This window comes from Cynocephalus volans, chromosome 9 (genome assembly GCF_027409185.1).
Source record: "Cynocephalus volans isolate mCynVol1 chromosome 9, mCynVol1.pri, whole genome shotgun sequence".
Lineage (NCBI taxonomy): Eukaryota > Metazoa > Chordata > Mammalia > Dermoptera > Cynocephalidae > Cynocephalus > Cynocephalus volans.
Genome location: NC_084468.1, coordinates 146733031 through 146805119, shown reverse-complemented (window position 1 = coordinate 146805119; position 72089 = coordinate 146733031). Strand labels below are relative to the sequence as shown.

Below are 72089 nucleotides of genomic sequence, written 5' to 3'. Positions count from 1 at the left end.
AGCTCATGCAATTGTGAAGAGAAGTCCCACGATAGGCTCTCTATAAACTGGATGCCAGTAGTGTGGCTGAGCCCAAGTCAAAGGCCTCAGAACCAGGGAAGGCGATGGTGTCCTTGGCGTAAGACCTGGAAGCCAAAAGCTGGAGTCTCAAGCTCTGATGTCCATGGATGGGAGAGAAGAGTGTATCCCGGTTCCAGCAGATAGAAAGATTTGCCTTTTCCCCCCATCTTTTGTTCTCTCTGGGCCCCCAGCAGATTGGAGGTTTTCTGTACATTTTGAGGGCGTATCTTTCCCACCAAGTCCACTAAGGCTCTGATGCTAATCTCTGCTGGAAACACCCTCATAATCCACCTAAAAAGAGAGCTTTACCAGATTTCTTGGCGCTTCTTAATTTAATCAAGTTGACACCTAGAATTAACCATCACAGGACTTTTCACACATTCTCCTCCTGTGCTGTAGGCCCCACCACAGCTGGTCTCCATAAACCACCCCCTGCTGATGGGGGGTGTCTGCAGTCACTGCAATAAGTCACAGCTCGTTAGGAGGGAGCAGAAAGCAAGTGATGGACTCAACCCAGACCTCTGCCACTGAAGGGCAAAGTCGACCCTCCTTGTCCTGCACAACAGTGCTGGAAGCCTCACACTGGAAAGAGGGTTAAACTGTGGGTTGCAGAGTCACACATTCCTGGGCCAGCATAGGAAGAGAACTACTTAACCTTTCAGATTTTCAGTTTCCTCATCAGCAAAGATGGGATAAAGTGTTTTGAGAAGATTAAGGTAGGATCACAAAGGTGTAAATTAGATCATGTATATTAACACACTGCCCGGCCCTCCCGGCCTGATGCAATCACAGGAGATTCTCTCCCCACCCACAAGACCTCCAACATTCCCACCCACTGCCCTGCCCGCCCTCCTGCAAGGAGGAGCCGCCAGTCTTTGGTAGGCGGGGACCTAACAGCTCCACCCTCCTAGAGGTACATATATACCACAGCACCGACCACATTCTTCTGCAAGATTGGCTACGGAGACCCCTTTCACAGGCTCTTTCCAAGACCCTCGCAGAGTCTCCTGCTCCAGGTAAGCAGGGAGATGGGATGATGTGGGTTCGGGAGGCTGGAGCGTAGTAAGACCCATGGCTCCCTGAGCGCCTGCTCTGTGCCAGGTGGGAGATCACATCCCGCAAGGGAATTCTAACACCAGATCCTGTTATTTAAACACACAGCTAAATGCTAGTTAAAAATAAATATACCCAGGTCATAAGGTACAGTAGGTACTAAGGCTGGGATCCAACCCAGGCACAGGGGATCTAGTTCCGAAGCCTACGGGCTTTATGAGGTCCCATGCAGTCCAGTGTTGTTGACTTGTATATAGGTAGATTCCTGGGGTATAGAGAAGAATCGGTGGGTGCCTCAAACGTGGTAGCGAGCAGGACCAAAAGACGAATGGTGTGGCCTTTTTAAAATAAAGGAATTTTTTGCTCATTTCCAGGCAGTCTACAGTGGTGTCTGCTTTCTGACCAAGAGAACTGCTGAGCTTGGATTCTTGTTCTCTGCCCTTGGCAGCTACTTGTGACTATTCTGTGACCAGCTTCAGGTGGCAATAAAGCGCCTCTGGACAACTGCTTCTGCAACTGAGGCCAGTAACTCAGGACATCAAGGGCTGCCCTTAAGTGACACGGGGGCATTTAGGACAGGAAGAGATCCCAGGGAGCATCTGCTTCTCATTGGAGAGTAACTGCAGAGCCAACCTCCTGAAGAAGGCCCACCTCAGTCCAGATTTTTATTCACACTTGATGGCAGTGATGGCAGCCCTGTCGACAGTGCTGTCAGGACTTGAGGCAGAGGCCAAGTGCCCCATCTGTCTGGATTACCAGAGAGATCCTGTCACCATCGAATGTGAGCACAACTTCTGTCACTCCTGCATCAAACAGTCCTGGGAGAATCTACAGGACAGTTTCCCTTGCCCTGTCTGTCGTCACCAATGCCAAGAGGGGACCTTCAGGAGCAACACCCAGCTGGGAAGGATGATTGACATTGCCAGACTACTCCACATCACCCGGAGCAAGAGGAAGAGGAAGGAAGAGATGTCCTTGTGCGAGAAGCACAACCAGGTCCTGACCCTTTTCTGTGAGGAGGACCTAGAGGTGTTGTGTCCCCAGTGCACTCAGCCCCCTGACCACCAGGGCCACCACGTGAGACCCGTAGAGGAGGCCGCCTCTCATCACAGGAAAAGGCTCCGCAGCTCCATCGAGCCCCTGAAGAAGCAAGTGGCGGACGTTCAGAAGCTACTGGCCGCCCAAGACAGAGAACTATTAGAACTGAGAGAGAAGGTGGAAAACCAGGCACAGAAATTGTCCTGTGAATTTGAGCACCTGACTCAGTTTCTAGAACATAATCAACGGGCAGTTTTCTCAAGGTTAGCTGAGGAAGAGAAGGACATTCAACAGAAACTCAGTGCAAACAGAACAGCATTTTCAGACCACATTGCCACTGTCAAAGGTCTGCTAACGGAGGTGGCCGAGAAGAGTGTGATGTCGGAAGTGGAGCTGCTGAGGGACATCAGGAGCATCCTGGGCAGGTGTGAAGGCCTGAAACCTCCCGCGCTCTATTCCTTCCAGTTAAAGAGAGAAGCGTGCTGTCTGCCTCCACAGAATGTGGCTCTTCGAAAGATTATACAGAGGTTTAGAGAAGAGGTGACTCTAGATCCCGAGACAGCACACCCTAATCTGCTTGTCTCCAAGGATAAGAAATGTGTGACATTCGTGAAGAAAAAGCAAAGAGTTCATCGGAATCCGAGGAGATTTACAGTGTCTCCAGTCGTCCTGGGTTCTGAGGGATTCGATTCCGGCCGGCATTACTGGGAGGTCCAAGTGGATGACAAGCCTAAATGGACCGTGGGGGTCTGTAAAGACTCCCTTTCCAGGAAGGGAAAGCGGCCCCCATCGGGACAGAACAGACGCTGGACGGTTCAGCTGCGGAATGGTGACTATGTGGCTCAAGGTGCGGTTCCAGTCACTCTGCTGCTGATGGAAAAGCCCAGAGGGATTGGTGTTTATCTGGACTATGAGCTGGGCGAGATTTCCTTCTACAATTTGAACGACAGGTCTCACATCCATTCTTTCACCGACACATTTTCTGAAGTTCTGAAGCCTTATTTCCGTGTGGGACGTGATTCAAAACCTCTTACCATCTGTGCAGTAACAGGGTGTGAAGGATGAACTGTGACATTGCTTCATTTTCTTCCTGTAATTTATGGACAGTAGGTAGAATATTGTACAACTATACAGCTGGTCAATTCACCACCAAGAATTTTTTTAAAAATATTTTACCTATATGACTTCAACGTAGGAACTTTTCCTATTTTGTTTCCTCTTCTTTTAAAAAATAATTTTGTTTCAATAGCAAGAGATTTTGTGGTAGCTGACAGAAGTGTGGAATTAACTTTAAGGTGTTCCTGGAATTGTCAAATTAGAGTGTGTGAAATTGTAATCTCACAGGTCTAATAAGTTTTGTGTACACATATGTATTTTTACACATGTACATTTACCTGTTTTATTAGTACATTACAAATTCCAGGCAGAAGAGAAGACATCACTGTAAGAGAATTCTTTGACGGTCTCTCCCATTTTTGCATGTTGAGAGCAAGGCACTGGTTGCTGCAGACTATATTTTCAAGGACTTTTTTATGGGAATACGGTATGAAAAGACTACATATTGTATGTTTCCAACTATATGACATACTGTAAAAGGGAAAACTATGAAGGCATTGAAAGGATCAGTGGTTGTTAGGGGATAGAGAAGGAAGGGATGACGTGGCAGAGCATAGGGTAAATTTAGGGCAGAGAAACTATTCTGTGTGATGCTATAATGGTGGGTACGTATCACCTGTCTGGCTCCTACAACTGTCTGGGTATGGCCCAGGCCTAGCGTCCAGCCTTCTCAAACAACTCTAGAAAGTCCCCAGCTCCAGAATGATCAGGGAAAAAGGAGAGATGTTCTATCAGGAGCTTGTCTGCTCCTTGTGAGCCTGTGGAGGTTGAGAATTACTGCAATAAGTTTGGAAATCCAGAAACCAGAGACAAGGACTGACCCTGAAAACACTTCCTTTAAGGGGCAGAAAGAATTAAAACTGCCTGAGAAGACTAGTCAGCAAATCCTGCATCTGCCTGCCTGATAAAACAAGATGAGAACTTTTCAAATATTCCATTAACCCAGAAGCCAGATCACTGATTAAATTAAAGGAGTTTCAGTGGAGAAACAATAGAAGAAAAGAACAAAGGCCAGTAAATCTAATCTTCCACGTAGCCTCACCTCACCCTCTGCCTGCCCCACCTCCGGTGCAGAAGATGCAATCAAAGAGGAAAATGCAATCAGAGAGGAAGATGCAATCAGGGAGGAAGATGCAATCAGAGAGGAAGATGCAATCAGGGAGGAAGATGCAATCAGAGAGGAAGATGCAATCAGGGAGGAAGACAGGAAATGTCAATGGAAGCCTGTCATTTCCGTAAAGCTGATTGCATCTGGAGTCTGTCCAGTGGAACAAAGGAAAGGAAACACTGCACAAGCTTATAAGGCTTTAAGGGCCTTAAGAACCCAAGGTGAAAAGAGAGGTTGTGCTGTGTTCCCTGTTCTGATCTGGATCAAAGATGGCAGGACGGATGTGCAAGGACAGGAGGAGCTGTTAGTACGGGTGCTGAGGGTACCACCACCCAGACCATGGGTTATAAGAGCAGCTCCCCACTCCTGGCAGAGCAAGGACCCCAATACAGCATTGGCATAGGTGAGCCCACCTTGAACCACACCAGTGTGTGAGTGGGGACTCAGGGAAGGGGAGGGAATCTTGGATAGGACTGTGATGGGGGGGGAGGATGGCATCACAGGTTCAGGAAGGATGTGCGGAGATCCTGTGAGGGTGCCTCACCACAGTCCATAAGGACAAGAACAGGGAAACTGCACTAACCAGGGTGGTATGGGAGGCCACTCTGAGGAAATGCTCCTTAGATTCATTTTGAAGAGACCTGGCCGTGAGTGGATATGTAGGTGCACTCGAAGGAAGATGTGCATTACCTGGTGAGAGGTGGAACACCCAGCTGTGGATATGGACAGTGACTCCAAGATCTCGGTGTGTGTCTGCTGCTCCCATGGACTAGACATGAGGGAGGTGTGGGCAGGTACAGGCTGCTCCTGAGTGAGCTCCTGCCATGTACCAGGATACTGCTTATTTCTGTACCATTTCTTTCTTAATAATAAATTTGGTGGTTTAGGTTGTACATATGTGTATGTGTAATTATTTCATTATTTTATTGGAGATTAAGTATATGCTAATCTTTTCATGTGTACAAGTATGTGTAGTTCCCTTTTTAGCTTGCAATCATTTATGTGGATTTGTTTTAATGATGTATTAGTCCAGTTTTGTGTTGCTATAACAGAATAACCGAGACTGGGTAATTTATAAAGAACAGAGGTTTATTTGGCTCATAATTCTAGGACAGCTGCATCTGGTATGGACCTCAGGCTGCTTCTCATGGTGGAAGGCACCAGGCAGCCAGTGGGTGCAAGATCACATGGCAAGAGGAAGCAAGGGGGGGGAGGTGCCAGCGTCTTTTAAACAACCATATCTTATGGGAACTAATAGAGCGAGAACTCACTCACTATCCCCCACTTCAGAGAGATTATTAATCTATTAATGAGAAATCCGCCCTCCATGACCCAAACTGCTCCCAATATTGCCATATTTGTGGATCAGATTTTGACATGAGCTTTGCGGGGGGGACAACATATCCAAACTATCAGATGACAATCAATGGATTTTAAATTTTCCAGGGGTCTTTACAGTGATTTTGTCCAACTTTAACCAAATTTTATGTACCATGTTAAGAGTAATAATGATAGTCAGCAGGGCTAGCTGACTAGCTCAGTTGATTAGAGTGTAGTGCTGGTAACACTAAGGTCAAGGGTTCAAATCCCCATGCCAGCCAGCTGCCAGAAAAAACAAAGCAAAAAAGAATAACCAGCAAATTAAAAATTTAACCAAAACAAGAGAAATGCAAACATTTGAAAAAATTCTTGAAGTCTCTGCCATGCTAAACTTCTATGTTCAGAACTGACATGTTCCAGGAGGTTTATCTACATTTGTGTTTATGCTCACACCAAATTAAAAGGGAAAGTGAGGGCAGTTGTTCTTGTTCCCTGTGTCCCTGAAAGAGTGGGGAATAAGGCTAACCAGCCCCATGACACAGGGAGTCTGAGATCAGGCCAGGAGTTCTGCCATATAGCATAAGCAGATGGAACCTAATGCCCTGCCTTGCTCTTGACACAAACCTAACTTATCTCAATTTAGGAGATATTGTGGGATTAGATGAGGGGAGATAAGCAGGGACACTAGGCTGAAGTGAAAGCAGAATGTGGGCTGAGTTGGGGCAACTGTGATGAGGAAAAGAGAAGGAGACGTGAGGGATCTGGAGCTTTGCAATGGAAGGAAAACAGAAGATGAGGCACACAGAAGAGAGTGAGAGAGAAGCTGGCTTGGCTGGAATAAAACAGCAGCGTGCTGACAATTATGGTGAGCCTTTTAAGAAAATGGCTTTTATTAGAGAACATTTTAGGCATAGAAAATAGAGAAATTAGTACAATAAACTCCATGTCCCCATCAACAAAATGTCCCCAGTCTCTCTATATCTACATTTTTTGAAGCAAAACCTCCACCACATATAATGTTAATGTGTAAATACTGCATGATGAATGTCTAAAGTATAGAGACACTTCTAAATAACAAGATCATATCATAGCCAGACATAATAATTAATGGTCTTTTATCATGAGATTTCCACTATCCCAATTGATATACAATAATTTTTTTACAGGTGTGTGTTTAAATCAGAAAAAAAGTTAAATAAACATTCATGCATAGATGTATATGCTTTTCAATGCTTTAATATATGTTGTCAATATATATTGTAATTTTTTTCCTTGTTACTTTATGTTTAAGAAACCTGGTCAATTGGCCTATCAAGTGTCCAACAGTCTGGAATTCCCCGCTCGGCTGCTAATTTCTATTGCTTCTTGAAGTTGTGACTCTTTCCTGACAAAGAGGACAAAACACCCAAGCATGCATTTGAGTAAAGGTGGATCCAGTGCCAGGGGATCAGTAGGTGCTGTCGGACCATATATTTAGAGCTGAAGGAACGAAGCAGACACGGGCTTGGGGGGCAATAGATTCCTGGGACCTTGGGAAGGCTTCAGGCTGCCTTCAGGAGAGAGAACACTAAGGAGTCACAGCTTCTCACTTTTCCTAGTTCCTGGAGAAGTAGACTCACTGAAAGGAGTCTCTTCAGACAGAAACTTTCATGGCACAATGGCCTCTGGAGCTCCAAGCAGAGGCCAGCTGCCCCATCTGCCTGGATTACCTGAGGGACCCCGTGACCACTGACTGCGGGCACAACTTCTGTGGGTCCTGCATCCCCCAGTGCTGGGAAGACCTGCAGCACATCTTCCCCTGTCCTTTCTGCCTCCACTGCTGCCCTGACAACAGCCTCAAGAGGAACCCCCAGCTGTGCCACATGACTGACATTGTTAAGCAGCTTCCCACCATGAGGAGCAAGAGGAGGTGGCAGGAAGAGAAAGCCCTATGTGAGCAGCACAGTCAGGTGCTGGACCTGTTCTGTGAGAAGGACCTGGAGCTCTTGTGTCCTCAGTGCAGGGTCTCCTCCGACCACCAGGATCACCTCCTGAAGCCCATTGAGCAAGCTGCAGCGAGTCCAAGGGAGAAGCTCAAAAGCTGCATTAACTCCCCAAGGCAGCAAGTGGAAGCTGCCAAAATGTTGTGTGAAATTAAATATTCAAAATCTTTTAAAGTGAGGTGGAAGACAGAAAATTAGACGATGGAATTACACTCTGAATTTGAAGAACTTACATGTTTCTTACAAAAGGAGCAAATTGGAATTCGTGCCAGGCTACTTGCTGAAGAGAAGGATGTTGAAGAAAACCTAACTGAAAACAAAAGCCAAATTTCAGACTATATTTCTACACTAGAAAATCTGCTAAATGAAATTACAGAAAAGTATTCACAAGCAGACCTGGATTAACCATGAGATATTAAATATACTAACAACAGGTATGAGCACATAAAAAAACCCCACCCATTTTTTCTTACGAATTAAAGAAAGTTGCAGTCTCCCTCCACATTATTTTGTATGCAAAAAATGCTCAACACATTGCAGGTAGATTTGACACTAGATCCTGAATCTGCCCACCCCAATCTTATTATTTCAGAAGATAGAAAAAGTGTGATATTTTGAATGATGCAACCAAACTGTCTTCATAATCCTCAGGTGTGTGTCAAGAGGTGTGTGTCAAGACATCATTTACCTAGCTGTCCAGACTTGTGAGGGATTTGATGCTGGGAGATATTTTGGCAGGTAGAACTAAAGGGCACAGTTGAATGATCCTTAGGTGTGTGTCAAGAGTCTTTCCTAGAAATGTCCTTATATCACCATTGCCAATCAATGGCTGCCAGCAAATTCAGATCACAAGTACACATGCTACATGGGATACCAGACAAGTCATGCAGATTGGCATTTTTCTAAACTTTGAGTTAGAAGAAGTTTCATTTTATAATTTGAATAACAGATCACATTTGTATAATTTCACTGATGTTTATTTCTCTATTAGACCTTCAAAATCTCTTACAATGAATAAATATCAGCGTAGACGAAAGATGATCTACTTGGAGAACCATTTTGTATGTGGTTATACTTCCTTCTGTGTTCTTGGGGGGTACTGGTAATAAAGAATCTGATTCTATTTTTGGTTTCTGACTGCTGAAGTTTTGGAGGACTCTCCTTTCAGTGTTCCTGTTCTGCCCCACATTAAGTGCTCCCCTCTCGGGCCGGCCCGTGGCTCACTCGGGAGAGTGCGGTGCTCAGAACACCAAGGCCTCGGGTTCGGATCCCATATACGGATGGCCGGTTCGCTCACTGGCTGAGCGTGGTGCTGACAACACCAAGTTAAGGGTTAAGATCCCCTTACCGGTCATCTTTAAAAAGAAAAAAAAAGTGCTCCCCTCTTTAGCTTAGTTGCAAGCCTCTGGTAGTGAAGGAACCCTCACACCTGGCCCACACCATAACCAGCATAGCAACCCCAACCTAGTCTCTTGTTTCTGCTCTAAGTCAGTTTTGGACCTACTCAGTAGCCACCCTGCTTTCCCATAAACCTCACTGTGTGAATAATAAACCATTTTATCCCTGGGTGTCTGTGTGGTATCATCAGAGTCATCAACACTGAACCAAATTATGGGTGTGGGTCCACCCTGTTTCTGTACATTGACCCCAACAATGGGCATCGTGAGCATGGTTATGAGAAGTTGACAACTGCATCAGGGGCTTCTCCTCTTGCTTTGGTTTGCTGACTGGCTCTGCTGCCCCATGGCAAGCCTGCACTTTCAGCTCTGCTGCTTTGTGCTATGTTTCTGCTGTGACTCTGCTAGAGGCTTATCTGACTTATGTTAGAAGTTTGATAATTATTGGTATTTAGGGATAACAGTATAGATTCAGGTCCTTCTTAATGTGGCTCTGGATCATGTGTCTCAGTCCAGACCTATATCTATGTCTTAGAATGAATCTGTGTCTAGATTCCAGCATAAGCTGTGACTTACACACAGGTTGAAGGGGAAGACTCTAAACTGTGACTGATTGGTTGTGCGCTTCAACCAGCTATTGGCCCCTGTTCTGTAGAGCACTCAGGGGAAAGAATATACCTTGTGCCATATATGGGTCCACTGGGTTGTCACTTGTGGAGCAAGAACAGTCACTATTTGAAGAGTCATCATTATTTGAAGAATTATTGGCCATACTTCTAAACGCAGATGGCTCACTAGGAACCTATGAAATGTCTGCAGCTTCTACTGCTGCTATGCCTGTGTCATAACAAAGATCCTGAGCCTCAGGGTTTTAGGGAAAAACACACAAGGCACTCCTTGACCCAGTGAAGGGGTTAATTTCAATCAGCTAGACTCCAGCTGGCTCCTTAAACTCTAAACAAACAGGGGCAATGGGGGAGACCCTTAACTCTGATGATACTGACATGAGATTCTCTGGACTAAGAAACTTATAAATATGAGCAGGGTAAAGAGGAACACCTTGTGATGTATGAGGATACTTCAAAATGTTCATAGAAAAGTAGAATTTAAAGATAATATGTATCTTTTAGTGAAATGTTTGAAGTACCCTTGTATGTCAAGTATCCACAAAGAAAAGAAACAAAACAAAACAATAACAACACCAAAACCCAAGGAAGGAAGGAAGGAGGAGGGGGTGGAGGGAAGAGTAAGAGAGAAAGAACTGGAAGGAAACAAAAATTGGAATAGAAGTCAATAATTTGACCCAATTGACAATGCAAAATTTACTAAAATAATGTATACAACAAAAAAGATAAAACAGCACTGAGTGGCTTTTCCACCTCTAGAACCTAGATGCTGATGTAGTGGGATCCCACTAAATTTAAACACAATAGCCTCTACAATGTTGATGATGTTACTGAACATAAAATAGAGGTCAAAGAGTTGGGCTTATCTTAACCATCAGAAGAGTTGCTTTGCCTAAATTCCCCATGCTCATAGAACACATTGCTGTGAAATACCCAAGAGAAAGCATGGATGCTCTGACTTTATAGTAATATATTAAAATTAAATGAAGTCTTTGGCACTTACAAATTGGTTTCACAAAATGGGACCCCACGGATACTCTTGTCTCCTGTTAAAATAGATAACATGACTAAATGTTAATTAAAACAGGACATTCAAGAATTGAAATCCATTATGAAACCTTATTTAGAGTAGGGGTGATTATCCCAACTGCTTCTCTGTTTAACTGCAATTTGGCCTGTTCTTATGCTTGAAAATAATGAATGGTATCTCCCAGTGATTTATGACAATCCTAATGCTTCAATCCCACCCAATGATATTGACATTAACGACTCCATCCAATAAGCAACTGGTAAATTTTTGGATTTATATAGATTTGGCTAGTATGTTCTGTTGAGGATTTATTTCAGCAGTTTCCCAGCCATAACTTGCCTTTTTCTCCAAAGGGATTCCATATGCTTCTATTTGGCAATCAATAGTCTTGCATTGGCACATTCTTTGCAGACAAGATCTTAACTGCATCCAGCTTTCTTCAGGAGCACAGGTATGATTTACATGGATGACATCCTCCTCCACAGAGATTCATTTCAGACACTCATTCGAGACATAGAAATAGTAACAAAGGAGTTTTCACAATGGGAATGGGTCATTACACCACACACAGTGCAAGGCTCTTTTATTTGGTTAAATTCCTAAAAATTATTTGGTAAACCAAGGGCACCTCTATCCCTAACACTGCCGAGAAACAGTTATTGACTCTCTTAACTCCTACAAGTTAAAACAAGTGTAACCTCTTCTAGGCCTTTTTGGGACTTGAAGGCAATATATTTATAAATGTTGTTTAGGGCTATTTATGCTGTTACTTACAAATCAGCCCATCTTTAATGGGGCCCCCTCTAAAAAAACCCTCTAGAATCTGCCTAATTGCAATACATCAGGCATTCTCACAGTGCCTGTAGAGACATCTTCACTGTAGAGACTTTAGCAACTTCCTCTCATTCTTCCTGGAGACTCTGGACCATAAGTTTCCCCTGGGTTCCTAATGTAAGACACTGACCCACTTATCTCTGTGCTATATGCCATTTCTAGCCACATACTACTGTGTCCAGGAATAATAAAGGCTCTCACAGGCCCTGAGTCTGTAACCTTCTATACCCAGCTGCTCATTATGCTTTGGGTTATGGAAGCAGTGCCCTGCTAGCTCAGTACAGTTACTCTGGCCTCCTTGCTACAGAATAGAGCCAAACTTGGGCCCTCTGGTATATCCCACCTACAGTAGGGCATGGCCTTCCTTATCCTCAGTCCTTTGCAACATACCATGGTGCAAAGGAGGCACACATAAATGCAACATAGCATGGTGTATTGTTTTTCGTTTTTCAAATACCATATGACAGTCAGCTTCTGCCCCTCGTTTTCCATAATTGCTGATGTATTAGTCAGCTTGGGCTGCTATAACAAAATATCATTAATTGGGCGGCTTAAACAATAGGACTTTATTTTCTGACAGTTTTCAAAGCTAGAAGTCTCAGATCACAGTCTGACAGTGTCAGTTTCTGGCTCTCTTCCTGGCTTGCAGATAGCCTTCCTCTCCATGTGCCCTCATACGGTACAGAGAAAGAAAGAGAGAGCTACCTAGTGTCTCTTCTTGTAACAATACTAATCCTATTGGATTCAGACCCCATCCTTATGACCTGATTTAACTTTAATTATCTTATAAAGGCCCTATCTCGAAATACAGTCACATTGGGAGTTAGGGCTTCAATGTATGAATTATGGGCGGGGTGGAGAACAATTCTGTCCATAGCAACTTATAACACTGTATTTGTCATTCCTCATTTCTCAAGGGGCAGTTATGGGTATCTATAATAAATTCAGTCCAACTGTAAAATTAAAACCTGTATAAAAAATAAGAGAATACACTGATAATTATTTTAAAACGATCTACTATAAATGTAACCTATCTCATTTGGCTTCACATTGAAAAGGCAGTGAATGCTTAAATGAATAGATGAAATAGATCTATGTAGGTGAATATAAACAAAAGAACCCTCTAAATCTGTTTAAATGTAAAAAGCAATGTGAAGAAACTGAACATAGCATGCTCATATGGTAAAAAAAAAACCAAAAAAGTTTCTACGATTGTATGTGTGAGTATATGCGTGTGTAGAGATAGAGAGATATGTTTCTAAAAGGCTCCAGAAGAAACTTAAAAATCAAAATGCTGGAGGAGAAAGAGGAGCCAGGACACCTGGTGAACTGAGGTGAGAGAGCAATTTTCTTTCCAGTGTATCCTACTTAACAAGTGAATTTTTACTAAATTTACCTATATTTTTCAATTTTCAAAAGCAATTTTTACAACAAATAAATCTATTTGATGCTTACTGGAAAATTGGTAGATTCCACGTTTTAGTTTTGCTGCTTAAATAAAAACCTTTATCTTATTCCTTGAGTGGACAACCATTCATGTGGAGCAAGTCCTCAAATCATATTGTTTATTTCTCTTTCTGCTCTCTGGACTGTCACTTCTCGGATGATGGGGACTGTAGATGGGATTTTGCACACCAGCCTTCTAGTTCAGTGCCTCACATCTAGTGAAAACTCAGTAAGTCTGCTGGGTAAATAGGTAAATGAGATGACTGCCTGAGATTCATGAGATCAGGAAGTAAGCCTGCATTAGAAATGCAGATGTAACTGTTTTTAGTCTCTGTGTGATGAGGGTTACCAGGAAAAATGGGTATACCATGTCAGTTCCCAGGCTGTCCCTACCCTAAGGTTTTGCTATTAAGCTCATTGGAAGCCTGGATCTATTCCCACCCCATTGGATATCAGTGAGTGTTGTGGAGAGCATAGCTGTGTGGTAGAGCCTATTTTGCCTGGGAGCCTTGGAATAAAAATAAAGTGTTGTCAACTTACAGAAAGTCAGAGAAGAAACCTGGAAATCACCTACATTTGCGGGTACTGAGAGGGGAAAGTAATCTGTTAAACAGACTGGGAAGAAGCAGTATGAGACTGATCAGTAAGATTAAGTTTCTAAAAAATCAACAAAACTAAAATTCAGACACAATCTATTTTAATGTACTTGGACATCACTGATAAAATTTTGAGAAGTTTCAGAGCAGTGGTAGAAATGAATAACATCATCTTGTTCCTACTAAGTCGCAGACACTCTTATATGTACTCAATGTCTATTAACTCACTAATCTTCACAACATTCATATCATAGCCATCTTATAGCTAGGCCTGAGCTCAATTATCCTGTAAGCAGTTGCATTAGTCCGTTTTTGTTGCCTATAACAAAATACCTGCAACTGGGTGATTTATTATAAAGAAAACGCAATTTATTGCTTACAGTTTCTGAGGCTGGGAAGTCCAAAGTCCATCTGATTGTGGTGAAAGTGACCCAGAGGTCTTACATTGTAAGACAGTGGAAGCACAGACAGCATGCTGAACAGACAAGGACGTGATGCCTGCCTTCCTGTTGGAGGATGTACAGCGATACTGAAGGGCTGTTGCATTTACAGTGTCTCCTTCCTGCATATCTTTTGTTCATGCTGTAGTGCCATCAGGCCTCCCTCTCGATGTACTTCTTCGGACTTTCTCTTTTCTCTGGATCGAAGCTCATACCCTTCAGCATCCTCCTCCCACGTATCACTGTCTGTCCAATTTCCAAATGCATGTCCTTGACCACTGACCGAGCTCCTGGAAGGGGAAAGCTACGATTCTGACGCCTCCCTGCCGTAATGTTAAAGTCCGTCCCGCTAGCAGGTGGCACGTAGCGAGGGCGCAGCTACCGAGCCCACCGCTGCCGCTGCTGTCCCGGCAAGTTCACGGCACAGCCTGCACTTGGGCTGCCCGTGCCCACCGCCGCCCCACGTCTCCGTCTTCTCCGTAAATCCCTCTTCTGTCCCTTTGAGATACATACGTTTATCCTACAGGAGTGTCTTTTTCACGAACCTGAAAGCCGTGCCCTTGACAAGTAATCATATGGAAGGACAGGGCCTGTCTCCCAGTCTTTGTGGGAGGGAACAGTCTGAACTTCCGTAATGGCCAGCTAGCAGACGTAGCCAGCCTCATTGCTTTTACACTAACAGCTCTTGGAAGTTTTCCACTTTCCCGACTAGATCTGTTTTGGGCGGCTGGCAGGTGCAGAGCTGAACCCTGGACCTTGGTGCTGCCGGCGCTGCGGTCCCACCAGCTGGGCAACTGGCAGCCCTCCCCTGACTGTGCCGGCTCCTGGCTCATTCCCACGCCCAACTCGGTCTTTGTCCCTCTAAAACGCCCTCTGTGCAAATTGGAATGGAGCTTAGCGCTTTCTTCTTCTGCTAGTAGATTCTGAATAAAATGTTTCCGGCGCGTTCACTAATGTCTGCCCTTATCTCCGACAGTGGTAACCCCGTACTTAGAATAATTGAATATTATAATTGAACGTATTTCTCCTCTAATAATGTGCAAATAACATTCTTTTCCATCATGCAATCTTTATCTTTATGAAATGTGGTTATCTTAATGTTATAAAAACAATGTATTAGTTTAAAAACATATATGTAAAATAAGATAAATTGTGCATATAGAAATTCAAATCCTCTGACTCCTCCCACTTCAGAAATAACCAGTTAGCTAAAAAGATAGAGAAAATACATCATGCCTCTTTTTACTCGTAAAACTTTTTATTTAAAAGAAATATCACGCGAGATGATTTTGGATTTATACAAAGTTTCAAGGTAGGCTCAGGCGCGCATCCTGCTTGGACCGGCGTCACCCCAGGCCCGGGATCCCCGGCTACCGGGCGCCGCCACGTGCGCACCGCTGTCCTGGGCCCTGGTGGCCAGAGCGGCAGGACCAGCTGGGGCTGCGCGATGCGGCCAAGCAGTTCTCACGATACCGCAGCAGCAGCTGCGGAAGCTGGAGGCCGAGGAGCGCGAATGGTACCCGGAGGTCACGCAGGAGTCACTGCCTGAGCTACAGCTGGCGGAGGAAGACAAAGAGCCATGGGCAGCTCATCGCGGACCGCAGGGCCAAGCTGCCACAGGTGACCAGGCGTGGCTGAAGCAGCAGCTGGGAGTGCTGGGGCAGGCGGTCCCGGCTGAGGCTCCAGAAAATTGTAACAAACTGACAGATCAATCCACCTGCCCCCAGACAAAAGCAAACCACTCGAAAGTCAAATGTTGGTGAAAATGGACGTCAGCTTTTTTTCAGGAATACCAGTGACCTGAGGAGGTTAGGCTAGGCCATCTCTCTAGTAAACCTGAAGGAGAATGGCCAGGCTAAAGCCATGTCAAAGACTCAGGTTTACTGAGGGGATGAGAGAGTGGAATATGGGAAATTAAAAGCAAGAGGGAGAGGGACATGCAAGGGGCCAGGTGCAGTCTCACCAAGATTCTGCCTGGTATCTGCTCCCAGCCTTGGCTTGCCTGTTATCTCGGGGTCTGGGTAGCAGGTGCAAGTCTGTAGCTTCAGGAGGACTGGAAAACAACTTTACATGCATGTAAATAATGTCATCTTGCCCCATAGCAAAGGTTCAAAATATCAAATAACCATGGGAAAACAGGGAACTCAGAGAGATGCATGCTAAGAAAAAAAAAAAACCTTGTCCTTTAAAATTTCTTTCTTTCTTTTTTTTCTTAAAGATGACCGTTAAGGGGATCTTAACCCTTGACTTGGTGTTTTCAGCACCACGCTCACCCAGTGAGCTAACCGGCCATCCCTATATGGGATCCGAACCCATGGCCTTGGTATTATCAGCACCGCACTCTCCTGAGTGAGCCACGGGCTGGCCCCTTTTAAAATCTTTTAGAGCCCATGCAGGTTTAGGTCCCAACATGGCTTCAGTCCAACACTTCCAGGAGCTGCTACAGGACCTAGAGAGGCAAGCACCTCAAGGAGGAGAACCAAAGACAAGAAGGAGGCCCCGGCTGATGCAATGGGTGCAGCTCTGGCTCAGGACCCAGCTCCTGAGCTTTGTCCTTTTCCAATATAGCCTGCTTCCTTTAAAAAACCAACAACAAAACATTGCAGAATAGTACAGAGAATTTTTTTTTTTATAAGATGACAGGTAAGGGAATCTTAACCCTTGACAGTGTTGTCAGCACCATGCTCTCCCAAGTGAGCCAACTGGCCATCCCTATATAGGGATCCGAACCCGTGGCCTTGGTGTTATCAGTACTGCACTCTCCCAAGTGAGCCACGGGCTGGCCCTAGTACAGAGAATTCTGTGTATCCTTTAACTAGATTCCCCTCATGTTAAAATCTTACATAGTCATGATATGTTTATCAACATGAAGAAATTAACACTTGTATAAAACTATTAATTACAGGTTTTATTTGGGTTTCACAATTTTTCAGTAAGGTTGTTTTTATGTTCCAGGATCCAATAGGATACTGTATTGTAGTTAATGGTTTTTTTTTTTTTTTTGGTTGGCCGGTCTAGGCATCCGAACCCTGACCTTGACATTATAAGGCTGTGCACTTTAACAAACTGAACTAAATGGCCAGCCCATAGTTAGTATGTTTTTTGAAAAAATATATTGTTAACCTTTTTCCAGGTGATACATAGCTGGATGTATTAGTCTGCTAAGGCTGCCATAACAAAATTCTACAGACTGGGTGGCTTAAACAACAGAAATTTATTTTCTCACACCTCTGGAGATTGGAAGTTCAAGTTCAAGGTGTTGGCAGGTTTGGTTTCTCCTGAGGCCTGTCTCCTTGGCTGTAGACAGCTGCCTTCTCCCTGTGTTCTCACATGGCCTTTCCTCTGTACATGTACATTTCTGGTGCCTCTTTCTCTTCTTATGAAGACACCAGTCCTATTAGTTGAGGGACCAATACATATGACCTCATTTAACTTTAATTACCTCCTTAAAGTCCATAACTCCAAATATAATAACACAGGGAGTTAGGGCTTCAACATATAAATTGGTGGTGGGGGGTTGGTGGGGATGCAGTTTGACTGAATTAAAACTAGAAAATAGAAAAACAAAAAAATGAAACAAACAAACAAACAAACAAAAAATAGAGAAAAGAAAACAACAAAGAAGAAAAATAAAAAATATAAAAACTAGATGATAGGGCCGGCCCGTGGCTCACTCTGGAGAGTGTGGTGCTGATAACACCAAGGCCATGGGTTCAGATACCATATAGGGATGGCCGGTTGCTCACTGAGTGACAACACCAAGTCAAAGGTTAAGATCCGTTACTGGCCTCAGGTTTTTAATAATATACAGCATGTTGTTTGTGAATATATGCATACATGGTGTATTAGTCTGTTTCTGTTGCTTATAAACACAATACCCAAAACTGGGTGATTTATTAAAAAAATGAAATTTATTGCTTATAGTTTCTGAGGCTGGCAAGTCCAAAGTCCATCTGGTCGTGGCAACAATGACCCAGGAGTCTCACATTGCAAGATGGTGGAAGCAGAGAGAGAGACTGACTCTCTTCTCTCTTCTTTTACAGCACTCAGAACCATGCCCCTGACCACCATTTTTAACTTATTCACTACCACAGGGTCCTACAATCTAATTACCTCTTCAAGGCTCCACCCTTCAATTACCATAATAGGATTTCCCACCCTCTTAACAGTCACAGTAGGAACCAAGTTTCTAATACATAAAAGTTGGGGGACACAATTCAAGCTTCAGGGAGTTTTGGGGAGACATAATTCAATCCACTACACGTGGTAAACCTATCAAGAAAATCAAAGGAACTTGTGTGTGTGTGTGTGTGTGTGTGTGTGTGTATTACATTAGAACTTTACCCTCTTTTTTTCTTTCTTTTTTTTTTTGAGTGTTAGCCAGTACAGGGATCTGAACCTTTGACCTTGGTTATCAGACATAGAACTTTAATAATTAAATATGTATCACTTTACTTTTTATTTATTTTATTAATTTTTAAGTGAAAATTGTATATATTTAAGGTATAGAACATGATGTTTTGATATACATGTACATAGTGAAGTGATTACTCCAGTCACACATGAGTATTCGTTGCTTCACATTAGATCTTTGATTTACGCAGCCTACTTAACTGCAATTCTGGGCTCTTTGACCAACATTTCCTCACTCCCCCACTCTACCCCTGGTGACCACCATTCTACTCTCTGCTTCTGTGTATTTGACCTTTTTACATTCCACACATAAGGGAGATCATGCAATATTTTTTTGTCTCGCTTTTTTTTTTTTTTGATTATACATATTTTGGGGTTTCAACATTGAGATATGTTGATCGAATCAATAATACTAGCATATATATTGTTACAAATTGTAATTATTCTTTATGCCCCTTGTCCAATCCCTCCTCATCCCCCCTTCCTCTCCCCCTCCCCCCTCAAATCACCCTAGATTTCTTCTCTCCCTCTGAAAGAATAATGGTTACTTTGTTGATTTGCTGCCCAAATGATCTGTCCAACGCTGAGAGGCGTGATCAGGACCCCAATACTATCACACAGCAGATGTCTCTTCCATCACTATGGAATGGGCTCTGTGGAGACAGATGTCCTCCTCCTTTTTTTTATCTCTGCTGATGTCAACTCACTCCAATAGCTGGTGTTGTCTCACTTATTTCACCTACCGTAATGTCATCCTGTTTCATCCATGTTGTTGCAAATGACAGAATCTCCTTCTTCTTCTTCTTCTTTTTTTTTTTTTAAAGACGATCGGTAAAGGGATCTTAACACTTGACTTGGTGTTGTCAGCACCACGCTCCCCCAAGTGAGTCATGGGCCGGCCCCAGAATCTCCTTCTTTTTCAAGGCTGAATAATATCTCAATTTACATATACATATGTACATATCACAATTTCCTTTTTCATCCGTCTGTTGACAGAAGCCTCGGTTTCTTCCAAATCCTGACTATAGTGAATAATGCTGCAAATGAACATGAGTGCAGATACTGTTTTGATTTTTTTGGCAGCTGGCTGGTATGGGAATCCAAACCTAGATAACTCTCTGAGATACTGACTTCCTTTCCTTTGGGTGTATACTCAGAAGAGAGACTGATGGATCAGATGGTAGGTCTATTTTCAATTTTTTAAGGACCTCCCATATTCTTTTCCATAAGGGATGTACCAATTTACATTTCCACCAACAGTGTACGAGGGTTTTCTCCCCACTCTCACCAATACTTATCCCCTGTCTTTTTGATAATAACCATCTCATTGTGGTTTTGATTTGTATTTCCCTGATGACTAGTGATGCTGAGCACCTTTTCATGTACCTGTTGACCACTGTATGTCTTCTCTGGAAAAAAGTCAGTTAGGTCCTTTGCCCATTCAGACTATAAATCAGTTTATTATTATTTGCTGTTGAGTTGTATGAGTTTCTTATACATTTTAAATATCAATTTTGTTACCAGATATTTGTTTTGCAAATATTTCTCCAAATATCAGCACTGTGTTCTAACCAACTGAGCTAACTGGGCACCCCTGTAATGACTTTTTGTCTCTAGACATTTTTTGACTTAAAGTCTACTTTGTCTGATATCATTATATAGCCACTTATGCTTGTCTTTGGTTACCATTTGCCTGGAATATTTTTATGCATCCCTTAATATTCAGCCTATGTGTATCCTTGAATCTAAAGTGAGTTACTTGTGGACAGCATAAAGTTGAATCTCTGTGTGTGTGTGTGTGTGTGTTTATTCATTTAGCCAATCTATATATTTTTATTGGGGAGTTCAGTCATTTATGCTAAACTTATTTATTGGGAAAGATTTACTATTGCCATTTTGTTAACTGTTTTCTGTTTGTATTGTAGTTCTCTTGTCCTTCTTTTTCTCTGTTTATGTTGGGTTTTTTTTTTTTTTTGGTAGTGATAGATTTTTGTTCTTCTGTCTTCTGTGTAACTTACATAGGTATTTTCTTTGTGGTTACCAAGGGCTTTAACATAAAATATCTTTTTTTTTTTTTTTTTGGTGTCAGTGGTGGAAAAAGAACATAAAATAAAAGTCTATTTTAAGCTAATAAAAACTTAGCTTCCCTTGCATACAAGAACTCTCCACTTTCTCTCTCCTATCCACACATTTTATGCCATTGATGTCAAAATTTGCATCTATTTGTATTATGTATCCACTAGCATAATTTAGGTATAGCTTTCTTTTAAAAAATGACTTATATATTTTTAATTGATACATAATAATGGTACATATGTATGGGGTACAGTGTAATATTTCAATACAGTATATAAAATGTAATAATAAAATTAGAGTAATTGGCATCTCCATCGTCTGAGACATTTATCATTTCTTTGTAGTGAGAACATTCAAAATGCTTTCTTTCTGCTATTTTGAAATATGCAAAGTATTATTGACTACATAGTTATAATTTTTTAAAATACTTTTGTCGTTTAACTTTTATAGCACACTTAAAAGTGATTTATTCACCATCTTTATAGTAACATAAAATTTTTTGTCTATCTACCTTTACTGAGTTTCAGACTTTCTCATGGTCTGGTTTTGCTATTTAGAATCATTTCATTTCAAGTTGAGTACTCTCAAGAAAATTAGTAATGTCAAATCAAGGTAGTTGTCTCAAGGGTGAGAGAAATGAGGGTGATATACAGTGAGGTTTTCCACAGACTGTGATGTTTTATTTCTTAATTTGTGTTTTATACATAGGAATTTTATTCTTCTTTAAATTGTGCCTATGTGTGTCAATCCCCTCTTGTGTGCTTCTTTTCATAATATAAACAAAGAATAATATCTGAGCCACACTCAATCGAAATAGGCATCCATGTAAACCAGGAATAGAACAGAAACATACTTAATGCTAGAACTAGAGAGAAAAGTGGCAGCCTCTTTGAAGTCTGTGGTGACATGAAGAAATCTCTCCAACGGTGGGAGGGAAACAGAAACAATCTATTGGCTTCACTGTTCCAAATCAAAAATATAAAATTTTACTAGGCCCCCAAAATGTCAAACCAAGGAAACTTTATAACAGACTTAAGAAAAAACTGATCTTTTTCTACATCAATTATGTCCCAGGTGTGTGTGTGTGTGTGTGTGTGTGTGTGTGTGTGCGTGCGTGCACGCGCGCGCAACATCTCACTTGATCTTCATAATTATTTGGCATGATAGATATAACCTCTATATTTCAGGTGATAGTTTAGAACACACCACTGGTAAATAACAACTCAAATCCTTTATAATCAGCAGTAAATCTGCCTGAACTTCTGTGCCTTGGAGGGAGACATTATCTTTATTATACTAAACAGTAAACAAACCTGAACTCTATTCTGGATGGAGGTACCATCTCTCACTTCCAAGGCTGTTCCCCCTAAAAACATCCTTGAAACTAGTCTTGAGCAATCAGTGTCTTGTTCCCAATAAGTTCAGAAACAGGAGACCCTCAGAAAATTGTCTCCCACAATGATGTCTTCTCTGCCACCTAGAATTAAGATACAAATTTGAAATGGGTAAATGCACAGGTGTAGAAAATATGTAAATAAACACAAAATTTATTGGAGCTGTGAAAGTACAATTTTATGTTCTCGACTTAGAACTCCAGAAACACTTTACAGCTAATCCCTGTATTTAGTTTCCACATATGCTGTTTTTGAAACAAAATGGGAAAAAAAAAATGAGTAAAATTTCCTCATTGGTTTAAGTTATAGAAGTATGTATATTTAAAAATTATTTTTATTTATTTATTTTTTGACAGCTGGCCATATGGAGATCCAAACCCTTGAACCTGGTGTTATAAAGCTAAACTCTAACCAACAGAGCTATCTGGCCAGCTATAGAAGTAGATTTAAAAGTTTTTTGTTGTGCTAAATGGACTGATAGTTGTATAATATTCTACCTACTGTCCATAAATTACAGGAAGAAAACGAAGCAATGTCACAGTTCATCCTTCACAGCCTGTTACTGCACAGATGGTAAGAGGTTTTGAATCCCATCCCACACGGAAATAAGGCTTCAGAACTTCAGAAAATGTGTCAGTGAAAGGATGGATGTGAGACCTGTCATTCAAATTGTAGAAGGAAATCTCGCCCAGCTCATAGTCCAGATAAACACCAATCCCTCTGGGCTTTTCCATCAGCAGCAGAGTGACTGGAACCGCACCTTGAGCCACATAGTCACCATTCCGCAGCTGAACCGTCCAGCGTCTGTTCTGTCCCGATGGGGGACGCTTTCCCTTCCTGGAAAGGGAGTCTTTACAGACCCCCATGGTCCATTTAGGCTTCTCATCCACTTGGACCTCCCAGTAATGCCGGCCGGAATCGAATCCCTCAGAACCCAGGACGACTGGAGACACTGTAAATCTCCTCGGATTCCGATGAACTCTTTGCTTTTTCTTCACGAATGTCACACATTTCTTATCCTTGGAGACAAGCAGATTAGGGTGTGCTGTCTCGGGATCTAGAGTCACCTCTTCTCTAAACCTCTGTATAATCTTTCGAAGAGCCACATTCTGTGGAGGCAGACAGCACGCTTCCCTCTTTAACTGGAAGGAATAGAGCGCGGGAGGTTTCAGGCCTTCACACCTGCCCAGGATGCTCCTGATGTCCCTCAGCAGCTCCACTTCCGACATCACACTCTTCTCGGCCACCTCCGTTAGCAGACCTTTGACAGTGGCAATGTGGTCTGAAAATGCTGTTCTGTTTGCACTGAGTTTCTGTTGAATGTCCTTCTCTTCCTCAGCTAACCTTGAGAAAACTGCCCGTTGATTATGTTCTAGAAACTGAGTCAGGTGCTCAAATTCACAGGACACTTTCTGTGCCTGGTTTTCCACCTTCTCTCTCAGTTCTAATAGTTCTCTGTCTTGGGCGGCCAGTAGCTTCTGAACGTCTGCCACTTGCTTCTTCAGGGGCTCGATGGAGCTGCGGAGCCTTTTCCTGTGATGAGAGGCGGCCTCCTCTACGGGTCTCACGTGGTGGCCCTGGTGGTCAGGGGGCTGAGTGCACAGGGGACACAACACCTCTAGGTCCTCCTCACAGAAAAGGGTCAGGACCTGGTTGTGCTTCTCGCACAAGGACATCTCTTCCTTCCTCTTCCTCTTGCTCCGGGTGATGTGGAGTAGTCTGGCAATGTCAATCATCCTTCCCAGCTGGGTGTTGCTCCTGAAGGCCCCCTCTTGGCATTGGTGACGACAGACAGGGCAAGGGAAACTGTCCTGTAGATTCTCCCAGGATTGTCTGATGCAGGAGAGACTGAAGTTGTGCCCATATTCACTGGTGATGGGGTCTCTCAGGTCATCCAGACAAACAGGGCACTTGGCCTCTACCTGGAATCCTGACAGGACTGCTGCCACCTCCATTGGGCTGTGAATGAAGGTCTGGACAGAGGTGGGCTTTCTTCAGGAGGTGGGCTTTCTTCAGGAGGTTGGCTCAGCAGGCACTCTCCAGGGAAAAGCAGATGCACCCTGCGATCTCACTGTCCTTCCCGTGTTGAATGCCTCCTTGTCAATTAAGGGCAGCTCTTGATGTTCTGAGGCCACTGGCCTCAGTTGCAGAGGCAGGTGCCCAAAGGAGTTCCACTGCCACTTGCAGCCAGTCACAGATTTGTCGGGCAAGTAGCTGCCAAGGGCAGAGAACAGGAATCCAAGCTCAGCAGTTCTCAGAGTGCCTATTAGTTCCTGGGAATGAGAAAAGATTATTTTAGAAATGCTACCATTCATCTTTTGGCCCTGGACACTACCATATTTGAGGCAACCACTGATTCTTCTCTCTACCCCCAGGAATCGATCTATGCCCAAGTCAACAGCACTGGGCTGCATGAGACTGCAGAAAGTGTATGGGCTTTGGGATTAGATCCCCTCTCCCTGGGTACCTACTGAGGACCTGGGAAAAGGACTTAATTTACTCAACTTTAGGAGAATCAGGTATACAAGGACAAAAATCCCAACATCAATCATTGCAATCTGGTGAAAACCTAAAACACAATTCTGGTACTTCTTGGCTTAAATCACAAATATTTCTGATAGCACTGTATTCATAATATACCAACGTTTACTTGGTTTTCATCTAACTTTCTCAACTGATAGATATATCAAGCTGTGCACATAAGTGCATGGGAGTTGGACTAGATAGACTTACTCTGAAAATTCTGCCAACTTGGAAAGCTTATCTTCACATGATGCACAGAAAGAAATTAGAGGTCAGGGTTTCAATGTGTAACAAAACTGAGAAACACATACACAATTACTCTTTGAAGTTAATGGTGAGCTACCAACTAGTAAGGATTTGTGGGGATTAGATTCTGAGAAGAGGAGACTGGAACTTTCCTTAAGATGCAGTTACTGATTCTGAAACAGAAGCTGAGAAGCTAAGTAGAGCTTTCAGCTGAATCTCAGGGTTGAGGGAACAAACTTGGAGTTCAGAGCACCCTACAGGGGATACATCCTGGCAAACACCCCAAGGTTAAAATTGGGATCTGTGAAGTGCTACACAATACAAGTTGAAATCAAAGCTAGGTTACGTGAAAGTCTATCGATTTGAGTAAATTCAAATCATAAAAACAAATGGACAATTATGAAAACAAAGCAGATGACTGGTAATAACACAGACACAGGAGAGCGGAGAAGAGGAGAGAGCTGGCCAGTTAGTTCAGTTGGTTAGTGTGGTGCTGATAAAAGTTGCTTTTGAGACATGTAAAAGATTGTAAATGCTGTGGCATTTATGGCACAAATACTTTCTTATTCGAAGATGGAGAAATTCCATGCTATATAACACTATATCAGAACTTCTTTTGTAACTTTTACTTGTTGAGAATAGGAGAAATGTAAGTTACTAATGCAACTTATACTCTTATGTTTCTTGTTCATTTTTTTTTCATATACTAAAAATCCTGTAGTGACAGACTACCTAAAGACTGAAAACAAGGAAAACAAGGCAAATTCTCTGGCACAATTATGTCCTTGCTCTTTAATCAAAAACAATGAAAGAGAATATGAAAGGCTTAGGGATGGGCTGGCCAGTTACTCAGTGGGTTGGAGTGTGGTGCTGATGACACCAAGGTCCAGGGTTCGATCCCTGTAACAGGCCAGCCACCAAAAGAAAGGCTTAGGCATTATGACCTACAGATAGGGGATTAATGAAAAACACATCTACTGGGATATAAAGCAAAATGTGTTTTGGTTGAGGGTTGACCCATGTAGCCCAGAACAAAAACTAATAGGATATTTACATAGTAATTCTTTTGCAAAATCATTATTTTGCTGAGGTAATTTCTTCTGCCTAGACAAAAAAATGCCTTCTCGAATCTTCAAATACCCAAAATCCTAACTATTATTCAAAGCTAAATTCAAATGTCACCTCATCTATGAAGCCATCCTTGATCACCCCAATCAGTAATTTCTCCCTCATCCACTTTCACAGTACTCATCTCACACAGCCCTACCCCTCTACTGCACAGGCGGAGAGTGTTCTATCCTGCTATGTCCATAAAGTACATAATATTGTAGCTTACATACATCAGGAGCTCACAAAATATATGGTAACCATTGACTGAATACTTTTGACATTTCCTCAGTCATGACATAAGATGCTGATAAATGAAAGCCATATAGCATGTAAAAAACTGAACCGAGAGACTAGCCACTGAACAGCAGAATGTAATTCAGGCCTAGGAACAGATTCCTCCCTCCAACTTCAGGTCTGAGGCCCCCAGAAAGGCCTCAGGTGGATGTGAGATCTGCCTAAGTGTTTCAGTTCTTTAGAGAAGAGATTCAGGATTCTGAGAAGGTACCAGCTCTTCAAATCTGCAGAAGATGTAATGCTTCCAGGTACTGGAAGGGGGCATGGGTAATCATTTTGGGTTGAAAAGCAGTCTGTTTCACATGCAGACCCTTGGTTATATTCACTGAAAGTGGGGCAGAGACTGACAGCCCATGGTGAACACAAAGGAAAAAGCAGACAGAATGTCTCTCCCTGGAAAAGCAGCAGTGTGGGGGCCCACGAGCAGAAAGAAGCTAGTGGGGGAACTATTTTTTTTTTTAAGAGGAAAAATAAATAAGCTCCCAAGTTAAGAAAGGCAACTTTTTTCCTTACTTTAGGAACAACAAAAACAACCACCACCACCAAATGGGCCCTCAACATAGTCTTTTGACAGCCTTTCCAACCAAATGGCTAAACCATTTTAAACAAAGTAATGGGAGTAGGCTCTAATATTTACTAAACACAAAGAATAATTTTGAAAAGACAATTACATGAGCAATGTCAATCCACTTCTCGATGATTCTGGCTCTCTGCTGAGTTTTGAGTTCTTTGCCCCCCAGGATGGTGCTGACAACACATTTGGTGAGGGTATTAAACTGAGAGATGGTAGCACGGATCGTAGGAGCCAAATGTTTGTTTTCCTTCTTATCCCTTCGAGACCAAATGCAGCCCAGGCAGTGGTGAGGCACTACTTTCTTGAACAGTTGCTAGAACAAATGAGGAATTGACTTTAAGACAACAGAGACATTTTATACGGCAAAGCACATCATCTGGGGCATCTGTACGATGGTATTTTGTGAAGACAAATAATCCTTTTCAACTCGATTTGCCTCATGGTGTCCATTTCAATAGACAAAAGTAAATAATTAAGACATTAATGCATCAGAAAAGCCTACGTGATCTTTTAAAATCAGCTCAACAGAGCAAATAGAACACAATGACCAAAAGAAAATTTAAATGACTAAAGACATTTTTAATTTTCTGTCTTGCAAGAAAAGCCAGGGTAGATAAATGTGGTTAAGGTTATTTTAACTTCAATATCATACCCAAGGTGCATTGTGGGCACTCATGATCATGAACTACCTATAATGCAACTAGATGCTCACTGACTGCCTGAAAGTGACTCACAGACAGACAGCACATGCCCCCCGCCATCAATGTCACTATTCCACATTCTTTAAAATGAAGAAAGAAAAAACATACAATAGGAAAAACTATTCCATATCACACGGTAGAAGGAAGAAAGAGGGATTTAAATCCTGATTTCCAGGTCTTTTCCTAAAAATAATAACCAACAAAGTTTTCCATCTTTCTCTTATGCTATCATTGTGGAACCAAAAGACCAATGTTTTTTAACAAGTCAGATTCTCATTTGTACAACGATTCAGTATAATTTGTGTAGGGATTTGTATAAAAGAAAAACACCAGGATTTACTTCATACAGACTATCTGATTTACTTCTGATACCTTACTTGCATCCTCATTAGATGGAAACTCTCCTGCTTTCTCAAAACTCGTTAAGTGCAGAAGAGCTAAAACCATTGTGATAATTCCTAAAAGTCTCCTTTAAAAAAAAAAAAAAGAAAGAAACTGGTACTTACTAGCTAACACTGAGCTAAGAAATGTCACTGACAATCAAATATGTACAGCTAACAAAAATATTCAAACTTTAAAAGTACAGGAAGCACACATGGAAATGGGCTGCCAGATAGGGTCACATGTGGATTCGGTGAATTCATTTTATCCTAACTTATCCTTTGACCCTTTACGATCCTCCAAATAAACAGTTCAGATCTTGAAATATTTATGAGTCTAAAGGGAGAAACACTGTGGAACAGGACAGATTTTGTTTCACTAGGATTAGAATTCTTACTTCCCTCTGTGTCTTGAGCTCCAAGTAAAAAGCACCTTCTTCCAGATTTGCAAGAAGAGCTTAGGCCTGAATTATTCAGATGATTGATTCAAGTCACATCTTAACTCTGCATTTATAGGCACAGCCTCTCTCAAGGATTCAAAAAGACTTAAATCATATTGCCCCACCAATACTGTCACTCCCCCATGTTTAAGTGGAATCACATCTGAGACACAAAGAGAAGACGTACCGCGTCCATGTAGGTCAGCTCCTCGGCCACGAGGTCCTCTGAGAAGCACGTGAATTCTGCTGACACTCTGCCCTCCAGCTCCTCCTCCTCTTCCAGGCTGAAGGAGATGGTGTTGGGAAGCCCACCTGTTCACATCCGAAAAAAATCAGTAATTTGGTGCCCGTGTATAAGACCTTGTTTACAGAGTCAAATGGGACCTCTTTAGGAAGAAGAGGGCTAGACCTTCAGAAAACCCATAGGGAAATAACAGCAGACCATAAATCTGAGCAAAATGGAGGTCTTCCCCAACTCTGCTTGTTCTTAGATTCTTTACTACCTTCAGGGGCCTCATGTTGTCACTTTGACAAACCACGGGTTCCTACGCCAAGGACAGAGCCAGGTTAGGCAAAATCTGGAGAAGCAAAGTGGGGCCCACATTTGGGGTCACCCTCATTGTGGGCACCCTCAAACTCTCCGATCAGCTCCAGGACTAAACCAAGTCATTCCTGAACCCCGACCATGTAATTCTTAATTTCTGGGCCACTTCTAACCAGAAGCCTAGAAGGACTGGGCATGAAGACAGGCCAGGCTTTGGGGGTAGAATGGGCCATTGTGGTATCAGAAATACTGACAAAGTCCTCAGAATTCTCTAAATGTTCAGAGTCCCTTTCAGCTTCCACCTAGAGTTAAGTATGCATGAAGCAGCAGAATATAGCCTTAAACTAAATTCATCTGAGCCTTATTATAGACAAGCCCATCAATTAGCAAATTACATAGGGCACAGCCTGAAGAAGTAAGAAAAAAATCATTACCCAGGACTCCAAATAAAAAGCTGAAGGGCCGAGCACCTAAAACAGGACCTCCAGTCTCCATCTGGAAAAAACTAGAATTGGATGAAATTTGACTTGAATCCTCAGCTTCCCTTCCCTGGAGGTTTACCCCAATTCCTGGGCTGTTTCTCACCTCATCCCCCTTCAAAAAAAAGATCTAGTTGCATTCAGTCATATCTCAGCAGAAATTTAAATCAGTTACTACTCCCCCAGAAGAACATTTATATTTTAAAGCTTTTCTCTCTTTCTTTGTAGAATGAATGACTTTTAGGCATCTTGGATCAAGTGAGGGTAGCTTTTTCTTAGTTTTGTAGGGGAAAGGGAATGCTAAGTGTGGGCCCTACAACAATTCCCCTACCAGGGCAGCATGTGGGTACCTGTCTACTCTGGTGGCAGGTATGTAACCTAAAGATTGCCCCATTACCCCGGAGTTGAAGGTCCTCATGCAAATGGGGACTGGAAGAGGGAGGAGGGGATTACTGCCTGGCCCCAAAGTCTGGGACACAAACAAGTGCCAGCTAAAGGAAGCTAAAACACTCCATGATATGGGGGATGTTAAACAGTCTGAGTTCATCACTTTCCCTCCACACAACTCCGGTACTCTCATTCAGTGAAGGAATGAGAAATTGGGGGTCTAGTGGTTCAGAATGGGCCTCTGATCCCTCTTGCCAGCTACTGTATAGATATGTATCAACCACCTTGCAATGCAGAGGCTGACCCACTTCAGCCAAGAAAGGTCTGTGCTAAGGCATGATCTCATTCATTCATTCAACAAACACTCATGGCAGCCGCATATGTTCATATGTCTAGAATGTTGCTGTGCATGAAGAGTACACGGTCCTTTCTCTCTGGGGCCTAGTTCATGCCTTCATTGTTTCTGCTTTTCGTTCTCTTCCAGAAGTAAGTAAAAACTTCAAGCACGATTTTACTTTTGAAACATACAGGAGAGCCTGTTGCTTTTGCTGGCGTTAAGACTGGGTAAAATAAACACATGGGAACCAAGGCAATCTCCTTCTCCCCTGCCTCGGCCTGCCAAATGAGCTCTGCCTTCCAGTCCCTGGGTTGGAAACAATGAGCGACTGGTCTCATCGGTTCCCCAATTAGGCACAGAGCCAGGAGCAGCCCCAATGGGGAGAGCTGGGCTCCAACACAGCGTTTTCCACTCCAGCGCAAAGCCAGGTGTGCAGGCCCCGAAGGGAGCTGAGGCTTGCAGCTGGAGGTGTGCCCCTGCTATTCAAACATTCCCGGCAGATGAAGTCACCTGAGATACACAGTATCTGGCAGTCTGCTTGTAATGATGCAACTGCATTTCCCCCTCTCCGCTCCCCCAAATATAAAAAATGCAGCAGGTACTGTTAAGAATTTGAGGTTATTTTCTTTGGAGCTGATGCAGCTTCCCTGATCAGTGCCAAGGAATCGCTTCCCTTCCCTGAGGAAATCAGCCATCACTTCAGAGAAATGCCTGTCACAAGCTCCAAGTAGGTCAGCCACCATGGCAACCGTCACCAGCACCCCAGGGAGAAGATAAAACGTCATGCTGGAAGCTTGTCCTAACCTCTTTCTGACTTTCTTCAAAGCCTGATAGTTATAAACACCCCATGACCTAGAATGGCAGCCCCTCCTTTGTCCTTGAAAATGGTGGGTCAATTCCTCAAATAGGAAAAAACAGCCACAGAAACTTCCTTTGCTGAGGCCATTAGAGATGCTAAATGATGGTAATCTGCTCTGGCAGGGGACACATTACAGTGATGCTTTCTACCCTGAAGGAGAAACACCTTTTCTGAGCTCTGGGGAGGGCAGGAGCAGAATCAGATTTAATTTCTTGTCTGCTGGATGGGGGTGCTTGTTTACATTTGATAGAAGGAGGAGTTATCAGGCAAACAGTGAAAAGCAAGTTCAGCATGGTACATGTTGATGGTGGAATATAAAAATCTCATCCAGGAGACCCTCTTCTTCTTGGTAACAGAAGAAACCCTAGGAAATTACTTAACTTCTCTCAGCCACAGTTTCCACTGTTTTCTCATCTATAAAATAGGGAGCAAACTAGGTGGTCTTGAGAAACACCCTCTTTGCTCTAAAGCTGTAAGGCTCTGTAATTAGCACTTCAGTAACCTTGAGAATTTTACGCCCATGTCAATCCTTCAGCAGCTTGTCTTCTGAGGGCACCAAGCTTTCCTATTCAACCGGCATAGGGAGAGCTTTCCTCCAACGTGGAGGCTGGAAATCAGAATCTAGCTTTTCCCTGTGAGCAAACGCAGTACTCACTGTCAGTTTCCACTTCTTGCTTCTGAAACTGCTCAAGAAGGTTTTGTGCTCTTCGCTCTGGGTCAGAGCCTGGCATCATCCGTTTGAGATAATCCAGCAGCTTCTGTAAGCACGGGAAGTGAGGGGGTTCTCGGAAGTCCTCCACGCGTTGGTCAAGCCAGGCCCTCAGGATTGAAACGATTGCACTGAGAATGAGAAATGGATAATCACTGCACCCAACTGGCTGTGGGGACTCAAAACAAGCCCTGGGCACAGAAGCCTGTCCCGGGTAGACCCTGGGAAAACTTGAGCAGGTGGCCAACAGGTGATCAATTTATCCAAAAGTTCCTGGAAACATCAATGAATTTTAAGCACCTTAAAACAAGCTGATCACACTTATTAAGTGGTGATTGAGTGGTGGGGGGAGACTGATAAGGTTCAAAAAAAAAAAGAAGAAACCTAACCTTCGGAAAAACCCATACGGGGCGGAAAAAGACCTGTAGAAGAAGCTTTCGTGAATCCTGAAATAACTTCAAAGCAATCTGTACACAGTGGGATATGTGGTTTCCAGTTCTGGATTTGCTCAAATCAGAGACCACAAGATCTACCATACTAACAGTTTAGGAAATAACTGCCTGCCATTAGGCTGGAAATCCATCTGATGAAAGGAAGTGCCTGGGTTTGGAAAAGATAAATGCATAAATTTAATTTTAAAAAGATCTCCAGGGTTTCAACATGAGTACCAAAATATCCCCTTAAAATTATCCTTTTGTTTATGTATTCTAATGATGAATAAGCTAATTGTCCTGATTTGGCCATCATGTATTATACACAAATACTGATAGTCAACTCTGTCCTCCACAAATATGTATAATCAATTAAGTTTCAATAAAGCAAATAAAAAATAAAGAGAAAAGAACATTGAATATAAAAAAAAATCCTTTTGTTTCTCAAATTACAATGAGGAGAATGTTTGAAGAGACAGAAATAGTAGGGTAGAAAAGTTACATCTCTGAAAAATAAAGGAAAAAAACTTGATAAGGAAGACCACTGAGAAGGTGATTTCCTCTGATGTCTCTACAGGTCACCTGCAGAGTTCACTTTGGGTGAAAAAAGGGCCCGGGTCCCAGGGTGAAAGAGACAAGAGTCATTGTGTGTGTACTGCTCCCTCTAGACATGTTACTGATAACACAAGCATGTTGTCTTTAGGTTAGGGGCAGTGCCTCACTCAAGGGAAGAGACAATCAGCTGAAAGGTAAAGAGGATAAAATATTTGGAGTGCGATGATTATTCTATGCTTTATATTCAAAGAAGACTCTACGGACACTCCTGAACCAGGCACATGCTGGGCTGTGTCCTGTGGAGAAGAATAGCTGCCTCATCAGCAACCACCCTCCCCCACAGCCCAGGCACATTCGCTGATGATGGCTGGAAAAGATGACAGGGACCATGAATTAACCCATGCATGTTCTATTGACAGAAAAACAACACCTCGTCATAGCTAAAGACCTAACTGACCAAAAATCTTTCAGCTAGAAAAATCTTTTAGCAAATTTTAAAATTATCATTATCTAAGGGCTGATCCCGTGGCGCACTCGGGAGAGTGCAGTACGGGGAGCGCTCCCGCCGCGGGTTCAGATCCTATATAGTAATGGCTGCTGCACTCACTGGCTGAGTGCCGGTCATGAAAAAGACAAAAAAAAAAAAAAATCATTATCTAATTATACTTCAAACAAATTGTTTATTTAATTTAAAAACTATGACTAAACTAAAAGTTCTTATCCCTCTATGTGAGACTTAGGCTAGGCTTTCACAGGTGTGTCTAACTTTCCCGTCTCGGTCTCATACCAAGGAGCAGAACTGTGATCGAGGCATAAATACAACTAAAGCCAACTTAATGCTGAACTTTTGGAATTGAAGTACAAACAGAAAGAAAATAAATGTGTTAATAACTGTTTTCACTACTGTGTACATCACTGTTTCACTAATGTAGACATTAAGGCATTTGGAACTGTAATATTCAATTATCTACACCTAAAGTAGATGACACAGGGCCTGCCCATGGCTCACTTGGGAGAGCGCGGTGCTGACGACACCAAGTCAAGGGTTAAGATCCCCTTACCGGTCATCTTTAAAAATAAATAAATAAATAAAAGTAAAGTAGATGACACAAAACCATTAAAATCATAGAAATAACTCAATACTCTCCAAATCTTTAGTCCAGATTACATAAAATTATAAACAAAAATTACATTCCCTTCCAGAAAGCTAGAAGAAATTAATCTGGATTCTGGGGTTAATTGAAAACGTAAGTAAAAATGAAATCAATGGACACACATAAGCAATCATCGTTTCTTCTTTCTTTTACAAAACCAAATATCATGAATTAAAGAAGAAAATGATGAAGTGGTAATTAAATATTTCATTTTTATAAAAAATATATTTTTGGGGCCGAGCCCGTGGCGCACTCGGTAGAGTGCGGCGCTGGGAGCGCGACGACGCTCCTGCCGCGGGTTCGGATCCTATATAGGAATGGCCGGTGCACTCACTGGCTGAGTGCCGGTCAGGAAAAAAACGACAAAAAAAAAAAAAAGGAAAAAAAATATATATATATATTTTTCTGTGAATACGTTCCCTTCCTTCCTCACAAACGTTGAGCCCAGATCAGTGGTGCACACAGGTGGCGTGACAGCCTAGAACACAGGAAAGCCTGACATTTGCATATGGCAAGTTGACTCTTTGACTCTTTTTTTTTGAAGCAGCTGATCCGTATGGGATCGGAACCCTTGACTTTGGTGTTATAATACTGTGCTCTAACAACTGAGATACCCAGCCAGCCCCTAGCAGGTTGACTCTTCCAGGACTTCTGTAAAAAGTTTTGCACTTCTCAAAATAGGAATCAATTAATCTAATTAATATTACTGCTCGCTTAACATTTCTTAATACTTCAGTGAGAAGATACTCTCTCGATGACACTAGTGGAAAAACAGACATGGAGAAGTGATCATTCACATGACACAATGACAGTCAATAAGAACGTCAGCCTAACAATGAGACAAACAACCTAATGACCCCTCAGTGTTTCCTAGCTTAAAAGAACACCCAGATAGAAACACAAAATTATAGACAGAAACCAATGATATTAATACACCATTTACTCCTTAACTGCTCATAATTATTCATTTTAAAATGATAAAACTCATTATTTATTGCAAAAAAAGTAAGTCTTACAAAAGAATATAAACTAAAAAAGCAAAATATCTACTCCCCCTTCATTCTAATCCCATTCCAATCACCTTTTTTCAACAGTTTGGAGTATATTCTTCTAGACCTTTCTGTGGATGTGTATACATATTTAAATACACATACCATGTATATACAAATCAGCATGGGTTTTTCACTGAACGGTATGTTATAGACACCTCTCCATTCATTACCTCCAGATCTCCCTTACTGTTTCTCACAATTACATAGTGTTCCACTGCATGAAAGCACCATAATTAATTCAAGTATTCTTCTACTGGTAGGCAGAGAGTTAAGTTATTTTTAGGTTCTCACATTACAAACAATTGTAAAATGTGTACCCCTGTTTACATCTCTGCATACTTGTGAGTATTTCTCTAGGACACATTATGTAGAACTTACTTCCATAGAAAGCCGCAGCCTCAGAAGGACTGGGGAGCTCTAAAGAAGGACCTTAGTCCAGATCAGACTTGCCCCTAGGTGCACATTTTGTCCTCCTCAATATGATGTTTTTAACTAGCTCTGGTAATCTATTCATTTTACCTTTTGCGACAATGACCTTCCCGCAGCTTAGTTTAAGAGGGCTTTGAAAGTTCACCCCAAACCTAGGCACTGAATTAGCCAGAAAAAGCATTTCACACACACACACAAAAGGAATAAAGGGGGAGGAGGAAGAAGAAAAGAAGAGAAAGACACACACAAACAGCACAGTAAAGCATGAGGCAGACCCCTGCCCTCCTTCCTAATCAGTGGAATGTTCATCAGTACGCCAGAGAGAGAGGCTTTCTGCAAAGGCCTGGACATACGCCCAAAGCTCACAGTAGCTTTACGTTTGCCAGCCCTGGGGAGAAACTTTCCATTCTTGATAGACTAAGAAGCGGATAGAAATGAGAAACTTAAGATTTCAAAAAAGAAAGCAACATCGCGAAATCATGACAGAAAACAGGATTACTGGCCAACAGCTTTTCTGTCTTCCCCTGCCTGGCTCCACTCCTGAGATCTAGCTTATACACTAACCAGAACTGAGTGGGAGTATGTAAAGAACCCTACTACTGAAGGGAAATGCAGGTTTGAACTCACAAATTTACAGGAAAGGAGTGACTGTCAGACTAGAGAAGCCGCTTGGCTCTGTGCACAAAACAGGAAAGGCGGCTTGCAGGAGGAAAACCTGACTTCTCATCCTAGCTGTGCCACCTGTGAACTAAGGGAACCGGGACAGGTTCGCTAACGCCACTGACCCCTATCTGGAGAAGAGACATAAAAATACCTGCCTTCATCCGCCTGACTGATTAATTGTGATTTCAAATGACACAATGACAATAAGGACATTTTGAGGCACCTGGAGAGAGAGACAATTGTTAAGTCTGCAACTACTTGCCAAAGCTCACAAAAGGAAGAGACTGAAAGAGGTAAAATGGTTTGGTGAAAATCAATCAGCACTCATGGAAGTCAACTCAAAGAATTTGCTACCTATCAAAGGAAAAATGACATAGAATACAAACTGTGCTGCAACGCATACGGCTCCAGAGCCGCTGGAAGATGATAATCGACATGAACAAATGTTGAGTGCACATGTATGGCGCACACACACGCAAAAATGCACACGTGTGGGCACACACATGCATACCCACCAAGGCATCCTCCCTGGGACAGATCAATGCAAAGACATCAAATTATAGTATTAACTCCAAGAGGGTCTTCCAGTGTCCGGCCGCGGGCCAGCCTTAGTGACTGGGGCGCTGGGGCCGCGACGTGGGGCGGGCGGGCGGACGGACGCCGGCCTCGGGCTGCCTTCGTTGACCCCGAAGCTCACCCGGAGCAAGCAGCCGCCCGCCAGCTGCCGTGCAGCCTCCTCACCTGCTCCGGCCGGCAAGCAAGGTAAGGGAGCGGGAGAGTGAGGCAGGCTTAGGCGGAGCGGCTCAGGGCGCCCGGGCGTTGGCATGGCCCTCGGGCCCGGGGCAGCTGCGCCGCCAGCTGAATGTCACCCCGGGGAGCAGCAGGGGCCAGGGCCGAAGGCGCGCCGCCCTTCCCCCGACCCCACGAGCCGGGAGGCCAATGACCTGTGGCTTCTAGAACCCCAGCCGGCACGGGCTCCTTGGAAACGGTCGTCAGTGCCTCCTCAGTGCCGTGGTGGCCACGGCTTCTGCAGCACCTGATAGAGACGGAGAGAGTGGGGCGTGACTAGGCCGGGGGTCAGCCTCACCGTGAGGGGCCCTGGGGGTCCGCCGTGCCCGGAGTGTGGCCCGGACCCTCGGGAGCGGCCCCCTTGCCCTCGCCCCGTCTGTGTGTTGGCGACACTTAAACGCCTCTCATCGACTCACCTATAACTTTTCCTTCCCTCCTAGCCGTCGCCTGCTGTCCGGACCTGCTGGCTCTATTTCCGTTGTGGAATTTTATTTTGGGCTATAAACTTAGGTAAGTTAGGTTGACTGACCAGCCATCGGAGAACACCTCTCCCAACCCTTCACGAGTCCCGTTCCTTTAGTGCTCACCAAATCCTGCCCAAGAATTCAGGGAGCCGTCAGTCTGTCCCAGGAGCTGACCTGACTGCACACATTCCTATAAGATGCCTGATGGGTTTTGTACTTGTCAGTTTTGCTGGCTCTGTGCTCCTTCTATGCTTTTCCTGAAAAGTGATTGGGTGGCGTGTGTGTTTGACTTGCTCTCTCCCAACCGGGAAATTGGAAAAATAGGTACCTGAAGCACACTTGTTCTCAACAACTAAAAAGTATAGCTTGGCGAACAAAATACTGCTGGGTTTCCTCTTTATGTGAGGGGCAGTCCTCTGGTCTTGACCCCTTCACGGGATTATTGTCCCTGTGAGTATCTTCATGGTGTGTGTTCCTGCACTTAGTATTTCCCTGTGTATGCTTTCCCAACTTATTTGCATACAAAGTGTAACAGATCTGAGAATAAAGAGGCTGTGAACCTTTCATTTATTAGCTGCAGATACTTATGAAATTGCAGATTTATGGGAACCTGTATTCTGCTCTTAATGATTCTAGTCTGGGTCTTTCATTTGCAGATGATGCGTGAGGTGATGCCAACCATCAGTGAAACCGAAGGCTCCCCAGGAGGAAGTGGGAGCCATGCATCCGGCTCCCCTTCACAGGCAGACACAGATTCACATTTTGAACAGTTGATGGTCTCCATGCTAGAAGAAAGGGACCGACTTCTTGACACTCTTAGAGAGACTCAAAAAACGCTGGCATTAACCCAGGAGAAATTACACGAAGTTGGCCACGAAAGAGATTCCTTGCAGAGACAGCTCAATACTGCACTTCCACAGGAGTTTGCTGCATGTACGAAGGAACTGAATGCATGCAGCAAACAGCTTCTTGAAAGGGAAGAAGAAATTGCTGAACTGAAAGCAGAAAGGAACAACACCAGGCTGCTTTTAGAACATTTGGAATGCCTTGTCTCTAGGCACGAGAGGTCTCTCAGGATGACCGTGGTGAAGAGACAGGCACGGTCCCCAACAGGTGTGTCCAGCGAAGTCGAAGTGCTCAGAGCACTGAAGTTGTTGTTTGAGCACCACAAAGCTCTGGATGAAAAGGTGAGAGAGAGATTACGAGTAGCACTTGAAAGGTGTAGTTCATTAGAAGAAGAATTAGGTGCCACACACAAAGAGCTAATGATTCTTAAAGAACAAAATGACCAGAAAAAAACACTAACAGATGGAGCGCTTGACATGAGCCATGAACAAGAAAATACCCCGAGCACGAATGGAAAGAGATCTTCTGATGGTTCGTTAAGCCACGAGGAGGACCTTGCTAAAGTAACAGAGCTCCAGGCAGTCATAGACAAGCAACTGAGGGAGCAGAGCCAAATGAAAGAGCGCCTGGCCGCCCTCTCCAGTCACGTGGTGGAGCTGGAGGAAGATCTCTACACGGCCAGGGAAGACTTGATCAATTCTGAGGAGATGAACACGAAATTGCAACGGGACATCTGTGAAGCCATGGCCCAAAAAGAAGACATGGAAGAGAGAATCAGTTACGTGGCAGAGCTGGAGGAAGATCTCTACATGGCTAGGGAAGACTTGATCAAATCTGAGGAGATGAACACGAAATTGCAACGGGACATCCGTGAAGCCATGGCCCAAAAAGAAGACATGGAAGAGAGAATCAGTCACGTGGCAGAGCTGGAGGAAGATCTCTACACGGCCAGGGAAGACTTGATCAAATCTGAGATGAACACGAAATTGCAACGGGACATCCGTGAAGCCATGGCCCAAAAAGAAGACATGGAAGAGAGAATCAGTCACGTGGCAGAGCTGGAGGAAGATCTCTACACGGTCAGAGAAGACTTGATCAAATCTGAGGAGATGAACACGAAATTGCAACGGGACATCCGTGAAGCCATGGCCCAAAAAGAAGACATGGAAGAGAGAATCAGTCACGTGGCAGAGCTGGAGGAAGATCTCTACACGGCCAGGGAAGACTTGATCAATTCTGAGGAAAGGAACACGAAATTGCAACGGGACATATGCGAAGCCATGGCCCAAAACAAAGACATGGAAGAGAGAATCACTACTCTTGAAAAACGCTACCTCGCTGCACAGCGTGAAGCCACGTCTGTGCATGACCTCAATGATAAACTTGAAAATGAAATTGCAAACAAAGACTCTATGCATCGACAGACTGAGGATAAAAACCGCCAGTTACAGGAACAGCTGGAATTAGCAGAGCAAAAGCTGCAGCAGACCATGAGGAAAGCCGAGACACTCCCGGAGGTGGAGGCGGAGCTGGCCCAGAGGGTGGCAGCGCTCTCGAAGGCTGAAGAGAGACACCGCAACATTGAAGAAAAGTTAAGACAGATGGAGGTGCAGCTGGAGGAAAAGAACCAAGAACTGCAGCAGGCAAGGCAGAGAGAAAAAATGAATGAAGAGCATAATAAACGTTTTTCAGACACTGTTGACAAGCTTCTTTCGAAATCTAATGAGAGGCTCCAGCTTCATCTGAGAGAGAATGGCTGCTCTAGAAGATAAGAATTCTCTGTTACGAGAAGTTGAAAATGCAAAAAAGCAATTGGAAGATACACAACGTGATATGGGTCAGGTCATCTTAAACACTGAAGCATTGAGTGCTGAACTAGACCAAATGAGACTAAGAGGTGCTTCACTTCATCATGGCCGACCCCACTTGGGCAGTGTCCTGGATTTCACGTTCCCTGTGGCAGACAGTCACACAGATTCCTACAGCACCAGTGCAGTGTTGCGGCGCCCCCAGAAAGGCCGCCTAGCTGCTCTATGGGATGAGCCTTCCAAGGTACAAACTCTTAATGAACAGGATTGGGAACATGCCCAACAGGCTAGTGTCTTATCAAATGTAGCACAAGCTTTTGAGAGCCATATCGATGTGTCTGATGGCCAAGATGACAGGGACACTCTACTCAGCTCAGTTGATCTGTTGTCACCCAGTGGACAGGCTGATGCACAGACATTAGCCATGACGCTTCAAGAGCAGCTGGATGCCATCAACAAAGAGATCGGGTTGATACAAGAAGAAAAGGAAAACACAGAGCAGCGAGCAGAGGAGATTGAAAGTAGAGTTGGTAGTGGAGGCTTAGACAATCTTGGTCGTTTGGGATCAATGAGCTCCATTCCGCCCCACCCTGCTTCCTCCCTTGCCAGCTCCTCCCCTCCAGGCAGCGGCCGTTCCATCCCAAGGAGGATTCCTCACAGCCCAGCCAGGGAAGTAGACAGACTGGGCATCATGACTCTGTTGCCAGCATCCAGAGAGGAGGCACGAGATGACACGACAACGAAAAAATGTGAAAGCTCCCCTCCGGCCCTCCGGGGAGACAGGCTGCATAAGGGGGCATTGCACACAGTCAGCCATGAGGACGTCAGGGACGTGAGAAACTCGACAGGCTCCCAGGACAGTCCCGTGAGCAATCCCAGCAGTAGTAACAGCAGCCAGGACTCGCTCCACAAAGTCCCAAAGAAGAAGGGCATCAAGTCCTCTATCGGCCGCTTGTTTGGCAAGAAAGAAAAGGGCCGACGTGGACAAGCTGGCAAAAAATCATTAGGACACACTGGTGTTTCAGAGACAGATAATGCATCTCAAGATGCCTTGGCACTGAGCAAATTGGGAGGACAGGCTGAAAATAATCGTAAACTTCAAAAAAAGCATGAATTGCTTGATGAAGCCCGAAGACAAGGTTTGCCTTTTGCCCAGTGGGATGGGCCGACCGTAGTTGTGTGCTTGGAGCTCTGGGTGGGGATGCCCACCTGGTATGTGGCTGCCTGCCGAGCCAACGTGAAGAGCGGGGCCATCATGTCGGCCCTGTTGCACACCGAGATGAAGTGTGAGATAGGCATCAGCAAACCCCTGCATAGGCTGAAGCTGAGGCTGGCCATCCAAGAGATCATACCTCTTCCCAACCCGTCTGCCCCTCCCATGTCGCGAACGACACTCGCATATGGGGACATGAACCATGAGTGGATTGGGAACAAGTGGCTGCCCAGCATGGGCCTCCCTCAGTACCGCAGCTACTTCATGGAGTGCCTGGTGGACGCCAGGATGCTGGACCACCTGACCAAGAAGGACCTCCACGGGCAGCTGAAAATGGTCGACAGTTTCCACAGAAACAGTTTCCAGCGTGGAATTATGAGCCTGAGAAGATTAAATTATGACCAAAAAGAACGGGAAAGAAAAAGAGAAGAAAGTCAGAATGAAGTAAAAGATGTGCTTGTTTGGAGCAATGATCGAGTGATTCGCTGGATCCTGTCAATTGGCCTTAAAGAATATGCAAACAATCTTTTAGAGACTGGCGTTCACGGTGCCCTTCTGGCCTTCAATGAAACCTTTGACTTCAACGCACTGGCGCTATTGTTACAGATCCCAACACAGAATACACAGGCTCGTGCTGTCTTAGAAAGAGAATTTAACAACCTTTCGGTCATGGGGACTGACAGAAGGTTTGATGAAGACGATAAAAGCTTTATGAGAGCACCATCAGGGAGAAAAAAATTTAGACCAAGGGATATTCGTGGCTTAGCTGCTGGATCAACAGAGACTCTTCCCGCAAACTTCTGGGTTACTTTTTCTATGTCTTCACCCTCCATGCAGCCAAAGAAGATGCAGATGGACGGCAGTGTGTCAGGAATACAGAGGTTGGATTCTGCCACAGTCAGGACTTACTCCTCCTGCTAAAGCCTCCTGCTCTTTACCCACACTACTTCTACAGATGACTATGCAGCATTTTGAATCCAACAAAGACTACATTTTAGAATGCAATGGAATCTTTAATCTGTTAATACTTGTTATGTGGACCCTAAGATATTTTAGTACAGTTTTTAATTAGTGAAAATTTCATGAATACCATAGAGAAAATATTTTAGAATTTAATGTTTCTTATATTTATGTAAACTTATGACTCTTCATTTATATAGTTACTTACTTTTTCATGTATATCCAGGCTATAAATATCCTTTCAAATCAATTCATGTTCTTATACCTAATTTTAGTTTTTCAAATGAATGTACTTTAATGCTTATATGTATAAATCCTATGGACAAATATAGGGCTTTTGTAAATTATACATTTATTGTAATTATTATTGTTTAATTTTTTAATGATAAACCATTACAGAGAAGAAAAAAAATTAAAATAATAAAAATAATTTTTAAAACAGTATTAACTCCAAGAGATGATTCTTGAATGTGAAGACTAAAAAAGTAATTTCAGAAACCAAATGGAAAGATTAAGATTGTGACACAATCTAAACTCAGGAAGGAGAAAAGCCAGGACACGAATGACCTCCTCTTACAGTCATCTTTGGTGGGTTATTGAGCAAAACTTCTGTCTCAAGGGGAGGTGTAAATCTTCTAAGCACAGGGAGTATGTGGCCAGGGGCAGAAGCCCAAACCAGACAGCCGAGGGGACAACTAGAACTGTGTTGTCCACCTCAGGCACCCTTGGCAATATGCAGAACCACAGTGCATGAGCCTTTTCCAACCCAATGCAGTGGCCCACAGAGGAAGGAAGACATGCTCAGATGGCAACATGTGCAACCTACTAACACAGATTCTTTTTTTTTTTTTTTAAAAAAGATGACCGGTAAGGGGATCTTAACCCTTAACTTGGTGTTGTCAGCACCACGCTCAGCCAGTGAGCGAACCGGCCATCCGTATATGGGATCTGAACCCGGGGCCTTGGTGTTATCAGCACCGCACTCTCCCGAGTGAGCCACGGGCCGGCCCCTAACACAGCTTCTAAGGTTTTTCGTTCTAAGAAAACAGACTCCTGGGCAGAATTAATTCACTAATTAAACTGATATTTATTGAGTACCCTTTATTTACATTTACAAAAAACTAATTATTTATGTGATGACTGTCATAATAGGGAAGTTGAGCCCCACAGAAGCATTTAACTTCAGAGGGAGCTAGCCTGGCCAAGGCTTCAGGGAGCACTCCCCAGAGGAAATAAAGCTAAAGCTGGGATCATAAGGGTTAGGAGGAGTCAGCAGGGGGAAGACTCTGGGGCGACAGCGGAGGCAAAGGTCCTGAGGCGGCAGAGAGCCAAACACGAATTTTTAAGAGACTTGAAGAACTGTGTAACTGAAGAACAGAAAGACAGGGTAGGAAAGGAGCACAATGGGATCTGCTATACTCGTTGATTTCCCAGCCAACGAGAATCACACTTAACACTGGTAGAAGATATTGTGGGATTTTAGTAACAGAAAGATATAGCTCTAACCTGCACAATTTGCTAGTATAGCTTTAACCTGCGCAATTCGCTTCTGCAAACGCTTGCTAAAACGGGGGAACATATCTAAAGGCATTTTATCTAAAGCAGCTTCTAAGGGGCTGTTGAAATGTAAAGCAGCTTCTAAGGGGCTATTAAGCAGCAGGGGGCCCAGGTACACTAAACATTCCAAGAAGGACATGGCCCCCACCAGGTCCCAGGCACGGGCTGGTTCCTTATCTAAAAGACTCCTTGCCAGGTGCCAAGGAAGATATAGGATTGAAAGAAGCGCCATTATCGGGGGTACCAGCCTACTAAAGCCCACCTGTAAATCTAAAGGCGCCACAGATCTACCAGGGTACTAGCCTGCTAGAGTCTGCCCACAAATCCAAGGGCGCCACTGATAACCGACAACTCATCCTGTCATAAAGATCTGTTCAAGAAAAACTGTATAAAAAATGCTTGTGTTGTAAACTGGGGGGGCTTTTCCGAAAAGCAAAGCGCCCCAGCATGCTGGAAAAATAAAATCCCTCTTGCTGATTGCAACGGTCCTGGTCTTGTGGTCTTTGTGAGGCGAGCCGCTCCTTTCTGTAGGATTTGTTCTTGGTGCACGGGTCTTACATTTTTGGGGGCTCGTCCGGGATTGGCTCGCTCTCCCTGGGACCAAAGACTAGAGAACGGAGGATCACTCGAGCAGGTACCGCCATTGTCGGTATGACTGTGTCTGTTTCTTTGGTTGTCAGCTGTAAGCTGTCTGTTATAATCTGGTTTTGGTGGCTCCAGGACGGAATCACCGGTCTGATTTTAGATTTTCTGAGGCTCCAAAGCGGAGCCATCTGAAGCGGACAAGCGGCGGGGCAGACGTGCCGGCACGCCGCAGCCACAGGAGTCCTGGAGGACGCTCCAGATTCCTCCACAGGAGACGAACAGGTTCGGCTCCACGGGAGATCTCTAGGACTAGTAAAGAGACCCCTCCTGAGTTCTCTGATAATCTGGTTGTGGCGCTCGTGGCAGGGGCGCATCTGTGTTTTGTTTTTTGTCTGTCTGGTTGTGTGTGTGTGTGTGGGGACTGACGATTTTCTGGGGCGCCATGGGGCAGACTGTCTCAACCCCTTTGAGCCTGACTCTGAAAAACTGGAATGACGTGAAGGAAAGAGCAAATGATTTGTCTGTCCCGGTTAGAAAGAATAAATGGGTAACACTTTGTTCTTCGGAGTGGCCAGCTTTCCAACCCGGATGGCCTGCTGAAGCTTCCTTCTCTGTGCCGTTGATTACAGTGGTAAAAAGAAAAATTTTCAATTCTGAAAATCTCCTAGACCAGACATCTTATATCATTGTCTGGGAAGATTGAGTCACGGATCCTCCTCCGTGGGTCCGTCCCTTTGTTCCCTTAACAGGTCCAATGGCTGTGTTTGCTCTCCAAGAAGTAAAAAAGAAACCGAGGTCCTGCCGTCCACCGACCCAGACTGGCTTCTTTCTGATCCCCCTCCCCCTTCTTTCCGATCACAGGCAGCCCGGCCGTCCGCACCACCAGAAAATGAATCCGAGGGAGGGCCTGCTCAGGGGACACGCAGTAAATGAGTGGCCCCTCCAGATGCTCTTCCTATTTTCCCCCTGCGGGCTTACGGCCCCGCTGATGAAGAGGGCAACCAGCCCTTACAGTACTGGCCTTTCTCTTCCTCCGATCTTTACAATTGGAAATCTCAGAATCCCCCTTTCTCTGAAAACCCCCAGAGTCTCACTAACCTTGTAGAATCTCTCCTATTTACTCATCAGCCCACCTGGGATGATTGCCAGCAGCTTCTACAGGTCCTGTTCACTACCGAGGAGAGACAACAAATCCTCCTGGAAGCTCGAAAGAATGTGCCAGGAGGGCCGAGCCCATGGCGCACTAGGGAGAGTGCGGCGCTGGGAGTGCGGCGACACTCCCACCACGGGTTCGGATCCTATATAGGAATGGCCGGTGCACTCACTGGCTGAGTGCCGGTCACGAAAAAGACAAGACAAAAAAAAAACCCACAATATTTCTTGGCTGTCCCCCATTTCCAGGGCAGCCCTGGGCCTTGTGACGCTGAGCACAGCCCAGCAGATATCTTTCTTTAATAAAGCTGGAACGGTAAAAAAAAAAAAAAAAGAAAGAATGTGCCAGGAGAAGATGGGCGACCTACCCTCCTCCATGATGTTATAGATGCATGGTTCCCGTTAATCAGACCAAACTGGGACTTCAACTCGGTGGAAGATAGGGAGCACCTGAAGGTCTACTGCCAGGCTCTAATGGCAGGCCTCAGAGGGGCAGCAAAACACCCCACCCATTTGACTAATGTAAGAGAGATAACCCAGGGGCCCGATGAGTCTCCAATAGCATTCCTGGAGAGACTCATGGAGGCATTCCGTCGGTTCACCCCGTATGATCCTGGTAGTGAAGAGCATAAGGCTACAGGGACGGTCGCTTTTATTGACCAGTCTAGTAGGGACATCAGGAAGAAACTGCAGAGACTGGAAGGGTTGCAAGATAAGTCATTAAGAGAATTAGTGCAGGTGGCTGAAAAGGTTCATCATACCAGAATCAGAAGAAGCAACGGAAATAAAGAGAAAAGCGCCAAGAAAAAAATTTTCACAAACTTCTGGCCACTGTAGTTAGGGAGACTAGGGAGCCCAATAAAATGGTGCCAGGCAATAAAAAGGAACCCCTGGCGAAGGATCAATGTGTGTACTGTAAGGAGAGAGGACACTGGGTTCGAAACTGCCCCAGGAAAAAGAAAGAGCCTCAAGCCTCCAAAGTCTTGGCCTTGCAGGAAGACAATGATTAGGGGGGACAGGGTTCGGGTCCCCTTCCCGAACCCAGGGTAACTCTCAAAGTGGAGGGGAAGCCTACTCAGTTCGTAGTAGACCCTGGAGCCGAAAATTCAGTATTGCTACAAGCAAACGGACCTCTTCTCGGGAAAAAGTCATGGGTACAAGGGGCTACAGGGTACAAGCAGTACCCATGGACTACCCAAAGAACAGTGGACCTAGGCGTGGGCCGGGTATCCCACTTGTTCATAGTCATTCCCGAGTGCCCCTACCCACTGCTAGGAAGAGATCCGCTCACCAAAATGGGTGCTCAAATTTATTTTGACCCCAAGGGACCTCGGGTGCTAAATCGGCAAGGAAAGCCTCTGCAGATACTAACCCTCAGGTTAGAAGATGAATACCAATTGTTTGAAATGCAAGGGCAGGAGACTGGACAGATGGATTGGTGGTTAGAAAACTACCCCCAGGCGTGGGCAGAAACAGCAGGGATAGGGAAGGCTAAAAACAGGCCCCCCGTCCACGTAGAGCTGAAGGCTCAAGCCAGTCCTATAGCTGTCCGACAATACCCAATGTCCCGAGACGCACGCAAAGCCAGCAGACCCCACATTGCTCGTTTGCTCCAGCTGGGAGTCCTACGGAAGTGTCAATCAGCCTGGAACACGCCCTTGCTGCCGGTCCGAAAGCCTGGGACTAATGACTACCGACCGGTCCAAGATCTCCAAGAGGTAAACAAACGCGTGGCCAATCTCCAGGCCACCGTCCCTAATCCCTATAATCTTTTAAGTTCTTTACCTCTAGACAGGACCTGGTACTCAGTACTGGATCTCAAAGATGCATACTTCTGTTTGCCACTGACTGCAAAAAGTCAAGAGTACTTCACTTTTGAGTGGAGAGATGCAGAGACTGGCCTAGCAGGGCAACTCACTTGGACCCGCCTGCCTCAAGGGTTCAAAAACTCGCCCACCATCTTTGATGAGGCCCTCCACCAAGATTTGGCTATGTTCAAGGCCTCTAACCCACAGGTAACTTTGTTGCAGTATGTGGATGACCTAGTCCTGGCAGCGGCCGACGAGGAACTGTGTTTAGAAGGAACAAAGCGTCTCCTCATGGAGTTAGGAGAGCTGGGCTATCCAGTTGGGAGAGCCACGGGCCGGCCCCTACAATTTCCTTATTTTAAAACACTGCTGGTTCTCTTAATGTTTTCAAATGTAAAAAACTCTCTCTCTCTCTCTCTCTCTCTCTCTCTCTCTCTCTCAAGCTATCTATAACTAACAACAGTTTGGTAAAATGTCATTTAAAACAAAAGTGAAAGCATTTGTTTTCTCCCTATTAATCCCCCCAAATTTAGTAACTTTAAATACCCTCATAACTATAACAATGTGGCTATTTTTATAAGTTTAATAAAAATTAACTCTCTCCTTATAACAAAATATAATTTAAAACTTTAAATATAAAATAGCAGGTCTCACTTCCAAGTTCTGACCCCTTTCATGTTGCCTACATTTGGCCTAACTGCTGCTTCATCCTGCTGTTCATCTTCCCCCCAATGTAAAACAAATCACTATAAAAAAGTAAGCCAAAATTTTCCTTTCAATCACCACCTGGGAAAAAGCCTTCCCAACACCAAAAAATTTATACAAAGAAAAGTAAAACCTTTTCAATCAAGATATTAATCATTAATGCTTTTATAAAAAATGCCTTAATCAAAAAGGGAAAAACGTCTTCTCTACAAAAGCAGTTCTCTAAATTTTCCTGGCCTTAAAGAGGGTGTTTGTAACTTAAATAAAACATCCTGTTCTTAAACAAAAACTTGTAATTAATCAAAAATTTTACAAAAAACTAAATGCTTTAAAAACAGTAATGTCCTAAACAGTTTAACAAACTTTCTAAACTCAGAATCAACTATTATATGGAGCAAAATCCCTTTCCGGAGTTTCAACAATTGGTAATTACACCCAATTCGCAGCACCTAAAATAATGCTGCTGCAGCTGCCCTAAAAAACAATAACATCTCAGTCCTCACCTAGAGTAAATTAAAAAAAACTTGCTATGCTAAATAATACCAACTTTGCTTTAAATGCTTTTGTCTTAACTGTGCCAACCTAATCTGTAACTTTTGCTTTTTCTTTTAAAATAAATAAAATGGGGGGAGATGTGGAATATACTATAAAGCATATGTACTTCACAGGGCCTGGTTTTCCAAAGCCTTACAGTTTCAAATATTAACCTTGCAAAAAACAGAAAATTTTCCTCAAGCTATAAAGTCTCTGCTGTAAAATAAAAATTTGTGGCACAGCAAGGTTGCTGGCTCAAAAACAAATAGATTACTAATTAAATTATAAAAATACCAAAAAAATTGCTGTAAAAAATGTTTGTTAATAAATCACTTAATTGCCTTACTAAAATGTCATCTGCCTTGTTTCACTAAAAGTTACCAGTCTAGGGCCGGCCCGTGGCTCACTCGGTAGAGTGCGGTGCTGATGACTAAAAGTTACCAGTCTATATTGTAAAACTATAACCCTACCTATGTTCTCTTCCTGGTCTGGAAAATAAATGCAAAAAACCCCAAATGGGGTTAATTTCCCAAAAAAGGAATGCCTCTCGCTTAAAAATTCCGGGAAAGTTAACCACTTTGGGGCTTCTCACTGCTCAAAAAAAAAAAGGCTTTAAGTAATCCTTTGTGGCTCCATCACCCAGGGGAAGTGGGGTAACAAATCTATGAGGGGCAAAACAACAGGCAGAACTCTTAAGCAATTTGCTTCAGAGTGGACCAACCACTGAAAACAGAATTACTAAGCCATAGACAATTTCAGAGTTCAAGCAGATAGTGCTACCTTTTAAGGCTTCAATGTAATTAACCTGACTACATGAATGTTTGAAAGTCATCATTTCAAAGCTAGAACCTAAATGGCATGCATAAGAGCTCCTCTCTTAAATAAGGGCAAATCAGCATTACCTACCTCTGTTTGGTTGTATCTGCATTAACCTCCATGATACACCAAGCAATCTGTTCAGCTGCTTACTATTGAGCCTAAAACCATCTTCAAGGGTCTCTGTCACAAATTTCCTTATCGTTTCTATCCAACTGGAATCCTTCGTCAAAGCTGAGGCACTGGCCAGGGAGAAAATGATATCAGACAGTGTTAAGTTCAGTAAGAGATGATCTATGTTATTGGAGACAATCGTGCAATGCTTCGTGCTAAAAACAAAGACAAACACACATCTATAAAGTGTTACATCAACTGTGTCTGCTTCATTTAGAATACTTAAAATAATCAATCAATGGATAAAACACATTTCCTTCTAGAATTGATAAATTGCCACAAAGACAGGTGCATAGGCCAGGTTTAGGCCACAGTTCTAGAAATAAACCATCCATTAGGGAATGAAGGTTGTTAAGACATGAATTACAGTGTATACTGCTCAGTTCACTACTAAGTGCTATTCACACAAAAGGTAAATGCCCGAGAATCTCAGAAGATTTGAAAGATAAAAAGACTTGAAACCCCTAACACACTTAGAGACTTTTTAAATAGAAGATACTTATATTTGGATGAACACCACAGTAGATCTTGGCTCTGCTTTTAAGTAATCATTTGACTTAAAAGAATCACTAATTTCTCCTGGCCGCAATTTCCTCATGTGTGAAGGAGACTTATCTAGGTAAGCACTGGTCTGAAATAACTTAATTTTTTAATTCCATATTAAAATCAGTTTTTTTAATTCTAGTCAAATAAAAAACATGCCTTTCAAAGCTTGAAAGAAATTTCAAAACACCTCAAATAGAATATTCTTATAAAGACACAATTTGCAACTTAGAACATATTCATTTCAGACTATGATATATTCAACAACAGAGCCTATTTCTGTCATGTTTTGAAAAATGTAAAGTTATCTAAAATCATAAATATCTCAAACTAACCATTTAAAGGAAAAGATGAATCCTAGATTAGGCTTAAGCCAGGACACAGTAGACAGAAACCACAAATACATGAGAAGGAAAATAAAAGATAAGTAAAGTTGGCGCTGTCAATTGCATTTCATCAAATGCAAGACTAGAAATGACAAATGGGCCTGGAAAGGTAAAATGGGACCAAATGACAAAGAGTCAAAGGCTAAAGACACTAAAATGAATTCTGTAGGGAAGGGAGTAACAGGGTTGTGAACTTCTTTCGGATGAATGATTCCGTGGATGCAAAAGGAAAAATGCAAGTTAGAGACCATAAACAAAGAAGCAGTTGTGCAGCTATTTTAGCAATCCAGGCAAGAGATGACAGGTGCAAGAACCAGGGTCTTTGTTGGTATGAACTGGGAGAAGTGGGGCATTTAGGAAGAATAAAAATTACCTGGACCTGAAATGTGCTTAAATGTACACATATATGAGTGAGTTTGGGGATGATGGAAAAGGAAGGAGTCAAGGGATCTAGCACTGGTGACTAAGTTGATAACGATGATGATGAAAAAGAAACAGCGATCTAGAAATAAATGCTACCTTGGGTATGTGAGCTAAAGTGTCATAAATCCAGCCAGAGGTGACCCATAGACAACTCAATGTACAAGTCTGATAATGGGAGAAGTCTGAACTATCTAAAAGAAACTACCCACATAACTGCTCCTAACTACAAAGGAAGCTGGGAAATATAGATTTTGCTTTGTGTAGCCATATATGCAGCTAAAAATTGGGAATTCTTTCATCAAGAAAAGAGAGAATAAAAACTGGGACAGACTTGCAACATTTCTTCCCCACAGGAAGAGCTCTACATGATCTACCGTAACTTTATCTTGAACAGCATAATCTATTACTATCTGAAAGGTCTCAATGGACATCTTCAAACGTGGGAGAGTTCATTCTGATCCTCCAAGAATTTATACAAAAATTTTAAAGAATAAATATACCAACCATCAATTCCATAAGGGAGGCAGGTCTCTGGTGAAACTTCAATTTCCAGTATCGGTAGTGTAGGTAGTTAGAACCAATCCTCCTTTTGAAAATAACTCTAAAAGCTGGATGAAATCGTGTTTTTTTTTTTTAAATCTCAAAAGCACTCTCAAAAGAGCTAACAAGAAAATGAACATTCATTTACTGGGCCCCCAAACCGAGGAAAAAGCAAGTTCCAGGCACTCAAGATTTAGTCTTGTGGGCAACTGCCAATTCCAAAGAAAAAGCTGCAAAACTAAGGTAACCTTTCAGTGGCTCCACAGAGAAAGGAAGGCAAAAGTCTAAGCCCCGAGGCCAGCCAAAGATATATTATCGCTACTTTAAGCTGGATCCTCAAAGATTTCTCTCCCAGGATAAAATAAACAGCTCAGATAAAACCGAATTCCAGTTCTACAACATCCTAGTCGCTTAAGGAATAGTTCTTTCCAACTTGATCCATATCAACATGATACTAATCAAAATTCCATCAAACTATTTCGTAGTTATTGACAAATTGATTGTAAAGTCTATACAATACAGTCAAAGATCCAGAATACCCAACACAAGACTGAAGCAGAACAAAGCAGGAGGACTCTCATTATTCCATTTCAAGGCTTACTATAAAGCTACAGTAATCAAGACAGCATGGTATTGGTGAAAGAAGAGAAACTCATAAGTTAACGGAACAGAGAGTCCCAAAACAAACCCACAAAAATATAGTCAACTGAACTTTGACAAAGAAGCACAGGCAATTCAATGGATAAGGGATCATCTTTTCAATAAATGATGACGGAACAAGTGGACAGAAATTCTAGAACTAAAATAAAAATTAGGAAAAAAATTCAATGGATTTATGTTTGCCTACAACTGGACACAACTAAAGAATTAAAAACTGGAAGATAAGAGATAAAGAAAAGACAAGAAAAATAGGAGAGGATTCAGTAAATATCCCTAAAATTAGAGTACACAAACTTTTTGAAGTGTTCTTCTATACTAAATTAGCATTAAAAGTGAAAATGGTACTGCAGTAATTTTTTAAAAGATAATGAGAATTTTTCAGAACTGAGTAAAGACATGTTGTTGAAGATTCAAGATCTTAGATTCAGTAAGTCTACTGAATTGTAAGGAGAATAAATAAAAAGGAAAGAAAACCACACCAGGATACATCATTATGAAACTGCAGAAAACAAAGGACAAGGAGAAAAATTTTAGGAGGAAAAAACTAACATGTAACTTTAAAAAGCATCAACAGTTAGGCTCGTCACTGACTTCTTAAACAGCAGTGAAAACCAGGAGACAGTAAAATGTTATTTTAAGTGTGCTCAAAGAAAATAACTGCCAAACCAAGAATATTATACTCTACTAAAACATTCTTTAGAAATACAAAAGAAAAAAATATTTTTATGCAAAAAAAATAAAGCTCCAGAAGATTCTTAATGATCCCCGATGGACAGAGATACATGAAAAAAAATGAAGAGCAGAAAGGGAGAAAAAGTAAGGATACAATTCATAGTGGTAGAAAGAAGTTCTCCAAAATATCAATTTTTGCTTGAAAGCTCAAATTTTATCATTGGCAACAAATACCAGTTGTTTTCCTGGAATTGAGAGGTCCACTTTGTTCATTTTTGTGAAAAAAATGTCTGCCAAAACACCCAAGTCTGAGTTTGTCTCAGTCATTTTTAGGTTAAAATTGAGTCCATTCCAAAAAAATACTTACAAGTAGAACAATCACACAAAGCTATTTTCTTGAGATAACTGTAGTTCTTTGATATACAGCAGTAATGCTTTACGTACACTTCCCATTCATCCATCAAACAGAATATTAAAAATGCATGTTTTCAAGGGTCATAACTTAATAAAATCAGAATTTTCACTGCTTCGTTAAGGACATTTTTAAGTGAAGCTGGCTTGTTTTTTTACACTGTGAGTATATGGCAGTGAAGAATGTGTCTACTAGTACAGTTTGGTGCTGCTGCTTATATTCATGCTATCATACCAAGTTTTACCCACCATTGCTTTTGCACTGTCAGTGCAAATGTCAAAACAAAACAAAACAAAAAGGCAAATAACGTCTTAATATAATTATGAAAGTAGTTCTTACCTTGTGGTCCACAGGGGTCAAGGACCACACTTTGAGAACTACTGCCTTAGATAAATGTCATAAGAGTAAGCTAGCTAAATGTAATCAACTGTCTCACAATACCAACAATGCTTATAAAATACACATTAAAAAAAAAAAGTCTTCTGCTTACACAAAATCTCAGGGAGTTTTCCTCCCACCTCCAGCCTAATTTGTTCTGTTCCTTTATCATAAGGTTCTCCCTAAGTAATAACAATCCTTATGGATTTAACAATTCTAGATCTTCAAAGGAGTCCTTATTTAAACTAGTTATGAAAACTTTCTATATACAATACATCCAACAAACCTCTTTTTACCATGTAACCTTTTAATGCTATTCTAGATGATCTTTCATTTTAACCTTTACAGATATTTCTCTTCGATTTAATGACAGGAAGTCCTGATTTTTTTCTGTGGATGAAACTGCAAATCAATTTCCTTTTTGATTTTTGCTTCCTGAAGTACTCAATCCCTACTGGGCTATCTTTCTCTGCAGCTTATTCTGTTCTCTGGTCCCCCAAAAGAAATCTGTTTGTTAGTACATTTGCCAAAACGTAATCATTCGCATACTGTCTGAACTTCTATTTACTTATTATTTGATACAGCTCACATTTTAAAAACAAATATTTTTAAAAGAAACTATCACTACCATAAATGGAAATCTGGCCTTTCTAACATACTTTGCAATAAATTCACAACCCAACCACCATTCAATCAACCTCAACTTGCTAAATTAATCAAATCTCTATTCCTCTGAAAAAATAAACTAAAATTTCCCCAGCAAACAAAAAAATCTTTCCAATTAATGGACTTCTCTAGTCAGCAGTGAATTAACTGTTTTCACAAACTGATCTGTAGGCCAAAGGCAAGACTTAGCTGCATCTATTCACCAACCTTTTCATGCTAGTTGTACTTACCGGCATTAACTCAGAATAATCATCTAAATCAATAAATTATGAGCCCAAAAAGGCAGTGTTCTTAAAGACAACTCAACTACCCTGAATTTTTTAGATGTCGGTATTTTCAGTAATGCCAAAATTACATCCTTTGATATACACAAAAAAATTAAAAGCAAAAACTTGAACACATATTTGGAAACCAATGTTCATAGCTGCATTACTCACAATAGTCAATAGGTGGAAACAACCCAAATGTCCACTGGTAGACAAATGGATAAACAAAATGTGGTATACATACATATAAAATGGAATACTATTCAGCGCTAAAAAGAAATAATCAAGCCAACAAGTGACATGGAAGAACCTTAAATGAATATTACTAAGTGAAAGAAACCAATCTGAAAAGGCTACATACTGTATGATTCCAACTATATGACATTCTGTTAAAGGCAAAACTTATGGAGATAGTAAAAAGATCAGTGGTTACCAGGAGTTAGGAGATGGAGGGATGAAAAAGCTAGGCATAGCACAGGGGATTTTTAGAACACTGAAACTATTCTGTATGATACTATAATGATGGATACACTTGTCAAAACTCACAGAATGTGTAACACCAAGAGTAACCCTAATGTAAATTATCACTTTGGTGATAATGACGTATCAATGTAGGTTCACAGACTGCAACAAACGTACTACTCTGCTACACAGTGTTAATAGTGAAAAAGGCTATGCATGGATCAGGACAGAGAGTACATGGGAACTCTGTACTTTCTGCTCAGTTTTGCTGTGAACCTAGAACTGCTCTAAAGAATAAAGTCTGTTAAAAAAAAATGAAATTCCAATACATGTTACAACATTGTTGTAGAGACATTATTTCATACACAAAAGGATAAATACTATAAGATTCCACTTAACATGAGGTATGACGAATAGGCAAATTCATGAGTGGGTAAAAGGGTCACGAAAATCAATGTACACTGAGAAGCTAAAAAAAAAAAATTCAATAAATAAATAAAAGAATGATACTTATGCATACTGGGGGAAAAAAGCAGTTAAAATGGTTAATGTTATATATATTTTACCACAACAAAATAAATTATATCATTTGCAACTCTCTATTTCAACCTGAGATGAAAAAATTTAGACATGAAGTTAAAAATATACTGGGGGGGGCCGAGCCTGTGGTCCACTTGGTAGAGTGCCGCGCTGGGAGCGCGGCGACGATCCCGCCGCGGGTTCGGATCCTATATAGGACTGACCGGTGCACTCAATGGCTGAGTGCCGGTCACGAAAAAACGACAAAAAAAAAAAAAAAAAAATATACTGGGGGAACATGAATATGAGTGTGAAGGCCACTGGCCTAGACTATTGTTGGCTTCCCTAACTATGATCTGTATTGGTATGTACTAAGTATTCAATGCACTAACAAGAGCAGCCTATAGTGCCAAAAAATAACCACTGGAGGAACCCGATGAAGAATAAGTTAATTATACCAGCAATCCATGTTTGCTAAAAAGCCTACAATTCTCCATCTCAACCTCCTCAAGTTAACTCCTTTTTTTACCTTTTATATCTTGAGACAAATGTCACTTCATCACAGTAGCCTTCCCTAGGACCCTCCTCCCCCTTGAAAGATCAGGACCGCCTCCTTATGTATATACCGTAAACTCTTCCTTCATTATATTTATCAGTCAGTCACTGATTAAAGAATCAGAGAAATAAGTATGTCTCCCTCATTAAACTATACTCCATGAGAACTGGCACCCTGCCTATTTCCTTTACCACTAAATGCTCACCACCTTATATATACACCATAGAATACTTACTCTGCCATAAAACAAGAACAAAATTCTCCCATTTGCAACAACATGGATGAGCTTGGAGAAACTTACGTTGAGTGAAATAAGCAAAGCACAGAGGGATAAATACCATATGTACTCACTCATATGTGGGAGCTAAGAGAGAAAGAAGGAAGGAAAGAAAGACCATAGTGGTGTGTTGGACTTGCAGAGGGAGAGAACATTACCTAAGGATACAAAGGGGGATGGGGAGGGAGGTTAGGGATAATTGGGGGGATAACTGGGTGGGGGACGCAGGGTATAATCACAATTTGTGGTAATAGGCAAGCTGCCAGTATGGACCTGGCCATCACATCTTAGGCACGAGTGGTGACAATTTGCTTTGTACTCTATGAATATTCATAACCAATAAAAAATAAATAAAATCATATCTACAAAAAATAAATAAATAAAAACTGAGTCAAAAGGGAAACAAAAAGCACAGCACAAGGCAGTTACTCTCTCTGCTCCACCATTTCACAATGTGATTCCCTGAGTTGCTGTAGTCCCCACCAGGACAAGACCCTCACCAGATGTGTTTCTTGCACTTTGGACTTACTAGTTTCTGAAACTGTAAGCAATAAATTTTGTTTTCTTTACAAAAAAAACAGAAATGAATTTGATGGACAATGGATAAGACCATTGTAGTAGATTTATACAATGGAATCCTATACAGCAATATAAAAGAACAAACTACTGTTACATGCAAGAATGTGAATGAATCTCAGAAAGACTACTGAAAGAAGCCAGGGACAAAATATACACAGTATGCTTTAAAAAAAAAATTTATATGAAGTTCTAAAACTAAATACTAACCTATAGTGTTAGAAATCAGATTGCGGATGCCTGGGGTAGCAAGAGATGTGGAAGATTGACTAAAGATAAGCATGTGGTAATTTAGGATAAGGAAAAGGTCTATATCTTGGCATAGTAATTGGAGTATATATGCTTGCCAAACTGCTCACTTACAATGGGTGCATTTAATTGTACATAAGTTATACTTCAATAAAGCTGATTTTTAAAATGTAAAAATAAATGAATGCTCACCACCTAGTACAGAAAGTGCCTTGTACATATTAAATGTCTAATACATGTGTTAAATAATGGTACAACAACATACTCTTGGATAATTTAATGGTCTACTAAATTCCAAATATTCTACCCATTATTTAATCTCATTTTGATAAAAATTATATATAAAACCCCTTACCAGAAAAAATACACAAATATACAATTCTATATCATTATTTCAAGAGTTCAAGGACTTTCTGAAGCTTACCCATGGATAAAAACTTTTGCTCTAATAAGAAAATTGTACGTGGGGGAAAATTTTCTTGAGCAAGATGTCAGGATTTTATCTCTCTGTTTGACTCTGTCACCTCAACTCCAGAAATTCCCTAAATTACTCTTCCTAAAACAACAATTCTAACCCAACCAAAATTCTTCAATGCCAAAAGGATCAAGGCTAAAAGATAAATAAACTCCAGAAATAAGAAATTACTTTGAGCATTAAGGCCAGTGACAAGCAGAAACCAGCTTTGACCCAGGTCCATGCTCTCCATCCTTACCTAATCCTACAGCTCTCCTGTATGCTGTCTACTCCAGTTAGTATAGTCTCTCATCCCTTGCATTCCTGCCTGCTGAAATCATATCCACTACATCCAGTCAAATACTACTCTTCAATATAGCTTTGTCTGTTTATCCTAACAAGGGATCTGTCTCTTCCTATGAATTCCTATAGCACTTAATTATACAGTTCTAATGATACTTATATACTGCCTTGTTTCAAATATGTAAATTCACTTCTCCTGTCAGTTACTGAGCTATTGTTTCTCAGCTTCAAACCCACACTTTACGCTTGGCTTTGTCATCCTGGTGCTCGGACTCTGTGAGCCACATTTTTTTCCTTTGCAGCTGCTTCTCATTGGGATCTGCCAATAATGGTAAAAAGAGACTACAAAGCTGTAGGAAGATGAGACACTCTCCCATCCTATTTTTTTGCTTCCTATTGCTGCCAGTATCGACCGGCAGATCTTCTTTAGGCCATTAGCAGCACATTCTAGTAGCCACAGTTTACTCCAATTTGCAGTTTTTCTGACACAGAAACAGAACCACCCCCTAAGAAACACCAGCACCAGCTAGCCAGAGCCCCCTCTGCAGCGTTCTGGGCCTCAGTCCCATTGGGCCCCACTTCTGAGCTCAAGACACGAGCACCAACCGAGCAGCACCCACTCCTCAGAGGTCAGAGTTTTGTCTCCCTTCTCCAAGCTTCTGCCATTCCTCTCTTTGTTCCCCCAGTTCTAGAGATAGTAGCTGCCTCCTCAGTTGCTACCTCCAAAATATCTTACTGTTCCCTTCTGTCATTTTGGTTTTTCAGTTCACAATTCTTTATATTAAATTCTCTGTTAAAAAAGTCACTGGTGTGTTTTCTGCCTCCTGACACACTTTCTTACAATTCAGAACGAAACTGCTTAGGAGAGCGAGTATACCTTGAGACATCTGATTACCTCTACCACGATACTTTGTTCATAGAAAGCAACCAAAATAAATATTTAGTGAATGAATGAAAAAACCATATGCCTATAACAGCCTTATCACTTCTAAGCATATCCTTTGAAACCTGCTCAAAGAGCTTAATGATTCTTTGGTATATTTAAGAATGTTTTGACAGACTGTAAGATCCCTTGCAAGTGTTTGTTCACTTGGGCGAACTACAGTTTTAAGTGTTCTAGCTTGTACCTGTTTGTCATACTTTATCACATCATTTGTTCTCACATTTATCTGCTCTCACTTGAGGTGGACATTTTAAATAATTTTCAGGCTTACTTTTTCTTTTAACTCCATATTTTAATCTATCACCCATCTCTTTCTGATTATTCTCCAATTATCCCTCTTCTTTCAGGATACTGATATTAATGTCATACCAATTTCCTCATGTATAAACGAGAGCAGAATTAGATGACCTTCAAAATACTATCTCACTTAGAGATGCAATAATTACATAGTGTCTCACCCAAATAAATCCCCCCACCTCAGCAACGTTTACTAAATTAATATTTATGTAATTTGATACATTCTTGTAGCACAAAACACTGTTTAATTTTTTTTAAAAAAATCAAAAACCTGTTAGTCCCAAGGCTTAAAGTGACTTGTTCAAGATCAGCCATACTACTGCTACTTGTATTTTCACAAAATCTAGATATAAATGCCTCACAGTTTAGAAAGTTCCATATTAAGACTAATTACTTACTGATAATTTGTTTAAAAAGCTTTTCAAACCTATACAGTGGAAAAGAATCACAATACCTTTTATTTGTCTCTTTCCTTCTGTGCTTGGTTATTTCTTTTAAGGCATATGGAAAATGGCTCATAAAATGGTGTTCAAAATCACTGAGGTAATTCTTTCAAAGCCATGATTCCTATTAAAATAAGCAAAGATTATAAAATCTACAAGAAAAAATAATGTGAAATAACCAACGAAAGTTTAAGCAGAAATTTGAAAACTTATTGCTATTCAACTATACATGTTTCATTACAATACATCTTTTGCCAGTGATCTGTAAATAAATGTTAAAATTAAAATGAACTATTACTGCACATAATTTTCATCTGCAGATCCTTTTGGTGCTTAATAATTACTTTTACTTGAATTTTATCTGCTGTTTAAGAGGAAAAAAAGGGAGAGTACATGAGATTTAAGAAAATTCTGAATTTGGACCATTGATGCAATGTTTATAAAATATTTAAGAAAGTCTTATACCTGGTGGTCTATTTATACCCTAACTCTATTCCTCAGCAAATCCATTATTTCACATTAAAGATATTTAACACTTTCACAAAGCAATACACTTCCCAAAATGCTTCAGAAATATTAGTAATTTTATCATTCCCTCCTACTTGAACACTGTCTTTCTAATTCCAGATCATAACACTCTTATTCCCTTCTATCCAGGGTCATCAACTATCCCATTTTGCAAGAGACTGAGTGGTTTCTTAGGAGGTGGAACTTGAGATGCTAAAACAGCTGGTCACCCTAAAGTTCAATTGTTTTTCCTTCTTAGTAACCTTTACAAGATTCTTCTAGTCTCCCTGACTTCTAAATGTTTGGATTTACCCAGATATCAATCCTTGTACCATTTCTGCCTGACTCCAGATTCTATGTACATTTGTATCTTGTACCCTGATATCTCCTCTTGAACGTCGAACAGGCATTTTAAAACTTAACATGAATAAAACCAAACTCTCCCTATCAACAGTCACCTTGCCATCTGGACCTTAACACATGCATTGTCCTTAACTCCTTTTTCCTTCACTATGCACACCAGCAGTGCTGTTGGCTTTACCTGGATCCAGTTACTTCTCATCACTTCAACCACTAGCTACCATTCTACTCCAAGCTACCATCTCTTACCTGGATTACTGCAATAGCCTCCTAACTTATCTCCCTGCTTCTCTTCTTATCCCCCAAAAGTCAGTTCTCCACACAGCAGCCACAGTGATATTTTAAAACATAAATCATGCTTCAAAATGATACAGAAAGGGGAAAAGAGAATAGGTGTACATATATGTAGGGCAAACTGGTCATCCATGAAATGATGGTTACTAGAGCTGGACAGTAAGCACAAGGGAGTCAATGAGTGTTCTACTTTTGTAAACTCAACATATTAAAGTTCAATAAACATAATGCAGATCATGCCACTCTTCTGCTCAAAACCCTCCAATGTCCACCGCACTCAAGTTAAAATCCAACCTCCTTACCAGAGACCACAGAGAACCACATGATCTGGCCATACTGTCACTACTCTTTTTCTCCTTCACTTTCTACCATTCTCCTAGCACCTCATTTGCACAGGCTTTCCTGCCTTTCCTCAAATATGCCAAACTTGTTCTCACCTCAGGGCCTTTATACTTGCTGTTCCCTATGCCTAGGATGTTCTTCCCACAAACCTTCGCAAGACTCGCTCTTTCACTTCATTCGGTGACATTCAAATGTCTTACCCCTCAGAGTGCGTTTCATAACAAACTATCTAAACTCCCTCTCACTCTGTTCCGACACACGCTGTCTTTACACCCTGCTTTACTTTCATCTTTCTTCCTAGTACCAACAGTATACATTTGCTTACTGTCTATCAGTCCCACTAGAAGGTAAACATGAGAGCAAGCATCTATCAATCTGTTTATCTCTACATCCAGAGCCTAGAACAACACTATTCAAAAGGCCTTTTTGAAATGATGAAACTGTTTTCTATCTGTGCTGTCCAATACAGTCGCCTCTGCCCACATGTAGCTATCGAACACTTGTGACTGAGGAATTGCATTTTAAATTGTAATTAAGTAGCCACATTTATAGATGCCCAACAAATCTTAGAATAAATGCCTCAAGAAGCATGAATGCATCTGTCTGTGTTTAGTTGCAAATTCTAATCCTCATGGGAAAAGGATAACAGCAATGAGACATACAGCAAAAAAGTAGCAAGTAAGCCCAGCATTAAAATACAAAGTTAAGGCAAAACAAAAATTTTAGAGTGCATAACTACAATTGTGACCCTGACACCCAGGACCCCGAAAGCCAAAGCGAATTAAAAAGTTAATGTTAAATTGTATTTTCATTTTAGAAACTAGCTACACATTAAGTATACACACAGTATATCAGAAATAAGCAATCTCAGTAAGGATCTGGGTATTCAACCACTGCAAATAACATTCAATATACCTTGAGATTTTTTTTCAAACCAAGGATCAAAGTTTGAAATTACTACAAAGGTTTAAAAAAAAAACTAGTTGAATACAAATGAAATTTCTCAGATATGTTGCAAATACTAGTAAACTAAATGCATTAAACAGCACCAACACTTAAAAGTAATTAGTGGTTTTAGAACTGTGTACCTAACCCGGATGTCAATTTATCAACAGAAAAACCTATAGGTTTTGAGGAAAAAGTTACAATTCAGCCTGTGGTGTGTGATTCACTTTTAAGGCCAAGAAATGCCATTCTGTTCCTCCTAAAGATTAAACCGTTGCAACACAGATGAGCTTGGAGAACATTATTTTAAGTGAAATAAGCCAGGAACAGAAAGAGAAATACAGCATGTTCTTGCTCTATGTGGAAGATAAGAAAGTTGATTGCTTATACACAGAAAGTAGAATAGTGATTACCAGACGCAGAAAAGGGGAGTGAGGAGAGAGACTAGGAAGAGGTTGACTAACAGATGCAAAATGATAGCTAGAAAGGATGGATAAGATCTAGTGCTCTGTATAGCACTGTAGGGTAACTGTAAGTAACAATTTATTGTATACACTTTCAATGAGCTACAAAAGAAGATTTTGAATGTTCCCAATACAAGGAAATGATAAATGTTTGAGGTAATGGATATGTTGACTGACTGAATTAAGATCATTACATATTGTACACATGTATTGAAATATCACACAGTATCCCATACACATGTTCAATTATTGTGTCAATTAAAAAAAATGCTTTCTAATAAATATCAAAAACTTAGGAAGGAATGAAGGGAGGGAGGGAGGAGGGAAGGAAGGGAGGGAGGGAGGGAGAGAGGAGGGAAGGAAGGAAACAATACTGGAAATTAAAAAAAGATTAAGCTGTTATAGGTCACCCAATATCTTAACTAACAATCTACAAATAAAGGTGAATGAGAGAGAAACTAACAGTGCAAGTGGTAAAAAAAAAATAAATTAACATGCACTTTAACGGCATTATGTATGGCTAACATACATTTTTATACTTTGTCTCTAAGATAATGGTTCTTATTTTATCAAGTTATTACAGTTCAGCATAACAAATCTGCTAAGGTAAACTAGAGAATTCTACCAGCAGATGCTTTCAAATATTATTCCTATCTGAATTAACCACCTTCCCACTCCAGTCATTTCAGTTTTAAACCGTATCTCAATGCAGTATTCTGGTCTTCAACAGTCTATACAGTCTTTAAACTTAGTAGCCTATGTTAAGGAACTGCTAAAAAAATGTAGCCATGTTATAAGAACACAAAATAGATCTAAAGCATACTATTTTAAATATCCGTAAAATTAAAGCAGATCCTTTGTCAGTGTTATCAAAATAGTAATAGATAATCCAAAACTAGTACAATTAATAAATTTGCAGATTTGTTATTTTGGTCCTACTATCCTATCAAAATACAAATACAACTACCAAAGCAGTACGAAAAGTTTACTCGTGCTCATATGTCACCAAACACCAAAGAGGCTTGGAATTTTTATTTCTCGGCTCTATAAAAACAAAGAAAAGGCTGGTACTCAAAGTCCATGTTGAATATCATTACTTTTATTTTCTATCTTAGCCTTTCAGATGAAAATAGACCAATTCAAGATTGCAGATTAACATATACTTTTCTAAGAAGCTGTACAGATTATTACTAGCCTAATCACAAACCAACTGCCATATGAAAATCAAGCTTTACTTTATCCAAATCACATACTATACCCCTAATCATGACTAATTTTTTTTTGCCAGTTTGTGCAATGAATCAAAAGACAGAAAGGCTCAAAACTATTAAACAAAATGCTACCCTGTTTGGAAAAACAACTCAAAAAACGTCCTTACAGATGATGGGTCATGGATTATTAGCAACAGAGAAAGCTCTTAAAAGAAACACTCACCTTAATACAATTCCATAAAGCTTTTCGAGATTATCAAATACTATTTAATTTATCCCTAGTCAGTTTATGCAGCCTTCTGACTCATTCTAAACTTCAGCATGAAATAAAAAGAATTAAAAACAAAACAAACAAAAAAAAACACCGCATTCTCAGTTTTATCTGTACAAAGGCCACCTCAAGAATTCACACTTGCCTAGTCAAAAGTCCATGCAGAATTCTTCTATAAACCAGATGCTTCAATCTTTGAAGTCTTGCTCCAGCAGCTGATCTTTTAAAGTGTGCTACCATATTAATTTAGCAACACTTTAATCTTACAGTTTGTTCTTCCTTAGTTGCACAGCAAAAGCATGGCAAGTACTACATTCACTACAGCATACTTAAAACAATTCAGGGCTAACTACCCATTTAGTTTGCTCCATTTCTGCTAAATATGGCAATGGGGTACAAAGTGGAAGAGACTACTTAATAAGCAACTGTTTTAATAATACAACAGACTTTCAGAAACTAGAATACCCTGACATAATCAACCTGCCATAAGCAATACACTGCAACTCTACTGTGAATTACACCTAATAAAAACAAATGAAATCAGGTATATTCAGTTATCCATTTCACTTAAAAAAAATGCATTAAATATATTCAGATAATAATCTCTCACTAATTTGTCTCTAAAAACTAACTTGTAGTTTTGTGCAAAAGAAACAAGTTTATAGTTCAACTCTGGGTATTTTTTGGAAAATGCATAACCAATTAGTAGTAATAAGCTGATTTCTAATCTTCCCATTTATGATAAAAGGCATTACTAAGAAAATAAAGAACCCATTAGTTCTCACCAATTTATGGGTTTCATCATGTTGTTTAGAGAGTTTCCACAGAAGGGAAATAATGTTAAGAACTTGCTGCATAACCTGTAGAGGTTCTCGTTCTATACCATTTCCAACAGAAGCAGATAGTTGTGGAGGCACAGCTTCAATCCAGCACTCAATTAACAATGGAATTATTATCTCAATAAATCCTTTCAGGTTTTCTGTAGATGACAGGCCTTCATCCACACTGCCTCCTCCAACCAGGTACCTAATAAGGAAGGGAAAGAATGAAGAAAAAGATTAATGATTAAAAAATATTTATTATCCCTTGCTTAATTTAAATCTTAAATACAAAATACCACTAAAATGAAGTTCCATAAACTAATAATTACATTAATCAAGACTAGAAAGAAAAATGAAATTCTAAGATGACAAAGCCAACAGAGATCATCAAGTTTTATTTCTCATTAGGCTCTGCTAGAAATGAATAAATTAATATGCTTTCAAATGACTCCTCCCATCAGTAAACCAAATCAAATCATGAGTAACTATATGAAAACTACGAAATACAACTGCATATCTTCCCATCATTAGCCATCAATGGTCAGCAGTTATAATTCAAAATAGGAAAACTGAGTGTGGACATAACTGAAATCCTTCTTACCGTAGCCTGAACTGTGAACTGACATTTGGCTGTGAACCCCCATTTTCATAAACCTGGATGTGTTGCTGGTCGTTGGCATGTTCCTTCCAGTTGATAAAAATGGAGTTGCTAGTGGCATGGGGATTTTCTTTTTGTTCCTGAAGTCCTTCACTTTCTCTCAAACTACTGGATCCATCTGCCAAGGCCTGAAGGAATTGACTGAGTCTCACTAAGACTTTCAGCCTCCATTGCTGAGAAGTGAGTCTCCGATTAGGATTTACAGAAAGTATCCAGGACTGGAATCTGTCTCTATTTACCAGTCCTTTGGACAGCTGCTGATGAGAAATAAGTTCTACAAAATTCTTAAGCAATATACTGCTATGGTCAGTAATTAGAGCTGGGTACTGTTCCAGCAGAATGTCCAAAAGTTTTAAAGAGTCCTCCTGAATACCTTCAGTAATGTGAGTCATGGCACTAGAGAGATGGGCACTTACCAAAGGAAAAAATGGAGAAATTTGTTCAGCTCGTATTTTGGGGGCCAGGAACTGAAGAAGCTGAACTGCTGCTAATCGTACATTAGCATCTTTATCTGTAAACACAGCAGTCAGTTTGAAAGGTGTGCATCAATTATAAATGGGTACTGAGACAAAAGGTCTTTAAGTCCAAGAAGAGCACTTTGTTTAACCCCAGCATTGTAGTGATGCATCTATGACAGCAAATCCTATAAATAAAAATACACATTTTAGGTACATACACATACACATTCTATTATTTTCAAATAAAGATGCTAACTAAAATTATGCTAATACACTAACACTCCATGGAAAAACTACCTCAATAAGTATTTTAAACATTATTTAGCTTTTATTAAGATCAGATCACAGTTTTATCTTTAAAATATTTTTATCTTAATAATGTTACATAATTTTCAGTTAGAATTTTCTCGTTTTTACATTAACCTGAACGCAGACTTAGGCACTCTATGATTTAAAGTGACAGCAATCAGCACCATTTACTGAAGACCAACTATAAACCAAACGTTAAACATTACAGTATGTTCATTTACATACTTTTAATTTAACAGGCCCTTTCTGCCTATTTTAAATTGTCTTTCGGAAGGTGTGTGTTTTATTCAAAGCACACTACTTAACAATTTTATTTCTGGCATAATGTACATAACTTTCAAAAAAAAAAACATAACTTCAAATACCTTTCTGGTATTATTTAACCCTCAGAGCTTAAAAACCAAAACTAGAAAATGCATATCTTTACAAAGACTTGTACTATACACAAATGTTCATAACAGTATTATATAAGAGCCAAAAAGTGGAAGCCATACGTCCATCAACTGATGGGTGATCAACAAAATGTGACATAACCACACAATGGGATACTGTATGACAATACAAAGGAATGAAATACTGTTCTGATACATGCCTCAACATGGATGAACCTCAAAAACATTATGCTAAGTGAAAGATCAGTAACAAATCACCATGTATTATATATGATTGCATTTACATGCAATGTCCAGAATAAGCAAATCTGTAGAGATAGAAAGTCGATTTGCGTCACCTAACGCTAGGAGAATGGAATGGAGTGACTTCCAATGGATACAGCGTTTCTTTCTACAGTAACTAAAATGTTCTAAAATTGATTATGGTGATAATAACATAACTCTGTAAATGCACTAAAAACCATTGAACTATATTCTTTAAAAAGAGTGAATTTTATTACGTGTAAATTATATCTCCATAAAGCTGTTAAAAATTTTTTAAGCAAAACTACTGGTCAAACTTCAACTGACTTCAAGCATTCAACAGGAACCTATAATAAGCTATGTGCTATGTATGGGTTCAAAAATGAGTAAAACAGGATCTTATCTTAATTAGCTATAAAAACAGCTGGTAAAATGTTTATCAAAAGCTTGACACATTAAAAAGTTAAACATAAGAATTATTTCCAGATGATATATCATCACATAAGTATTCTAGGGAAAAATCATTATGGGTTTAGTTTAGCAAATCTTTCTGGAGGAGGTGGGAAAGATGCAGGTATAAGATCAGATATAGGTAACAGATGAACTCTAAACATTATCCATCAATAAACCCTATGACTCTAGGCAAGCCATTTGCTTTAAGAGTTAAAACAACTTTTCACAAAAACATAACATTCTACATGATTTCAAAAAAATCTCACTTTACCAAAACACAATTCATGACTTACCTTTATGTTAAGTTTTCTATTGTTTGTTGGAAGTGTTCCATCCTCTTTGAGTTGCTCGGGCAGATGTATCGTCTTTGTTTTAAAGTTTGTTGCAATAGCATTTTCTATCTTGGGCTTCTTTTTACCAACTTTTAGTTTTACTTTTTGGAAATCATCTTGGCGTTTTCTTTTTTTGGTCATTCTTGAATGCTATAACGAAAAAAATTAATTTAAAAACAATGGATAAAGACAAGAATAAATGATAATAAAAAAGCTATTTTCCTACACTTACATTACTCTAACACTTATTTCAAACATACTCAAGAATCAAGGCCTACAGTGATTATGTCAAAGGATCAAAATATTCAATAGAAAACACTGTTAAGAAATGCAAAAAGTAAGCTGAGTCAAGAAATACTGAGGGGAGTCATTAACAATAGGCAACAGTCTTGCCACGGGTTTTGCAAGATTTTCTGAGCCATGGAACCCTCTGTCAAGCAACATGCTAAGTGTAGACCTTCCGAAATGATTTTTTTTTCTTTGTGTGTAGGAAAGCAGCACACTTGCTACAGATATACCCTGTATCTGCTGGGAAGCTTGTAGTTCCTACAGTCCCCTGCGGAACCTCTAGCAAAAGAAAGCAAAATTTGAAAATCAATGTTATTAATAAATGTAGCTTATAACAGGAAAAGTTTCATGAATGTAAATGCCTAAACAATGAGGAAGATTCAAATATGCAGCAAGGAGAGTACTAGGCATTTCATGAGCAAGGAAAGTCAAGAGTAGGGCATGGGCTTGGTATAGGCAAAGTGAAGATCCAGCATTCTGAATACCAGGAAAAGCTAGACTAGATATAAACAGGAAACAGTACCCAAAAGAAAAAAGAATAAAACTAGGATAAAAAGCAGCTTGAAAGGAAATACAATGTAACAGAGGAATAAGGAACAAAGACCAGGTAGGCCACTATCATAAGAAATAATGCAGGCATCACCATGTCACCTTGCACCCCTCCCTCTCACCACATTACTTCAACTTAAATCCAAATCTTCCTTACACAGGGCATCTTTGATCTGCGTAAAGACGGTCCATTCCCAGACCACTACTTTAAAGAAGTCCTTTATATCTACCCTAGACTATTCAATAGTTTCCCCACTGGTATTCTTGCCTCGTCTCTAGTGTCTACTCTCTAGACTACTGGCCACAGTCACCACAGAGCTCTTTCTAAACAAAGATCTAACCAAGGCTCAGGAGCTTTCAGTTGTTCTTACTCCTCTCACATATAAAAACTCCTTAGCAGAATATATTAGGTCCTTCCAAATGTGGCCCCATTCATCCTCTCCAGCTTTACCTTCCCACAAGCTAATCTCTATCTAAAAAACAGTCTCTCCCACCTGGTACCAGTTCAACTCTTCTTGAAGCCTTTCCACATGCCACAAAAATAATGAATTCTGACTTCCACTACAGTTGAGTAAGTAACTACCTTTGGAACAAATGAAACTTCTCCTGGTCTATCAGAATTATCCTGTGCCTAACTATAAAAAGTCACAATGCTATACCTGTTGGTACAAAAAAAAAAAAAAGAGTTAAAACGAAAGCCTGCATTACTGCAAGATTAATAAAATGTCTGGTGCAAGACTGCGCAGCTCAAGTTCCAGCCTCGAGTTCAAGGATATAATCTGAATTATATCCAAATTCACTTCACTGCAGGGTTTTACTACATTATAAAATCCCCATGAGCTAGGATGTGGCTACACAGATCAAGAGCCAATTCTAGAACCATACTGATTAGGTTCTGATCCAGACTTTGCCCCTTCCTAGCTGTACTTATCCACAGTGCCCTAGTTTCTACCTATAAAATAGGGATAACAACAATATCTACCTCACATAGTTGTTATGAGGTAGGTCAAATAAGGAGTAAATGAATTCATGCTTGTAAAACACTCAAAACTGTGCCTGACACATTGCTAATTATATATGCAATAAGCACAAACACGTATGTGTTCTTGAAGTCTCTGGACCAGTGCATACCAAGCACAATATCAGATGCATTACATACATTACCACTCAATCCCACAATACCATGTGAAGAAACTGGTACTAAACCCATTTGAAAGATGTGGCTCAGAAAGGTTTTTAAGTCAATCCTTCACTAGAGAGTTGAAGAGGGGCTGGGCCGGTGGCTCACTTGGGACAGTGTGGTGCTGACAACACCAAGTCAAGGGTTAAGATCCCCTTACTGATCATCTTTTAAAACATAAAAAAAAAATAGAGTTGAAGAGGAATTCACTCACAGGACTGAGCTCTGCAAAACCTACTGTATGTTATACACACTGGAATCAAAATGGTTTGCCTTATTTCATTTATCCCAATCCCAAGTTTTCATCCCACCCACATCTCTAGTTACTTCAGTCTGAAAAAAACAATGGGTAAGGAAAGGAAGACTAAAGAGATGGCCCGGGCCGACCCCGTGGCGCGCTCGGGAGAGTGCAGCGCTGGGAGTGCAGCAGCGCTCGCGCCGCGGGTTCGGAGGATGGCCGGTGCGCTCACTGGCTGAGCACGGTGCAGCCGGTCACAAAAAGACAAAAAAAAGAAGAAGAAGAAAAAAAAGGATGGCCTGGATACTCACCTGGCCTCTTTTAATACAAAACCGGTTTTCACTTATTAAGCAAGCACAATCTTTGAGCTTTTCCTATAATTACTAGCTGGTACCAGGGATGAAAATAAATGGTACAGGACATTCTGAAAAATTAACCCTCTTACCCCCACCCACACCAATCCTCTTGGCTCTCTTTAGCCATTAACTACCTGACTGATCTCTAACACAGAGATTACTGTCAAGTTCATGCCATGTTATCCGTCATTTTGTATTAGTCACACGAATGTTCTGCCTTCGATAGGACAATTAGGAGGGCTCATTGCCCTTCCTTGACTTTTAAAACTGGCAAGATTATTTCTATGTAGATCACATTTTTACATTAGGAACTTTGAAAGTTCTACTACAAGTTTCTGTTATTTTCACCTAAAATAAAGAATTTCATAGCACAGAAGTCAAACAGTTCTACTAAGCCGCTTTCAGAGTAGCTGGTTTTGAGTATAAAGTAGGAACTCTGACCTCAAGGACTGAACTCATATCACTGGGTCTCTTAGATATGTGAGCCCCAATAGTTTTTAAACTATCGGGCTTTAATTCCATATATTCCTACTGCAGGCCTTTTCTGTTAATTTCAACTAAAGGCAGTTCATGGCTATTAAAATTCAACGGCACCGAATTCCACCTAGTTTGCCTGACACCTCACTACCCTTCCTCATTTCTAACTTCTTTTCCCAAAAAAGTCAAGGAGAGAGCAAGCACACTGCACTGGGCCTTTGACAATCTCCTCTCCAACCCCGACCCAAACTCCACCGAGAGGCCAGTCGGAGGCACCCGACTTCCCCGAAGCAAATGCCCCAGGCAGAGGGGACTCCACACAACTGGTGCTCCGGTTCTGCTCGGCACAGGTCGCTTAACTGCACACCCGGGCGGCGGGAGGGCGAATAAGGAGGCGACCGTTCAGCCCCACCCCACGTTCTCGGTCTGGAGTGCCAGAAGTGAAGACCCCGTGGGTTCTAGGCAACTATCCCTCCTTCTACTCCTGTGAACGCCGGTCAGGGCCGCAGTCGAGTAAGGGGGGCCGATCCCCACACACAGACCTAAAACTCAGACTCGGAACCCCGCGAACCCACCCAGTCACTTGAAACGCTGCAAACGCCCGCGGGGCGCCCCGCCCCCGCACGGCCCCGCTCCGCAGCCAGGCCCAGCTCCAACGGCGCGCCACGGCCGGGGGCCGGGAGGGGCGCACAGCGGCCACAACCGGCCCTGTCCGCCTGGGCCGCGGACCGGAGAGCGACGGCCCCGCGCGCCGTCCCTAGTCCCGGGAGGGCCCTGCCCGACGGGAAGTGGCCTCTCACCTGAAGGCCCTGTCGGGGCCGGGCGCGGAGGCCGAGGGGAAGAGCGTGCGAGCAGAAGCCCAACGAGCGACAGCGTGCGCCGCCGGCCGCAGCCTGTCGCTCCCGGAGAGTGTCTTCAAATCGCCTCGTCCTCTCACGCGACCGCGTCTCCTTCCGCCGCCCGGAAATCAGGGCCCCTCCCCCGCCGCGCCGCGCTCACGTGACCACGACCCGCCGCCGCGCGCAGCCGGGGAGGCGGGAGCCGGAGCGGCAGGCCCCGCCCCCGGGAGAAGGGGTCCCGCCGGAAGCTTCCCGCCCGCGGGGAGGAGAGCGCCTGATTGGAGGACAAAGCCTGGCCCTTAGGGCCAGCCCACAACTTCGCAGGCCTGCCTCTCGGGGTGTCTCCCTGGTCACAGCTAGCTTTTACTCCTTCTTGTACACCAGGTTTCTTCAGACACGGAGCTGCATTCAGAGAATAGTTTAAATTGAACTGAACTAAGAAAGGGAAAAAAGTTTGAGAATGCAAGGAGGGTGGAATTCCTGGGGACATTAACCTGGGCTACGATGGAGCCGATAAGAATTACTTAAAAGCAAAATACACCTCGTAGCTGATGCCTGGAAGTCTCAATCTAGGATTTCCCTAATATTTCAGTTTCTCAGGACTAATATTCCTGCTACTGAAATTAAGTGGAAAATTAAATTAATTTAAATTAATTTCTGAAATTAAGAAAGAAATTAAAATGCCTAGAAAGAAGGTAAAAAAAGCAAGGAGAATGAGCCTTTGGGAGATAGTCTTGGCATAGACTGGCATGGTGACACGGAAGAAAGAGCCCCAAGTATGGAGTTTAGATCTTGATTCAAATTTGTCTCTACAGCTTACCAGATATGAGACTTAATAAAGCTGGCAAAGATATTGAGCCTCAATATAGA

The 72089-nt window shown here is 41.7% G+C and overlaps 3 protein-coding genes across 7 annotated transcripts; 2 read left to right on the top strand and 1 right to left on the bottom strand.

The window, feature by feature from the left end:
• Positions 1 to 1791: 1791 nt before the first annotated feature.
• On the top strand, positions 1792 to 3216 carry LOC134385817 (tripartite motif-containing protein 75-like). The gene has a single exon (XM_063107498.1). It carries the CDS (start codon positions 1792 to 1794, stop codon positions 3214 to 3216), a length of 1425 nt encoding a protein of 474 aa, XP_062963568.1.
• An 18723-nt stretch (positions 3217 to 21939) lies between these two features.
• LOC134386449 (tripartite motif-containing protein 75-like) lies at positions 21940 to 71330 on the bottom strand. Of its 5 annotated transcripts, XM_063108635.1 has the most exons (11): positions 71181 to 71330; positions 67254 to 67442; positions 65522 to 65748; positions 64412 to 64652; positions 59244 to 59356; positions 49124 to 49275; positions 31459 to 31643; positions 28385 to 28509; positions 26774 to 26989; positions 22431 to 24202; positions 21940 to 22012 (listed from the first exon to the last, which is right to left on the bottom strand). In XM_063108635.1, the coding sequence occupies exon 10, from the start codon at positions 23882 to 23884 to the stop codon at positions 22472 to 22474; it is 1413 nt and encodes a 470-aa protein (XP_062964705.1). In that variant the 5' UTR covers positions 23885 to 24202; positions 26774 to 26989; positions 28385 to 28509; positions 31459 to 31643; positions 49124 to 49275; positions 59244 to 59356; positions 64412 to 64652; positions 65522 to 65748; positions 67254 to 67442; positions 71181 to 71330; the 3' UTR covers positions 21940 to 22012; positions 22431 to 22471. The 5 variants fall into 5 exon arrangements, with proteins under 5 accessions (XP_062964705.1, XP_062964704.1, XP_062964706.1 ...); XM_063108634.1 differs by lacking the exon at positions 21940 to 22012 and having other exon boundaries at positions 22227 to 24202; XM_063108636.1 differs by lacking the exons at positions 21940 to 22012; positions 59244 to 59356 and having other exon boundaries at positions 22227 to 24202.
• On the top strand, positions 37709 to 41837 carry LOC134386348 (liprin-alpha-1-like). Its single transcript, XM_063108473.1, is given in 4 exon segments — positions 37709 to 38656; positions 39194 to 39639; positions 39641 to 39694; positions 39758 to 41837. Coding segments are annotated over 4 exon segments (3528 nt in total).
• Positions 71331 to 72089: the final 759 nt, after the last annotated feature.

Excerpts from the sequence above, each read along its gene's own strand:
- LOC134386449 (XM_063108635.1), bottom strand. The coding sequence starts at position 23,884 with ATGGAGGTGGCAGCAGTCCTGTCAGGATTCCAGGTAGAGGCCAAGTGC.
- LOC134385817 (XM_063107498.1), top strand. The coding sequence starts at position 1,792 with ATGGCAGTGATGGCAGCCCTGTCGACAGTGCTGTCAGGACTTGAGGCA.